Below are 72,089 nucleotides of genomic sequence, written 5' to 3'. Positions count from 1 at the left end.
CTCCTTGGAGTGGTACTTTTCAATGGACTCACGCCTCACCTCCTCCCACAGCAGCTCCATCATCTCCCTGTCCAGGAGCTGAGTTTTCAGTAATGAAGCTGATGCAGCGCGAGACGCTCACCTCTCTCTTCATTGTAGCTTCTCAACACATTGTGATCCAGAGTGGGCCCCAAGATTCCAGGTTCCCTTCTGTGGTCCATAGAGGGGCCTGTCTGGTTTGCCACCTTGATGTTGAGGTCATTGTGGATGTAAAACTCTGACCTGAAAAGTTACCGGGAGGCGTCCTGTATGCTGCTCTTGCCTGGTCCAGTGTGGCTCGGAGGTCAGCTAATGCCTTAATGACAGTCTCCATGGTGTACTTTCATGGCTGCGCTGGCTTCTGGACGGCTATGGAAGGCAGATTTTATGGGGGTGGAAGGGGAATGCCAGAGTCCATGGTCTCCTTGCCCAGGTCCCTGGGCATCACATGCAAATAGGAGCTGGTGTCAGGTGTTCGGCATGGTTGCAGCTGACAGCCCTTAATGGACAGTGCCCCTGAAGGCATTGGCTGAGGTTTAAGCTCAGAAGAACCCATCTGGTTGTCTTTTTTTTTAAAAAAAAAAATATTTTATTGACTTCTCACAGAGAGGAAGGGAGAGAGATAGAGAGTTAGAAACATCGATGAGAGAGAAACATCGACCAGCTGCCTCCTGCACACTCCCTACTGGGTATGTGCCCGCAACCAAGGTACATGCCCTTGACCGGAATCGAACCTGTGACCCTTGAGTCCCCAGGTCGACGCTCCATCCATTGAGCCAAACAGGTTAGGGCCCATCTGGTTGTCTTTAAAGTGCCAGGTCCTGGCTGGGGAACCTTCAGTGGTCCCGCACTGCTGACCAGGCCCTTCATGGGCACTGCCGTCATGGCTCGTACCCAGGCGGAAATGGCCCTGTGGTCCTTGCTGGTGATTTGGACACAGAGGGCCTATATGTGGTGTTGCTGGACCCAGCTCCCTGGCAATTGCAGTGAAATGCATGGGCTTCTCTAATGCCACTCTTCACTGGTCCATAGTGGCTTGGAGGTCAGCTAGCGCTTTGATGACAGTCTCCATGGTGTACTTTGGTGCCAGCTGTGGCTTCCAGACGGCTATGGAAGGCAGATGTGATGGGGGGTGGGGTTAAAATGCCAGATTCCATGCGCTCCTTGCAAAGGTCCCTGGGCACCACATGCAAATAGGAGGTGGTGTCAGGTGTCTGGCATGGGTGCAGCTGACAGCCCTTAATGGACAGCATCCCTGATGGCACTGGCTTGGGTTTAAGCTCAGCTGCACCCATCTGGTCGTCTTTAAAGAGCCAAGCCCTGGCTGGGGAACCTTGAGCAGCACCATGCTGCTGGCCAGGCCCTTGATGGGCACTGCCGTCATGGGTGGTCCCTTGGCGTGAAGTGGTCCTGTGGTTCTTGCTGATGATTGGAAAACACAGGCCTATCCCCGGTGGCGCTGGACCTGGCTCCCTGGGAACTGGCAGTGAAGTGCATGGGCTTCTCTGTGCCAGGTGTTAGCAGGTTCTTGCCCAATGCGCTGAGCACACTGTCCTCTGCCCAGAGTCAGCCCTGCCTCCCACGTTGCCAGCTCCCCACGGCATGCCCTGGTTGGCTCCCGGGTTGCCCGCTCCCTACTGCCGTCGGTATGGGTTGGTGTATGCCCTGCCATGTCCCTACAGGCTGTCCATGGTGCCTCCCCCTCAGACAGGTGGCCATCAGAGGTCTGTGTTGGCTCCATCTGTGTCAGGCACCTGCATCCTGTCCCATTGGATCTCAGGACAGGCTGGCACATAAAGTTTCCTCTGAATCTTTCCCTCTCCACATTCACTCAAACACTCTCCACACAACAATCTACACAAGAACAAATCACACTCCACTCACACCAACGCTCACACTCCATTCACACCAACGCTCGTTCTCCCTCACACCAAAGCTCACTCTCAACTCACGGCAACGCTAGCTCCCTACTCACACCAATGATTGCACACCACTCACACCAGTGCTCATTCTCCACTCACACCAACGTCACCTCAACACTCTGCCACAAAGGCTCACTCTTCACTCTCATACAAATTGCTCTCCACTCACACCAAAGCTTGCTCTCCACTGACACCAACGCTCGCTCTTTACTTACACCAATACTCGCTTCCCAGTCTATCACCTGCACTCACTCTTCATTCTCATACCAATAGCTCTCCACTCACAAAAACCATACTGCTGACCAGGCCCTTGATGGGCACTGGCTGCTGTTATAGGTCAGCTGTACCCATCTGGTTATCTTTAAAGTGCCAGGTCCTGGCTGGGGAACCTTCAGCGCGCCCGCACTGCTGACCAGGCCCTTGATGGGCACTGCCGTCATGGCTCGTACCCTGGCAGAAATGGCCCTGTGGTCCTTGCTTGTGATTTGGACACAGAGGGCCTATATCTGGTGGGGCTGGACCTGGCCCCCTAGGAACGGGCAGTGAAGCGCATGGGCTTGTCTGGGCCCGGTGTTAACAGGCTCTTGCCCAACACGCTGAGCTCACTGTACTCTACCCAGGGACAGGCCTGCCCCCCACTGCTGGCCCTGGTTGGCTCTCAAGGTGCCAGTTCCCCACTGCTGGCCCTGGTTGGCTCTCGAGTTGCCAGTTCCCCACTGCTGGCCCTGGTTGGCTCCCGCGTTGCCAGATCCATACCGCTGTCCTGGTGTCTTCCCTGCCTGGTCCCTGCAGGCTGTCCATGATGCCTCCCCCTCAGCCAGGTCCCCACCAGAAATCGGGGTTGGTTCCCTCAGTGCCAGATTCCAGCTCTATGAACTGGCTGTCTCCCTCAGTGTCAGGGATCTGCCACCTGTCTGGGTTGGATCTCAGGAGAGGCTGGCATGGAAAGTTGCCTCCGCATCTTTTAGCTTTTCAGACTCACTCGCACAATTACTCTCCACACAACAATCTACACAACAAAAAATCACACTCACTTCACTTTAACTCAAGCCCCGCTCACACCAGTGCTCTCTCTCCACGGAAACCAACGCTCATTCTCCACTCACACCAACGTCCACTCAACACTCTGCCACAAAGGCTCACTCTTCACTCTCATACAAATTGCTCTCCACTAACACCAATGCTCGCTCCCCACTCTGCCAGCGACACTCATTCTTCACTCTTGCACAAATCACTCTCCACTCTCACGCAACACTAGCTCCTTACTCAAACAAAAGCGCTCCACTCTTCCACCAATGCTCTATAGTAGCTTTAACCGCAGCGAATGCATGTGCAGGGCCAGTGCACCTCCTTTTATAGGCGCTCCCCATTTGTGACCAGGAGGAGGGGAGGAGCAACCCGACGTCATGAGTGGGCATTGGTCCCAGTGTGTCCCCTGGTGTGTGTGGGAACATTTTCCTTGAAACAAAAAGTTTCTTTAGTTTCTATGGAGGGCTTGGCTGCTCTTAAATTTAGCCGCATAGATGGGCCTTGAGGTCCGAGTTCCTGTGTAAGGTCATGGAGAGCCTAGGTGATGCCGGACTCGGAATCCAACTGGCCATTGGAGATAGGGAGGGGCACCACAGAACCCAAAAAATGCTTGGTTCTCAAACTTGCCTGCACCTTAGAATCACCTGAGAGAGTAACAAACTCCCAGAGCCCAGTCTGTGTGCCAGACCAAATAAGGCATACTCTCCATGAAGCTCTTTTCTTAAATTTATCTCTATCTGTTGTTTTCTTTTTAACTCCTTGAAATGCTGATTTTATTGTATTTTCGATTTGTTGCTAGAATGAACATTGAAGAACAATTTTTTAAAATATCCACCTTGTTTCCTTCATTTTCTTAATTTCAATCATTGCCTATGTTCTCTTGTGCTATACCAAATGGGGGACCATTAAAGCAATTTATTGAGAATTTAGCATGCCTGATCTCAAGGAGACCACTTCATTTGTGATGCTAAGTTGTGACAATAATAGCAGCTTGGGTGATATTTTATTAATTTGAGTAGCTTTCGTTTTTTTAACGATATAAAGCTAGTTTGATTTATATACTTAATAAAAAATAGCTAAAACTAGAAGTTAAAATAACATTGACTGAGAGCCCTTTTATAATGCACTCTAAATAAGTTAATTTCATATACCAATAAAACAATTCAGGAAAATTATTTCCTCAACTTTTTTTATTACTATCAATTTCAAATAAATCCATCAAACAATGGTATACATGCAAAATATAATAGAATAATATAGAATAGGATAAAATGAGATAAAATAAAAGTGTATTATAATTCTATGGGTACGTCTATAGTAATTTACAATTCTATTTGGAAGTCCATATATTAAAAACAACTAGAACTAGGTAAGAAAAAAAAAATAAGAGGAAAGAAAATGCCTAACCTCCAGTGAAACATTGTGGATATTTGTTAGTAGCCAAAGTTTTCTAACCAAGTTTATGCAACACCTTAAAAATGATTGCACTCGTGCTGGAATTACTGTGCATCAGTCTTGGTGTTTGGGTTGGGAGAAGAGGTTCTTAGTGCTTTGGCGGACTGGCTTTTCCTGGAGGTCAGGATTGTATCAGAGGTTGAGGTTGGAACAGACCTTGGTGTTGTATCGGAAGTCTGGGTTGTGTAGGAGGTTGAGGTTGCGCTGTAGGACGAGGCTGTAATGGACTTTGTGCTGGAGGTCGAGGTGGTATCAGAGGCTGACGTTGTGCCGGATGTCTGGGTTGTATTAGAGGTCGAGGTTGTACCAGATGTCGAGGTTGTATCGGAGGTTGAGGTTGCGCTGGAGGTCGAGGTGGTATCAGAAGTTGATGTTGTGCTGTAGCACAAGGTTGTGCTGTAAAACAGGATGTAATGGAGGCCGGGCTGTATCAGTTGTTTCCCTTCATTGCTATCTCCATTGCTGTTGCTGTTTTGTTAGCCTGTGGTGTCGCAAGCGGATCCTGTTGTCCACAAGCTCCCTGATCTACTGGGACGGCGCTGCCAGGGCCTGGTGTAGCCTCGCGCTGTGGGTGGGCAGGTCCCCTGGCAGCTCAGCATTGGGCGCCCCCACCACCACCCCCATGGCCTGGGCCCTGCTTTTCTCCTTCGGCCTCTCTCTCTTTGAAACCCCTCGGGGCTCTTGAGAATGCCTCCTTGTGATCTTTCCTGAGTGCCTCCTGGACCATCTGGGTCTTCTTGGAGTGGTTCTTTTCGATGGACTCTTGCCTCACCTCCTCCAACTGCAGCTCCATCTTCTCCTTGGCCAGGAGCTGCGTTTTCAGTAATGAAGCTGATGCACAGCAAGACGCTAACCTCTGTCTCAGTTGTAGCATCTCACCACATCATGTTCCAGAGTGGGCACCTAGGTTTCCAGGTTCCCTTCTGTGGTCCCTTGTGGAGCCTGTCTGGTTCGCCACCTTGATATTGGGGTCTGACCTGAGCAGCTGTCGGGAGGCGTCCTGTAGTGCCGCTCTTGCCTGTTCCAGAGTGGCTTGGATTTCAGCTACCGCTGTGATGACAATTTCCATGGCGTCCTTTGGTGGTTGCTGTGGCTTCAGGGCAGCTATGGAAAGCAGACGTGATGGGGGTGGGGTTGGGAAATGCCAGAGTCCATGCTTTCCTTCCCCAGATTCCTGGACACCACATGCAAAGAGGAGCTGACTTCAGGGACCCCGCATTGGTGCAGGTGACAGCTCTTAATTAACAGCGTCCCTGATGGCACTCGCTGGGGTTAAAGCTCAGCTGCACCCGTCTAGTTGTCTTTAAAGAGCCAGGTGCTGGTTGGGGAACCTTCAGCAGTATCATGCTGCTGGCCGGGCCCTTGATGGGCACTGCCGTCATGTATGGTTCCCTGCCAGGAAGTGGCCCTGTGGTCCTCGCTGGTGATTTGAATACGCAGGGCCTATCCCCGGTGGCACTGGACCCGGCTCCCTGGGAACTGGCAGTGAAGCACAGGGGCTTCTCTGGTCCGGGTGTTAGAAGGCTGTTGCCCCATACACTGAGCTCACTGTCCTCTGCCCAGGGACAGGCCTGCCTTTCACTGTTGGCCCTCATTGGCTCCCAGGTTTCCATATCCCACTGCTGGCCCTGTTTGGCTCCCGTATTGCTAGCCCCCCACTGCTGGCCCTCATTGGCTCCTGCATTGCCAGCTCCCTACCACAGTTGGGATGGCTTGGTGCCTGCCCTGCCAGGTCCCTGCAGGCTGTTCATGCTGCCTCTCTTTCAGCAAGGTCCCCTCCAGAGGTCTGGGTTGGCTCCCTCAGTGCCAGCTGCCAGCTGTCTGACCTGGCTGTCTCCTTCAGTGCCAGGTACCTGCCACCTGTCTGGGTTGGATCTCAGGACAGGCTGTTACAGAAAGTTTCCTCTGAAATTTTCAGCTCTCCACACTCACTCACACAATCACTCTCCATACAACAATCTACACAACCACAAATCACACTCACCGCACACCTACCCACTCTCCACTCACACCAACGTTCTCCCCCTCACACCAAGGCTCACTCTCCCTCACATCAACGCTCGCTCCCCACTCTGCCACCAGCGCTCACTGTTCACTCTCATTTCCTGTGTTCCCTTGTGCTATACCAGTTGGGGGACCATTAAAGCAATTTATTGAGAATTTAGCCTGCCTGATCTCAAGGAGATCACTTCATTTGAGATGTTAATTTGTGACAATAATAATAGTTTGGGTAATATTTTATTAAACCAAATAGGTTTTGTTTTTTTAATTAAAAGCTTGTTTGATAAACTCCATACTTAATAGAAAATAGAAGTTAAATGAACATTGAGGGAGAGTCCGTTTATAAAGCACTCTAAATAAGTTAATTTCATATAACAAAAAAACAATTCAAGAAAATTATTTCATCATTTTTTTATTACTAACAATGTCATAAATGCAAAATAAAACAATAAAATAGAATAGAATAAAATGAAATAAAATACTACCCTATATGTCTACTCTAATTCTAATTGAAAATACTAATTCTAAGAAAACATATTAAGTCAAAGTTCTATTTTACAGTCCATATATTTAAAACCACTGGAACAAGCTAATTAAACAAAGGAAAAGAAAATACCCAATCTACAGTGAAACATTGTGGATATTTGATAATCGCAAAAGTTGATGTACTAGTCGTGGAATTACTGCTTGGGGTTGGGGTTGGGAGGAGAGGTTTTTGGGGTCTTGGGTGACAGGGTTAGCTTGGAATTTGGAGTTTTCTATGTCGTCGGGGTTGGGTCGCAGGTCTGGGTTGTGCAGGAGGTCGGGGTTGTAGCAGGGGTCGGAGAGGTAATGGAGGTTGAGATGGAGGTCGGAGTTGTGATGGAGGTCGGGGTGGTAGTAGAGGTTGAAGGAGTGCAGGGGTCTCGGGTTTTGATGGCGGTCGAGGTTGGGCGGGAGATTGAGGTTCTGCAGGAGGTTGATGGATGCGAGGGCGACGTTGGAATGGAGGTCGAGGTTCAAAAGGAGGGTGAGGTTGGGCGGGAGGGTGAGGTTGGGCGGGAGGTTGAGGTGGAGGTGGACGAGGCTCTGAAGGAGGTCAGGGCTGTAGGTGTTGTTTCCCTTCACCCATCAGTTCGTGTTGCCACTGCTTTTGTTGTTCTGGTGGCGGAACCGGATCCTGTTGGCCCGAAGCTCCCTGGTGTTCTGGGCCGGCGCTGCCAGGTCCTGGCGGAGCCTCGGGCCGTGGGTGGGCCGGTCCGCCTGCAGCTCAGCATCATGCGCTCCCGCCGCCACCTCAGGGCCCCGACCCTGCTCTTTCCCTCCCACTTCTGTCCTTTTGCCAAGACAGAGGCGCCCAGGGCTCTTGACGCAGCCCCCTCAGGAGCACTCCTGAGCGCCTCTTCGATCATCGGGGTGTCATTCGGACCATTCTTTAGGAGGGCCTCTCTCCTTACCGCCTCCAACTGCGGCTCCAACGTGTCCGTGTCCAGAATGAAGCTGTTTAGCGAGATGCTCACCTCTGTCTCAGTCGTAGCATCTCACCACATCGTGGTCCAGAGTCAGCCCCCAGGACTCCAAGTCCCGTCTGTGGTCCCTAGTGGGGCCGGTCTGGTTCCACATCTTTATTTGGGGGTCAGGGTAGGTGGGAATCTCTGATCTGAGAAGCTGCCGGTAGGCCTTCTGTAGAGCCGCTGTTCCCTGCTGCTGATAGGTGTGAAGGTCAGGTAGCGTCTTCATCTCCGCCTTCGTGGGGTCCTTTGCTGGGTGCTCGGGCTTTAGGACCGCTATGGATGGCAGACGTGGGGAAATGCCCGGGTCCGTGCCCTCCTTGCCCAGGTCACTGGGCATGACACACAAGGAGGAGCTGGCGTGACGGACCCAGCTTGGGTGCAGCTGGCAGCTCTTGATTGAAAGTGTGCCTGATGTCACTGGCTGGGGTCTGAGGTCAGCTGCACCCGTCTGCTGGTCCTTGTCGAGCCAGCTCCTGGCCGGGGAAGCCCTCGGCGGCACTGCGCTGCAGGCCAGGCCCTTGATGGGCCCCGCCGTCATAGGTGGTACTCGGGCGGGAAGTAGCCATTTGTTCCTTGATGTGGTAGGCGACACACAGGGCCTATCCCTGGTGGCGCTGGACCCGGCTTCCTGGACTCTGGCAGGATAGTGGGTGGGTATCTGTGGGCCGGGTGTCATCAGGCCCTTGCCCACCACGCTGAGATCACAGTCCTCTGCCCAGGGGCAGCCCTGCCTCCCCCGTTGCCAGCTCCCTACTGCTAGCCTGGGTGCCAGCTCCCTACCGCAGGAGGGGCGGGTTGGTGTTCGCCCTGCCAGGTCCTTGCGGGCTGTCTGTGTTGGCTCCCCATCAGCCAGGTCCCCACCAGGGGTCTGGGTGGGCTCCCTTGGTGCCAGGTGCCAGCGGTCTGATCTGGCTGTTGCCCTCGGTACGAGGGACCTGCCACCTGTCCGGGTTGGATATCCGGACAGGCTGGCAGGGATAGTTGTCTCCACATATTTTCCACACACACAAGCATACTCCACACAACAATCTCTCTCCACAACTCACACACACACACACTCTCCAGTCAAACAGAAGGTTCTCCAATCGTTCGCTAAAGCATTCCAATCGCTTTCATTGCAGTGAATGCAAGAGCAGGGCCAGGGGGCCTCATTTTATAGGTGCACCCCCATTGTGACCCAGCGGAGCGTGGAGCCAACTAGCACCGTAGTGGGCTTTGGGGCGGAGCCAACTGACATCATAAGTGTGTCCGTTGGTGTGTGTCCGTTGGTGTGTGTCCGTTGGTGTGTGTCCGTTGGTGGCTGTCCGTTGGTGGCTGTCCGTTGGTGGCTGTCTGTTGGTGTAGGAACAGTTCTTTTGAAACATAAAGTTTCTTTAGTTCCTATGGCGGCTTGGCTGCTCTTAGATTTAGCCCCGTTGATGGGCCTTGTGGTCCGAGTTCCTGTGCCGCTCAAGGAGCGCCCAGGTGATGCCAGACTGGGACTCCAACTGGCCATTGGGCCTCACGGTCTTGGTGCCGGATCTTAGCTTTCTCATTCTTTCTCTCCTCCTATAGAGCCAGATTCAGTGACTTTCCACACCACGCAGACTTTCTCTTTCTTGTTTATTTATAAATTGTTTGGGGCATCCCCAAATCTTCTACCCACCTCCTTAGAAAAGTGGAATCTCCTCAAAGGAAAGGAATCAACAGAAAAATGGGTAAACTACAGCATATGCAAAAAATTGAAATCTAAATGAATTAGAATGTTATTAGTGAGAATAACACTTATAAACATGAACAAATAAAGCAAGAAAAATATATGGTGTGATATAATTCAACATGTTCATTAGGAACACATATTTAGATGTAGGCAAAGGTTCAAGAAATACATGGGAATGCAAAACACCTAATCCAAGTTAGTGCTTATCTTTGGAGCAAGGAATTGAGAGATGTGAATACCAGGCAGTTCCAGGGGAATTCAGTTCTAGAGCCTTTTAAAGGACTAGGGAAATGCCCAGAGAAGTAACCACCTGAGAGCTCTCAGCTGCCAATACTTCCAGCATCTGGAGAAAGGGGTGTTCCTATTCCCAGTGGGGATAGGGATGGGCACCAGAAAACCCAAAAAATCCTTGGTTCTCAAACTTGCCTGCACCTTAGAATCACCTGAGTGAATAGCAAACTCCCAGAGCCCAGTCTGCGTGCCAGACCGAATAAGTCATACTCTCCTTGAAGCTCTTTTCTTAAATTTATTTCTGTTATTTTCTTTTGATTCCTTAAAATGCTGTTTTTTAGGAAAAAAATAGCTTTTTTTTTTTTTGTCATAGGTTCGCCATCACTGACCTAGTTCCAGAACTTTGTCATCCCAGCAAAAAGAAACCTGTACCCATTAAGTAGCCACTCCCTAGTTCCTCCCCCTACCAGCCCATGGCAACTGCTGATCTGCTTTCTGTCTTTATGGATTTACCTACTCTGCATATTTGATATAAACGGAATCACGTAATATGTGGCCTTATATGTCTGGCCTCTTAACATATTTTCAAGGTTCATCTATGTTGTAGCATGTATCAGTACTTCATTTTTTGCTAGCTAAATAATGCTCCATTGTATGTATTTACCATATTTTGTGTATTGGGAATAGAGCTGCTATGAACATTTGTTTACAAATTTTTTTTTTGATACACACACACACACACACACACACACAATATAGGAGTAGAATTGCTGGGTCATATTGTAATTCTAAGGTTAGTTTATTAAAGAACCTCCAAACTATTTTCCACAGTGGCTGTGCCATTTTACATTTCACCAGGAATGTATGAGGGTTCTAGTTTCTCCATATGCTGGTCAACACTTGTTATTTTTCTTTCTTTTGAAAATTATGGCTAGGTAGTGGGTGTAACGTGTTATCTTATTATTTAAATTTGCATTTGCCTAATGACTAATGATGTTGAGCATCTTTTCGTGTGCTTGTTGGCCCTTTGTGTATCTTCTTTTCAGAAATGTCTATTCAAGTCCTTTGCCATTTTAAATTGACTTTTTGTTGTTGCGTTGAAAGAGTTCTTTCTATATTCCAGATATTAAGACTCTTATCAGAGAGATGGTTTGAAAATATTTTCTCCCATTCTGTGGGTTGATTTTTTTTAACTTTCTTGATATTTCCTTTGATGGATAAACATTTCCAGTTTCGCTGAAGTCCAATTTATTTTCTTCTCGTGTGGCTTACGCTTTTGGTGTCCTATTGCCAAATCCAACGTCATGAAGATTTTCCTCTGTTTTCTTCTAAGAGTTTTATAGCTTTAGTTCCTATATTTAGGTTCTTAGTTCATTTTGAGTTGATTTTGTAGATAGTGTGAAGTGTGGCTATCCAGCCTCCCAACCCCATTTCCTGAAGAGACAGCCTGCAGTTTTGACATTTCCCTCGCATTTTCCTATTCCTTTCCTTTAAGTGAGACATGTTTTTTCCTGATGATACCATTTTTCTGGCTACCGTCTTAAATAGAGGCCTTTTCCCCCTGCCTCTCCTTCTCGTTGACCCTGGATGGGTAAGGACAGATTAAGCTCCCATTTTCTGCTTTGACCTACAGCTCCTCCACTAACTCTTGGTGCCTTTCTTTGGGCCCCCAATATTACCCACTCATGCCACCTTAGGCTTAGAGAAGTCTTTGTTTACAACTGGACCACCTTGTCATCTTTGTGGGCTTAAAACATTGCCTTGATGACTGTCCTCTGCGTTCCTTGGCCTTCACCGCCATCGCTAGTGAGGCCCTGCTTTAGACTGGACCAACCAGGGGAGCAGCTACCCTTGTGACACGTAACACTCTGCAGCTGCTTCCTCTCAGCTCACTCTGACTTCTGTCGCTTGCTCTTTTACTCCGGTTGAATTTGATACTAATTTCTGGCATTATGAATGACCTCTTTGCCACTCCCAATTCTTCTAAAACAACAGAAGCATAAACATTTTGTAACAGTTTTCATACAATTTCATTCTCGTGGCAAAGTTATAAAAATGGTGCAAAGGACTCTATTCCATATTCAGATTCATCACTTGTTTACATTCATCCCCCTTTTCATTATCACTTTCTCTTTCTGAATCATTTTAAAAATAACTGCAAAGCACCCCTTTAGCCTTTACCATTTCCCTGTGCATTTTCTAGAACAAGGACATTCGCTTACATAAATACAGTGAAATGATCCAAATCAGAACATGTACTATTGCAAACTACCTCTCGCCCAGTTCATGTCCTATAACCAGATGTCCTCAGTTTCTGCTATCTTTTCCTCCTTCAGTTCAGTATCCATTCCAGTGCTGTGCACTCCTTTTAGTTTCCCTGTGCTTTGCATCTCTTTAACCTGGAATAGTTTCTTAGCCTTTTCTTTCTTTGTCTTCTTAGCCTTTGATTATTTTTTTTAAAGAGAAATACATTTTTAGATTGCCCTTCAATTTGGGGTTAGCTTTGGTTTCTCTGATGATATGAACCTATGCATTTTCAGCAGGAATCTTAATAGAAATGATATTATGCCCTCGGCACATTATATACATTATACCCAGAAGCATACAGGGTGGGTCAAAAGTAGGATTACAGTTGTTCGTATGGAAGCTAATGCAATAATTGATAAATAATACAAGAATAAACTTACAACTGTACACCTACTTTCTCTTGACTTTGATTACTATGTTAAGGTGGTGTCCTGTACTGTAAGGCTACTGTATTTCTCTTTCTCATTAATGAAAACCATGGGGAAATACTCAGAGATTAGGTTATCACTCTATTCCTCATCAGACACCTAACCACAAGCTTTTATCATCATTGATGATTCTTGCCAAAATCATTTCTTATAAAAGATGGTTGCAAAATGGCCATCCTCCCCCCACCCCAACTCTGTCATGGCTTTTACATTATTTGCATGGTAAGGTAAAGCTTTACTTTCTCCTGGACCTGTTAATTTGTTAATATTAGTACTGACTCCTGGGTTTTTATTTTATCCAAAGAATTATTATCTATTACTACCAATTATTTTGGTGCTCAATTTTTCCAAGGTGTAGTCAGTGAGCATCTCTTCATGCTAGTTCTTGTGTCCTTTTTCCACTCCCCCATTATTCTTTGAACAACTCCATACTCTTTGGCACAGAAAGATGTTTCAGCCTCACCTACTACTCTCTGCTCTGGGTTTTCCAAGAAACCCTGAATCGTTTTTGTGAGGAGTGGTATTTTTAAATGATTTGTGCACTACGTATATTCATTACTCCTGGGGCATCAATGCTGCTGTGTCTTCCCAGCAGGATGGGCTGTGTGCATAATGTAATGTGTGTGTGTGTGTGTGTGTGTGTCTGTATGCATTTATATTTATTTACTGTGTCAAACATTATGAGCTCATACTAATACTTTCAGTTACAGTGTAGACTTCTCCATTTCTGTATTTGTAACATCTCCCATCAATGAGAAAATTGGTTCCCATATTTTCAGTAAATTAACCTATTTGTTTTATCCTGGGATATACACAAAATAGTTTCAGAATTTGTAATTCATGTCCCTGTGGGAAAAAACCTATTAACTAGAATTAAATATTTGTTGCTGCTTTTATGTCTTTGGACTGAGAGAGGATTTTGAGTTCTACTCAGGGCAATTCAATTTGAGCTAATTCATATCTGAATAGAGATATAGAGCAGGCTTTCTGGATCTCAGAGGTGATATCAGGAGAGAGAAAGGTTCAGGAATCACCAGCTTAAAATGATATTAAAACCATTTAGAGCAAGAGTATTGACTGAGCTCATAAAGGAAGGTGAAAATAGAGAAGAGAGCCAAGGAGGAGCCAGCAAAGGAGACAGAACAGTGAAGAATGAGGTAGGAGGCGTGGCCGAAGAATAGAATATTCTGGAGGTTAACTGGAGAAAATACTTCGACAAGGAGGGAACCATCGGCTGAACCAGATGCTGCCAAAAGGCGTCAGAGCATGAGGTCTGAGAACTGCCCAGCGGATTTGTTCACTGATGCTCTTCATAATTGAGGTTTGCATGGGGTGATAAGGATGCATTCTTATTTAGAAGGAACTGAAACATAGTCAGCGCCTCCCTAGCAGTGGAAAGTGAGGTAGTGGAGACAGCGACTTCAGACCAAATCTTGAGAACTTTTGTTGTAAATGGGAGCAGAGTAAAGGGTTTACTAGTATAGCTGGAGGGAGTTGTGTTGTCTTTTATGAAGCCAGATGTTAGAGCATGTAAGTATGTTGATAAGAATGGCCCCATGGAGTGTAAAAGGATGATGTAGGAGAGAGAGGGGAGCTATTTAGGAGAAGAATCTTCCAAGAGCTGGGGATATAAAGATCCATTGTACAAATGGCGTGGTTTGACTTAGGAACAGAAGTTCCTCCGTGACAACAAATAGAGAACTGAGGATTCTGAACTGGGTCTTTCTGACTGCTGAGTCACCGTACAATATAATAGCACAAAACATTAACAATTCTATTCGGCTGTAAGTTGCCTTTCATAACTATTTTCGTTATTCTACCTCCCAAACACCTTGTCCTTGAATAGCTATTCCATGCATTTGTATTACATTCCTCTCTCCTGAAAATGCTTTAAAAACTAAGAATGTTAAGAACATATTCTCATTGTTTAATCTCTTCCTTCCTTCTTCCAGCCACAGAGACATGTTCTTACTAGCTCTCTCCCACAGGCTGCTCACAACTAGAGATGGGGATTGCTTTAGAATAAAGGCTCAAAGGTTCCTGAGGTCATATTTTGTTTTGTTTGTGAACCACTCCATCACCCACTCCATACAGGGAGAGGTGACAAAGACAGACCAATTTAAACATAAAGGGACTCAGTCTTACTTTTATGTGCAAAACTAAGGGTCCTCCCTATCAGATATAAAGAACAACATATGGAAATGAAACAGGTTAGGTTGTAGTTCTTGAGGACATGACATCCTGCCTCACCTGCTCAGTCTTCTCCCCCACCTCACTGCCATAGGATTTGGGGATCTGAGAGAGAGAGTGGTCTGGAGCCTACTCCCCTTCCCCGTCTGAGATCTTACAGAGTAGCAGCATGCCAGTTCCTCCATACCACCGAGCTCATGGTAGTGGGGGGAGATGAAAATGGAAACATAGTGTATTTGTGCATCCAGGGGACAGAGATTGCTCTCTCTTACCCCTCCCCCGCTTTCCCCTGAGTTTCTCAGTGATCCATAGAATTGATTGGAGGAGTATTGTTGAAGTTCCCTTGGGCCTGAGTGGGATGAAGAATTGACAAGACGAAGTGTTCCTAGGCCTGCCACAGGTGGTCACAGGAGGCAGTATGAAGGTAAATAGCTGTCTAGGTACCACTGGAAACTTGGTTGAAATATCAATAGATTCTAAAAGTCAGGGGGGAGGGAAGAAGTAGTCAGTTACACAGAATGCTAAGGTGACTGTTCATGGAAGGAGCATGCATCCTTCATGCTCCAGGAAAAAATGTATTACTTTTAAAAGTAGAAGTATGTAAATATATAAAGATCAGACCTGATCAGTTTATACTGTTTGAATTTCTAACACATGAAAACTTTCTAGAAAAAAAAACTACATCTAGTAAGTAATAGTGACTCATTTTACATAAAATCTAGTAGAATATTCAACTGATCAATTTATATGTGAACAGAATATTTAAATAACACAATCCCTGCTTATTTAGTTAAGTATTATATTTCTGTGGAAAATTTTTGAGTGTGGATTAATATGGGTTTTGGTGAAGTTTACTTTAAATTTACTAAGTTAGAGATTGGCAAGCTATGCCCTGGGGGCAAAATTGGGCCTGTTATCTGTTTGTGAAAAAAAAAAGTTTTATTGGAATACAACCACTCCCATTTGTTTAAATATTGTTTGTGGTCCTGTTGCAACAGAGATCATTTAGCTTGCAAAGCCTAAAATATTTACTCTCTGACTATTTATACAAAAAGTGTGCCAAGCCCCAGTCTAGGGCTTAATCAAGACAAAATATATTTTCGGTCTTATCTTTTATGATACTACATAGATCTAAATTTATCTCCCTTAGAGCGTATTAAGGTTTTATTTTATTAAGGCATGACACTTTCCAAACATAATGCTGGAACCTTGCAAAGAAATAATCTTTAAAGATCTTGTCCTCTACAAAATGGAACCTCAACTAGAATATTAATTCCAGGACTCAAGCTGACATTGATGGTTGTATAAAAGTAATGTTCTTTAGCTTGTCATAAAAACTTAAGTACTTGTTAGAGTGGTTGGAAAAGAGTTGCTGTTTTGTGAGAAAAGAATTCAATGAAGAATTCTCCAGACTCAAACTTTCACTTTTCCTTCAGTCTAGTGGCTTCCATTCTCAAGTTGATATATGGACCTTCTGCCCTGTAGAATTAGTTTACACCGAGAGGGTTAAGGTAGACAAAGTGGACCTTATATACTCACAGGGAAAACATCACAATGCCTTCCTATGAGGTGACTTATTACCTTGCAAATCAAAACCCAAGTCTTGATATCCTATTGATTTCCCTTTTATCTATCTAATCTTATGTATTCTTAAAGTTTATTTTTCAGTTACAGTTGACATAATACTAGTTGCAGTGTACAACATAGTGTTAGATATTCATATAACTTAATAAGTTATCACCCCAATAAGCCTAGTACCCATCTGGCACTGTACATCATTATTCCAATATCACTGACTATATTTCTTATGTTGTACTTTATAAATGGTGACCCTTTCTACAACTGACAATTTGTGCTTCTTAATCTCAATCATCTTTTCCAGCCATCTCCCCAACTCCTCAAAACCCCTTCAATATGACTATCAATTTATTCTCTGTATGAGTTTGTTTCTATTTTGTTTATTTTTTTAGGATCCATATGTAAGTGAAATTATATGATATGATATATTCCTGGAAAGCATCTCCCATTCCAGCTGGGTCAATTTCTTCCTGCTTTATATGCTCTTTCCATTTCCCGCTTCAACTTTCAGCCATACCATATAGGACTCAAAATGCTGTTGTAAAAAATTGTGTAGGCTGAGATGAGAGGTTTTTCTCTGTATATAGGCTCTGGAAGTCATATTGTCTCAGACTGGACAGAATTGAAATAATTATCAATATTTCTAAGATAAAAATCTATATTCATTTTATAAAAAATATTTTTGAAATAATAGTAAAGGGAAAAAATAAAACTCATAAGGCTTCCACACTTCCTATAGAGTTTCTGATTTTATAATTTTTGTGCATATGTCTTGAAATTTTTCTATGGACACATTTAATGAAACATAAAAATTAGACCCTGCTATTTGTATTATAAGGTAACCATATGAATATCTTCCCATATTGATAAACAAACACTAGCAATCTTTAATGTTGTATACCTGCCACAAAATGTACTTAAAGCATTTCTCTATCATTTGACCCTTGGGTTGTTTCCAGGTTCTTATTATTATGATGCCATGAGAAAAATATGTACCTAGGTACTTGATCAAGTATTTCGTTAGGCAAAATTTTGAGTGGCAGAATGACAAGATTTAACCGTTTTGATGCTTTTGGCTACCAAATCCTGAGATTTGGCTCATTTTGATGCATGCACTGCATGATGCCACCCTCCGGGTAACATTGCACCGTTGCAAGAGGCTGTAGGGACACCTCTGTATTTGGCAGGAACAGCAGACCTCCAGGCTGAGTGCCTCTTCAGATTTGTGCTCTACACTAACGGCTGTTCACCTTTTGTTATATTTTGCTTGCATCATGGTATGCAACCAAAAAAATAAAAAGAAAGACATCCAAAAAACTCATTCTTCAAATAAGTTAGGATCTTGATACAAGCCAAGCCAACCCTCTTCATGCTACCGCTATCACCATTAATTATCAATAGATGACCCAGGGAATGAAGTTAACAGAAAGTATTTAATGCTAGGCGGGCTGTCCCACCTAGCCCCACCCAACTAGCTGTAGCTATGGTTAAAACTCGCCACGTACTAATGAGCAAGATATTACAGTTTTGAATTGTTTTCTCTCTGCTGAACATATTGGTTCCACACAGAGAGACTGAGGTATATGAAAGGGGATACAAAGATTAGACAGGATAGTTTATAGCTTTTGTTTTAGTTGGGATTATTAAGGTTGAAAAGAACAGAAACCAACTAAAAGAATTTCAGCCAGAAATTTCATTATAAGGACACTTGGTGTATCATGGAACCCAAGGACAGAAATGCTCTGAGCCTCAGGAAAAGCAGGATTCGGGAATCTGAACCCCTGGCAAGACCCTGGCCTAGTATTATCATAGTAGACAGGAAATTTATCAGATTTAAATGTCAAGATTTGGAAAGGGAACCTTTTCCACTTGGCATCTCTTGACCTTTCAAATTCCCTTAATTTTAAAATTCAGCTCTATTTATTCACTTTTGTAATATTGTGAAGGTTGATTTCTTATTTCTGCTCAGTAATCTGTGAAGGTTTATTTCTTAGCATTAACAATTCAAACTCTACTCAGTTGGCAAGGTTAACATTGGTTTCTGAGAAATAAGTGTTTGACAATTTTATTATTATAAGCAAGTTAAATTCCAAAGGAAATACTTTCAGAAATAAGAGGGGTTGGGATTTTTAAGTCAAACCTCAGATTTTTTTAATAGTAATCCTGCATTTTAAAAAATTGCCAGGTATACTCAGACTTCTATCTTTATTATTGCTATATGTCCTACTTTTATTCCATACTTTTTAGTTGCAGCCTCCTGTGCACTATATAATATTATTAGTGTAGTGTCTCCTTTTCTTGAAACAAAATACCCAGTGGTTTCCTGCACACCCCCCCCAAAAAAAAAACCATATGGTAAAAAAAGATAATTAAAAAAAAACTGGATTGTATTGCCCAACAAAATCTATCATAATATAATCCTTGGGACATAATATGCATCCAAAAATATTTGTTGAAAGTCAAACTCATAGAAGCAGAGAGCAGAATGATGGTTATCAGGGACTGGAGGGGCATGGGGGATGGGAAGATACTGGTTTAAAAGGTAGACTTTTTAATAAAATGAATAAATTCTAGGGATCTAATGTACATCATGGTGACTATATATCCTATATAATAAAAGGCTAATATGTAAATAGAACAAATGGCAGAACAACCAAAAAACCCGTGGCTATGATGTGCTCTGACAACTAGGGGTTGCACGCAGAACATGGAGGTGTCAACAGCAGAGCACCGAACGTGGCAGGTGGTGGCCGCTGCGGGATGGTGGAGCAGGTGAGCAGGGGCTCCAGACGAAGGCAGGGCACGAGGAGCTATCATCAGGGCAAGCTCTGATAGTTACTGAAAATTCTTTGCTCCCACCCGCCGCAGTCCCACCTGGTCCTTACACCTGTTGGTTCCAATCACCCCTAAGGACTTCTCCACCTCCCCCTGCTCCTGAGGGGCGATCGGGGCAGCAGCCATCACTCACATCCACTGCTGGCTCCAACCCCAATCACTCCGTGCCATCAGTGGGTGCGAGCGGGGCCAGCACCATCAGCACATAGGAGCAGCAGAAGTGGGAGCAGGGATGTCAGCAGACAGGGGACCTAGGGCCGCAGTGGGAGGGACCGGGTGGGGGCGCAGAGGATGGGCCGAGACCCGCCCTGTGCCCACTACAGCCTCGCAGCCCACAGTTCCTTTCAAGGTGCATGAATTCATGCACTGGACCCCTAGTACAAGTATAAAAGCCTAAGGAATCCACTGACCACTAGAGGGCAGACGCTCACTATAGGAGCTGCCAAGCTACAGTCACTAGGCAGCGGCAGTCCTTGGGTGATGCACCCAGAACCAAAGAGGAGGGAGCCCGATTCCAGGGTGGATCACCTGAGAACCGCCCTCTTGCAATCTGGGACCCCTCGGGGGATATTGGAGAGCCGGTTTTGGCCCGATCCCTGGAGGCCAGGCAGAGGGGCCCCACCAGTGCATGAATCTGTGTGCCAGGCCTCTAGTAGTTAATTATACTATACTAGGGGCCCGGTGCACAAAATTCGTGCACTGGGTGTGGGGGAGGGGGAGTGTCCCTCAGCCCAGTCTGCCCCCTCTCACATACTGGGAGCCCTCAGGCGTTGACCCCCATCACCCTCCAATCGCAGGATCGGCCCTGTCAGAGGCGTCAGGCCTGGGCAGGGGACCCTCATTTCCCCCCATCACTGGTTCTGCCCCCAGCCCAGGCCTGATGCCTCTGGCCCAGGCGTCAGGCCTGGGCAGGGGACCCCCAGACCCCTCCGATTGCTGGCTCTGCCCCTTGCCCAGGCCTGATGCCTCGGCCAGAGGCGTAGACCCCCATCACCCTCCGATCGCCTGATCGGCCCCTTGCCCAGGCCTGACGCCTCCACCAGAGGTGTCAGGCTTGGACAGGGGACCCTCATCTCTCCCCGATCACTGGCTCTGACCCCCGCCCAGGCCTGAGGCCTCTGGCCCAGGAATCATGCCTGGGCAGGGGACCCCCATCTCCCTCTGATCGCTTGCTCCAACCCCCGCCCAAGCCTGACGCCTCTGACCCAGGCTTCAGGCCTGGGCAAGGGGACCATCATATCCCCCCAATCCCCAGCTGCGCCCCCTACCCAGGCCTGATGCCTCGGCCAGAGGAGTTGACCCTCATCACCCTCCAATCACCAATCACCAGATCGGACCCTTGACCAGGCCTGAGGCCTCCGGCAGCGGTGTCAGGCCTGGGCAGGGGACCCCCAGCTCCACACAGTTGCAGGCTCGGTGCCTGCCCAGGCCTAACGCCTCTGGCCAAGGCATTAGGCCTGGGCAGCAGGGACCACCAGCTCCCCGCGATCTCCCGCTCTGCCCCTGCCCAGGCCTAACGCCTCTGGCAGAGGTGTCCGCCCAGGCAGCAGGGACCCACAGCAGCAGCAGCGCCGCGATCTCCCGCTCTGCCCCTGCCCAGGCCTGACGCCTCTGGCCTAGGCATCTGGCCCGGGCAGCGGGGACCCACAGTGGCAGCGGGGGGCGCCGCCATCGCGCGGGCTCCGCCCCTGCTCCTGCAGGACGCCTCTGGCTGAGGCGTCCGGCCCGGGCAGCGGGGACCCACAGCTGCAGCGGCCCCGCGATCGTGGGCTCCGCTTTAGGCCCAGGCAAGGGACCCCTAGCTCCCGGGACTGCCAGCTTCGACCGTGCCCAGCTCCCATCTCTGGCTTCACCCCTACTTCCTGCTATCACTGGCCAGGGCGGCAAAGGCGCCTGATTCTCCGATCAAGGCTGCCCCCCAGCTCTTAGCTCCCCCCTGGGTTTCTGATCACTGTCAGTGGCAGGGGGCTTCTTCCTGCTTTCCCTTTCGCCTCCCTGCATTGTGCCTACATATGCAGATTAACCGCCATCTTTGTTGGCAGTTAACTGCCATCTTAGTTGGCAGTTAATTTGCATATAGCCCTGATTAGCCAATGAAAAGGGTAGCGTCGTATGCCAATTACCATTTCTCTTTTATTAGTGTAGATTGAATACTTGAGATTCCCTAAGAGAGTACATCTGAGTGTTTCCAGCCCAAAACAAAGTAACTCTGTGAGGTAATGGAAGTGTTAATTAGCTTGTTGGTGGTAATCATTTCATAACATATACATATAGCAAGTCATCACATTGTACACCTTAAATACATACAGTTATAAATGTCTAATTATACCTCCAGAAAGTTGAGGGTGGGGGGAGGGGAATTGTTGATGAATTCAATAATAGGAGACCTATCTGGCAGGTGTTGCTGAGTGGTTGAGCGTTGACCTATGAACCAGGAGGTCACAGTTTGATTTCTGGTCAGGGCACAGGCCCAGTTTGTGGGCACAATCCCCAGAAGGCATCCAATCGATGATTCTCTATCATCACTGATGTTTCTATCTTTCTCTCCCTCTTTCTCTCTAAAATCAATAAAAAATATATATATATGAAAGAATAAGAGATCTGAATCAGGAAGAAAAACCTGCCTTTAGAACTTTGCTCAGTCTAAGTCCCTGCCTGCCATCGTGAGGACACAGTGAGAATTGCACCAGAGTCTATCACCCATGCCTACTGATGGGAAGAGCAAGGCCATTTACTGAATCCCAGAGGAAACCCTGCTGTTTTCTTAAAAGGGACAAGAATGGAGACAATTATTTAGATGATTAAGGTGGAAAGAAGTTTTCACCTGAAATGCGCTAATCATTGAAGCAATTCTAAACCAAATTACCAGAGAACTCTGTCTGTCCTGAATTTGATCTGGTTAGAAGGGAGGTACATTAAAGAGTCTGTGCTGTTTGCTTAACTTGTTCTGTATGCAGGGCTCAAGTTCTACTTTATTCAAGTACTTTGTGTTCTACATCTCTGGTGCTTAGTTTGGAAACAGAAAAGAGACTATTGATGATTAGGAACAGCCAGGGGAGATCAGGCAAGGAAACAAAGGGCTGCTTTGCATATGGTCACCCGGTGGCATTTTTACCTAGTGTAATCATAGAATACGAGCAGAACAAGGTGGGCTGTGTTTGTGGCCAAATAAAAGTGAGCATGATCCTTTCTTCTCTCCCTTCTTTGTGTTTCTGCCTCACCATAAATCTGAACCACCCTCTTAATTTCATTCCCACAGAATCTTTTTTATATGCACAGGGCACAGCCCCTGTCTGTCCATGCACCGCTGACTCTCTCTGGTGCTGCTGTGAATCTCCCACAGTCTGGCACACACAGGCGCGCTCTGTGTGAGGGTGAATGAGGCAGCACCACGCCCCAGTCCTCTGTGGGATGATCGCCTCCTTAGCATTGTTATCCTCTTGCAACCTGCTTTCTCTTTATTGTCTTTTGGAAACGTCATGGGCATATTTCTCTGTAATCATTTCATTTCAACTCTGTTCTGCTGTTTTTTTTCTTACTGTTTTTCTGGTCCCTGTTTCATTTATTTCTCTTCTACTCTTCTTTATTTCCTTTCTTGTGATAACTTTTTTTTCTTTTTCTAGTTCCATGAGGTGTAAAGTTAGGTTATTTATTTTAGCACTTCTAATTTTGTAATACATGCATTTATTAATATAAACTGCCCTCTTAGCACTACTTTGGCAGAATCCTAAAAATTTGATGTTTTGTGTATCCATTTTGATTTGTTTCAAAATAATTTTTTATTCCCTTTGATTACTTCATGGGCCCATTGTTTTTTCAGAAGTGTGTTGTTCTGTTTCTACACATTTGTAGGCTTCACAGCCTTCTTCTAGTTGATTTTTACTTCATAGCATTATAATCAGAGGAGAGAGGTGGTATAATCAATTTTCTTAAATTTGCTAAGACTTGTTTTGTGGCCTATTCACATGATCTCTTGTGGAGAATGTTCTGTATGCACTTGAAGAATATGTGTTCTGCTAATGTTGGTTGGAACATTCATAATGTCTATTAAGTCCATTTGTTCTACTGTATGGTTCCTTGTGATTTTTTTTGTGTGGATGGTAGGCATTGCTGACAGTGGAATATTGAAGTTCCTTACTGTTGTTGTATTGTTGTTTATTTTTTCTTCAGTTTATTTGCTTAATTAATTTAGGTGCTCTGATATTGGGTATAGATATGGGTGTCCCTGCAAAATGTATACACACTTTAGCAGCTGATAGCTCAATTTTGAAAATGCAGTGTATTTTAATAAACACTGCTTCTACAATTATTCAAATGTGTGTACACATTTTTGAGGACACTGTATATGTTTATGATTGTTATATCTCCTTCATGTGTTGACCCCTTTATCATTACATAATGACCTTCTTTGTCCTTTGTTACTGTTCTGACTTAGTCTATTTTGTCTGATACAAGTATGGCTACCCTTATTTTGTTTTGATTTTCATTGGAATATCTTCTTCCATCCCTTCACTTTAGTTTATATGTGTCTTTTGAGCTGAAATGAATCTCCTGTAGGCAGCATATAGTTGAATCTTGTTTTTTTGATTTTTATTTATCCAGCCACTGTGATTGGTGAATTCATTCTATTTACATTTAGAGTGATTATTGATGTGTAAGAACTTATCAATGCCATCTTTTTAAAAAATATATATTTTATTGATTTTTTACAGAGAGGAAGAGAGAGGGATAGAGAGTTAGAAACATTGATGAGAGAGAAACATCGATCAGCTACCTCCTGTGCACCCCCTACTGGGGATGTGCCTGCAACCAAGGTACATGCCCTTGACTGGAATCAAACCTGGGACCCTTCAGTCCTCAGGCTGATGCTCTATCCACTGAGCCAAACCAGTTAGGGCATATTAATGCCATCTTACTGTTTGCCTTCAGGTTGGTTTATATCTCCATTGTTTCCTTTTCCCTCTGTTTCTGGCCACCTTTGTAAATGGATGGTTTTCCATGGCAGTATGCTCTGTCTTCCCATTTTTTACATTTTGTAAATCTACTCTAGATTTGTTCTTTTTGTTATCATGAGGCTTACAGTAAACATCACAGTTCATTTTATGCTTATAGCAACTATCTTTATCCACCTATAAAAGCTCTAATCTTTTAATCCTTTGATGTTTTTGATGTTACCATTTATCTCTTTTTATGTTGTATATTCATTAACAAATTATAGTAGCGATAGTTATCTTAAATGCCATTTTCCTTTGACCTTTATACTATAGTTAAGTGGTTAACACAGATTATAACATAGGAGTACAGTTTTCTAATTGGATTCTTCACCTTTACAGAGTATTGTGTACTTCCAGAGGTTTTCATGTAACTGGTCAGTGTCTTTTCATTTCAGCCTGAAGAATTCTTTTCAGCATTTTTCACAAAGGCAGGCCTAGCGGTGGTGAACATCCTCAGCTTTGCTTATTTATTTGGCAAATCGTTTATGTAACTTCATATCTAAAGGATGACTTTGCCAGATAAATTATTTTTGGCTGGCATCTTCACTCTTCAGTACTGAATATATTATTCCACTCTTTCCTGACCTGGAGGTTTCTCCTGAGAAATTTGTGATAGCCTAGTGGGGGTTTCTGTGTAGGTTATAATCTTTTGTCCCCTCTGGCTGTTTTTCTAATTCTCCTTCTTACTTTGACTTTTGATAGTTTAATGTGTCTTGGATAAGATCATTTTGAATTGAGATAATGAGGTAAACTATTAGCTTCATGGATGTATGTCCAAGTCAGGGGTCCTCAAACTTTTTAAACAGGGGGCCAGTTCACTGTCCCTCAGACCGTTGGAGGGCCGGACTATAGTTTAAAAAAAAACTATGAACAAATTCCTATGCACACTGCACATATCTTACTTTGAAGTAAAAAAACAAAATGGGAACAAATACAATATTTGTATTTGCATGTGGCCCGTGGGCTGTAGTTTGAGGACCCCTGGTCTAAGTCCTCTCCCAGGTTTTGGAAGTCCTCAGTTTTATTTCTTTTTTTCAAAAATATATTTTTATTGATTTCAGAAATGAAGGGAGAGGGAGAGAGAGATAGAAACATCAATCAATGATGAGAGAGAATCATTGACCGGCTGCCTCCTGCACGCCACACACTGGGGATCAAGCCCGCAACCTGGGCAGATGTCGGACCAGGATTCTAACCATGACCTACTGGTTCATAGGTCGACACTCAACCTCTGAGCCACACCAGCCAGGCTCGGTTTTATTTCTTTAAATAAACTCTTGCTGCCTTTCTCCTCTCTTCTCCTTCTGCTATACTAATTCTTATATTTGCCTTTCTGATGAAATCTAATAGCTTTTGTAGGGTTCCTTCACTCTTTTAAAATATCTTAGGGCTTTTTTTCTTGTAATTATTTCTGTATTCCTATCTCCCAAGTCACTTATTCATTCTTCCATCTGGTCTGCCCTTTAACCGATATTCTCTATTGCATTCATTATCTCATTGAATTCTTCAGCTCCCTAATTTGTTTGATTATCTATATAAATAAAACCCTAATATGCAAATAGACCAAACGAGAGAACAACCGAACAACCAGTCGCTATGATGTGTGCTGACCACCAGGGGGTGCACATGGAATATGGCGGGCATTGGCCACGGTGGGATGGTGGAGCAGGTGAGTGGGGATGCCAGACCAAGGCAGGGTGCCGGTCACTGTCATTGGGGCAAGCCTCTGGTAGTTACTGAAAATTCTTTGCTACCGTGTACCATGGTCCTGCCAGGCACTTGCACCTGCTGCGGGCACCCACACCTGCTGCCAGCGCCTGGTGCTGGCCCCAATCGCTCAGCGCCATCAGCAGGTGCGAGCCATGGCTGCTGGCCCCGATCACCCTTTAGGGCTTCTCCACCTCCCCCTGCTCCTGAGGGGTGATCAGGGCCAATAGCTGCCTCTCGTACCTGCTGTTGGCACAGACCCCAATCGCTCTGCACTGTCAGGTGTGAGAAGGGCCAGAGCCATTATCACGTGGGAGTGGCAGCGGTGGGATCAGAGCTGTCAGCAGACAGGGCAGCAGCAGGAGGGGCTGGACGGGGGCGCGGTGGATGGGCTGAGACCCGTCCCTGTGATCATCGCAGCCTCACAGCCCACAGTTCCTTTCAAGGTGCACGAATTTATGCACTGGGCCCCTAGTTTTTTATAATTTCAATCTCTTTGGTAAAGAATGTCCGTAAATTATTTGTTCCTGAGGTCAATAGTTCTTTCTGAGTTTTTTGGCAGTTAATTGAATTTCTTTAGAACAGCTATTTTGAATTCTTTATCAATTAAAAGGCGAAAGATTTATACGATCTGAAGAGAAACCAGAGTATGAATTCTTTATCAATTAGATTGCAACTCTATGTCTTTGAGTTCGGTTGCTAGAGAATTATACTTTTCTATCTGTGGTACCATATTTCCTCGATTTTTCATAGTGTTTGAAGGTATACACTTCTGCTGTTGCATTTGAAGTAGCAGTCCCATCCTTAAAGTTTTATGTTTCCTCTGTTCTTATTCCACCGAGGCTGGCTATTAGAAACCTTTCTCTTGTATTCCAGAAGGTGGCGCTACAGCTCAAGTTTGTGGTTTCTCCTAAGGGAGCTGGAAAAGTGTGCACAAGAAACCAGCAGCAGAGGGTGGGCGCTAGGTGTGGGTTTATCATCTGGGTGCCCATAGGCCAGGCGAGGGGACCCTCAAGTAGGCCACTCCCGGAGGCCTGTAAGTGGCCCTCTTGCTTAAACCCCAACCCATCCTTCAGTGCCCTTTGATATCCTTACCGGGGTGTTTTGTGATTGTGCCAGTGATCACAAGGCCCTCCTGGCATTTAGTGAGTGGGCTCTTAGGCGGCTGGATATCTAACAGTGTTCAGGACACCTAACAATGCTGACTTTTACAAGTCCCACCAGACACTCATATATGTCAAGACCTATTGATAATTATCCGAAAGAAGCACCAAATTATCTTTTTACATATAAGCGCATGGGATCTTTATGTTGTTTTCATAGCAACTGAATTTGCTAGAATGGAACCGTTGTCTGTGTGTAGAAAGCTTTTACTTTGTTTCATCTGGAACTTTACAAGAGTCGTCTTCATTAGTCTAGGTCTCATCAATGATGATAATGCTTCTTGTGGTATTTGAGTCAAAATGTCTGCACTTTTGGCTATCTAGATCATTATCCTAGTGTATTTATTACTGAATTATGTATTATTCCACTATACATTCTGCTGATTTTCCTTTATATGACAGCTATGGATTTCTATGGTTTTTATTTTTGTTTTAATTACATCTGTAGGAAAATTGTATTTCCATAAATTTTATTTTAGGATGGTGAATTAGGAGTGACATAACATTTATTTCAAAAGGTGGGCATTTAGCTTAATAGGACTGAAAACCATTGATCTATGCAGAAGAGCATAATGATTTAAAGAGCAAGGACAATGGAGTTGGTCCTGGGAGTGAACTCCATGCCCACTACTTGCTTGCTGTGAGAACTTTTGGAAGTTTTTACCATTCAGTTTTTAGTTCCCTCATCTACCAATAGTTAAATTGTAGGGTTGTTGTGGTGGTTACATAAGGTTACACAGCAGAAAGCACTTACTCCTAGACCTGGTACATGCAGTGTTCGGTAAATACTAGGTATAATTATTATAAGCCTTGAGTATTTAAATACTCAGTTCATTTCTGTTTTTATAGTCATATTTGAAAGCATCTGTTTCATTTTTTTGCTCTCTCCTGTTATTTATTATTAGACTGTTAGACTTTCCAAAGTATTTTGATCCTTGAAAAATGAAATATAACTTGTCAAGCTCTGTTAATATTCTATACTTTGAAGTACAAAAACCAATCACTAAAAAATATTCCTGAAACATGTATGGATGGAGAGAGTTTATAATCATTAGAGGAAATTATTTTAATAGTAATAAATAGTTACAGATTGGAGTTGATAATTTACTTGGATGATAAATGAATTTAAGATTTGTGTCTGAGTCTCTTTTTGGAATAGTGACAGGTGTGAAGATAGATGAGAGTACAAGGTAGGATGGTGAGATGGCCTTTATTAATCAATCAGTTCCTCTTCCTTCCTCTTTTGATGTTAGAAGACAGCCTATAGATGTCCCCCAACACTCCGTGCTAATGTTTAAACCTGTTTTTCTGAAAGCAGTTACCACTTTTATAAAATACCAGCAGCTCCAGGTAAATGGTACAGAAAGGCGAGCCAGATGTGGCTTATCAGGGGAGGGGTGGAGGAGGCTCAGACAGGGAGAGGAGTGTCCCAGAAGATGATTATGGCTGACAAGCAAATGGAAAAGGAAGAAAGGAAGGCTGTATTTCCAAGGGGGATCATCAATTATGCATAAGATGGCCAAGAAAGAGATTTGTTTGGCTTAAGTGATGCTAAAATTGTTTTTAATTGCTAAGTTTGAGATTTAGCTTTAAAAAAATTCCAGATAGAAATTTTAAATTACACAATCTGGTTAACACAGTAACACATATGTAACTAATCACTATATTCTTTAACTTGGGAAAAAACTTGTAAAATTATTTAAATATATTTATTGTCAAGTACTTTTGAGATCGACATGTCCTTGGAAACTCTTACTTCCACACAAAATTAGTGTAATTTCCATGACTTTTAGCATCTATAAATCTTACCTGGACAAAGCACATTAACTACTTATAAATAGGAAGTGTGTCATAGCCTAGGAAATAGGAATTCAATAATTATAATTTATTAATTTGGGAAAGGCCACTGGGCATATAATTATGCATTTTACTAATAGGGAAATTAAATAGCATTTTTTTTAACCTCATTAAAAGGTTCAAGTGATTTCAGTTTGTTTTTTAATATTTTTTGTTGATTTCAGAGAGGAAGGGAGAGGGTGAGAGAGATGGAAACATCAATGATGAGAGAGAATCATGGATTGGCTGCCTCAATCCACTGGGGATTGAGCCCACAACTTGGGCATGTACCCTGACTGGTAATCGAACTATGACTTCCTGGTTCATAGATTAATGCTCAACCACTGAACCACCCCAGCTGGGCTGATAGAGTTTTCCAGAATTTGCTCCTATAGGACAGACATATCTTGGACTTTCAACAAAAGTCCAGCTGCAAGGACCTAAGTGGAAGGAAAAGCTACTCTAACATGCTCACTGAGAATGGTAAATATTCACCAGCTATCTTTCTGGTGAGAGCATTCCTGTATATGAACACTCTCAGTGTAGAAGAATAAATTGTCAGAAGAATTAATAGAATTTTAGAGCTCAAAGAGACAACGTACGATTCTAAGTGGTCCATATTATTTATCAACCAAATCAGGATATGTGTCGGGGTGAGAGGAGATGCTATAAGAACTCTGAGGACACAGGTGTCAACGGGGACTGTCCTGGGAAGTATGGTCACTTACCAAGAGGCCAACTAGGCAAACCTCATGGCATGTGTTAGGAAACGAAACCACAAAGATCTGCCATTGAGTGAAGTCGCACATTCCATAGGGCACTGAGGTGGGACTAAAACCCAACCTTTGGTAACTGGTGTGCCTGTTTCTCCTACACACATACGCTCTTTTCCTACCGCCTCGTACAGGTAGCTATGATTGCCTTGCAAGAGAGGTTAAATCTTGATCTTTGCAAATATAGAGGGAAATAAGAAGGAAAGGTAAATTTTTTACCCTTCAGCTTATTGTTAGAAGTTGGCCTTTTTGTCCCTCTCCCTGTACACATGCAGAATTAACAGGAACAGGGCAAAAGAAAGGGCCATCACAAGTACACTAGTCAGTAAGCTATTTTTTTTAGCTAAACCTCACCATTTCTTTTTTTTTTATGTATTTTTTTTTATTGCTTAAAGTATTACAAAGGGTATTACATATGTATCCATTTTATCCCCCCGCCCTAGACAGTCCCCTAGCCTCCCCTATCACCCAGTGTCTTATGTCCATTGGTTATGCTTATATGCATGCATATAAGTCCTTTAGTTGATCTCTTACCCCCCTACCTCCTGCCCCCCAACCCTCCCTGGCCTTCCCGCTGCAGTTTGACAATCTGTTTGAGGCAGCTCTGCCTCTGTATCTATTATTGTTCAAAAGTTTAGAATGGTCTCTATTGTCCATGAATGAGTGAGATCATGTGGTATTTTTCCTTTATTGACTGGCTTATTTCACTTAGCATAATGCTCTCCAGTTCCATCCATGACGTTGCAAATGGTAAGAGTTCCTTCCTTTTTACAGCAGCATAGTATTCCATCGTGTAGATGTACCACAGTTTTCTAATCCATTCATCTACTGATGGGCACTTAGGCTGTTTCCAGATCTTAGCTATGGTGAATTGTGCTGCTATGAACATAGGGGTGCATATATCCTTTCTGATTGGTGTTTCTGTTTTCTTGGGATATATTCCTAGAAGTGGGATCACAGGGTCAAATGGGAGTTCCATTTTCAGTTTTTTAAGGAAACTCCATACTGTCTTCCATAGTGGCTGCACCAGTCTGCATTCCCACCAGCAGTGCACAAGTGTTCCTTTTTCTCCACAGCCTCTCCAGCACTTGTCGTTTGTTGATTTGTTGATGATAGCCAGTCTGACAGGTGTGAGATGGTACCTCATTGCTGTTTTGATTTGCATCTCTCGGATGATTAGTGACTTTGAGCATGTTTTCATATGTCTCTTGGCTTTCTGAATGTCCTCTTTTGAAAGGTGTCTATTTAGGTCCTTTGCCCATTTTTTGATTGGATTGTTTATCTTCCTTTTGTTAATAAACCTCACCATTTCAAAGATTGTGTTACTTAATCTACTTCAGTCTTGCTCTCTGCAGACTGGTTTCAGGGCCTGAGTTCCCTTTATTGTTCTTTCTGCTCTTTCTTTGCTAATATTGGCAAGCTGATCACTGCATAGACTCTGATGTTGTGCTTCTCAACGGTACATGGCTTTTATATTTACCCTTTTTTGTTTTACATAACTACTATGCAAGCACTAATGTCAGGCACTACTTATTTCTGTACCTCGTTCTTTGTAACCTGTTCTACCACATGAACCCTGAAACATATCTGATCTCCTGGGGGATGTGCGGAACATATTATTTGCATTTATACATATAGTGCTGAATTGTGGGGGTTCCTGAAGGGCCCATCAATGGACTAAGCCAGGCTGGAGGGCTCTGTGTTTGGGGACCTATTTGAAGCACCGAGCACAGTGAGTTCTGCTTCTATGCATTAGGATTTGTAAGCCATCAGCCTGTGGGCATGATTGTGGGTGTCGCTGCACCACGTGCCAGGACATCTGCAGTTCCTAGCAGATGGGAAAACATGTGGCAAACGCTGGATTTTTGTCAGCACTTTATGAGAAACAAAAGCGATCTGACCCTAATGGGCTTTGTGTTTTGTAAAATCACAGAACTGGTTCGTTAAAATGAACTTTATAAAAATTCCTCACTTTATAATGATTACTTTGTACGTTTAAACTAAGGATGATGTTATTTTGAATTTAAGTGACCTCAGGAACATAAGTTTTATCCAAAAACTACAACTCAGCGGGGAGAACCGAAAAATGAGGTCATCGGAGCTCCCCTTAATTGAGCCCTCACACATGGCGAGCACCGTATTATGGGATTTGCGGGTCTTAAAAAAATCAATCCTTATAACAACATTGTAAAATACACATTATTATGATCACACTCTCAACGAGGAAGCTGAGGCTCACCACGTTTGAGCTTATTGCCCAAGACCACACACCTTGTTGTAGACGGTGGCACCTTGGGGTGAATTTGGGTTCTGTTCAAACCAAGGCACATGCCGTGTGCCCTCGCCGAAATAGTAGGCAAAAGTAATGCTCAAGCAATGTCGGATAGCTTAAGCAGGGATTCATATCAGCTATAGATTGAACTTTGCTTATACTGTCAAAAACTGGTGGGTATTTACACTTTTACTAAGGAGACTCACAACCATCGTTAAAAATCAATTCCTGCCCTGTGTCCTCCAAGGACCCCCCACACTGAGTGCACAGGGACGAGCGGCTTGTGTCCATCATGGCAACTGGAAGCATCTTCCCTGGGGCTTTCTAGTGGAGATCAGATTTCAAACTAGTGTTTTCTCTGTCAATGGTGTCTTAACGTATTTGGCAAATCTCTTCCCGTTGGCAGCCATACTGCGCTTTCCCTGTTCCTCGCTCACAGCTGTTCACACATTTGCTGCAGAGCCCATCCTAAAAGGCAAACCTCCCAAGTGCCGCATACAGATGTGCTGAGAAGGTACACGTCCTTATTCGTGGGTGATAACAGTAGACACATGTATGTGTAGAATGCAACTTTATTTTAATAATTTTTCTTTAACTCTTGTCTCTTTATCTTTTCCATTAAAGAAGAATGAACTTGGCGGCTTGGTATAAAAGATACGTATAATCTGCATAATAATTGGTCTCCCTCTCTGGTGGATTTTGCTGGTGCTCCTCTTCCTTCCTGGGCCCCTGGACTGTGAGAGGTCTGTGACTGGTTCTTACCAATGAAATACTAGCAGAGGAACGTATAAGCTCTTTCTCACCAGTTGACCTTGAGTCAAGGGACAATCACATCCTCGAAGCAGCCCATTCTGACCGTCAGAGAATGGTTTAGGCTTCCTTCCTATGTGCTCTATGCACTGCTAATGTAGTACTGACCACATTTCATCAGAAGGGTCTTCTTATCTATGTTTCCCCACTCAACTGTATGCTTCTCAAGGGCAGACACTAATGTGTCTTCATTCATTCACGTATTTCATGATTATTTCCAATTCTGAGTACTGATCCTACCCTCTGAAAAAGTGACTCCTGTTCTTACCCATGACTCGCCATTTCCACCTGGGTTTAGAGAAACGACAGCAAGACATCTTTGAATCTTTTTTTGTTCTCCTTCCCTCCTGTATCTCATCCAACAGCAAGTCTTACGGTTTGTACCTCTCAAACTATGCGTCCATCCATTTCACTCTTTCTCCACTACTACCACCTTAGTCCAGTTTCTTGTTTAGATTTGAAAATACTTCTTCTCTTATTCCTTAAGTGTGAAGTCATATGTGTGTGTGTATGTGTAAATTATATTACTTCTATACTTAACACCTGCCAATAACTTCCTATTTTATTTGGAATTTAATGCACACTCCTTATCCTGGCCTGTGTCCTGTGTAAGCTGGCCTCCACCTACTACTCCGACCTCATCTCACATGTGCTTGGTACTTCCCGAGCTCTCTGGCCTTCCTGCTGTTTCCCTGAACAAAACAAGCTAGTGTGATACAGATGTGTTCATGTGTATCTAGAGTGCTGTATGAATATCTCAGTGTGACCCTAGAAAGTGTTTGGGGGCAGGGATAAAGGAGTGAATACAGTGACACACCATCTTTACTATCTGTTTCCTTCTGCCAAATCAGTAAACTGCTGCTCACAATTATTTTTGTAGCTATAGATTTTTGTCAGCTAAAGAGAAGGGGACAACATCACTACATAATGGCTTGTGGGATAAGGGGTGTCATTGTAGCTTGGAAAAACGCCTATTCTTCTGGAGTGGAAACTTGCTCTTTTGGCAGAGCTGATGGGAAAGTAAGTGTAGAGAGACAACTAGCCGAAACCAAAGCTGCTTACTATTTTATTCTCTCTAAGGTGCTTCCCTATTCTATCTTCCAACAGCATAGCTGGCTTCATGTATGAGAGAGAATATCTAGGACCTCCTCAATGTGAGGAGTCCAATAGGAGATTCTGCTATAGCCGGAACCTCAAAGACTCACACTTCAATGCTATGGAAAATGAAAACAGCCCTGAGACAGAGGAGGACACACAGAGGCTGGAAGGGGAAAATACCGCCCTTGAGTATTGAACCACAAGTTATTCCTCACGCAGATTTGCTATCTGGATTCATGTGATCTGTCTGTTTCAAAAATAGGTCAAGCATAACTACTTTACATTTAGTGAGAAATCTATAAGACAAGAGCATAATTGAGTTGGCGGGGCACATACACAAAAAGATAGAAAATGTGTCACAGAGGATGACAAAAAAATGATAGTGAGATACAGTCTAACATGTTTAACTAGAATTCCAGAGGAAGAAATCAGAGAACTTAGGAAAGAACCAGTATTTGAGGGGATAAATGCTAAGAAATTTCCAGAACTTTGGGGAAGATACTGACCCTTCAATTGAAAAAAAATACAAAGGTAAGAAACAAAATTAAGCAGGATAAATAAGAAGAAATTACAATAATTTAGATGAGTCAGAGTGAACTGTAGAATGCCAAAGGCAAGAATAAGTCTTTGATTGAGCTTTTTCCCCCCTGTTCTTCAACTGCATTCCCCTTATAATCATCATCTTATCTATTGAATTACTATTTTTTAATATTTGGTTTCCATGTAGTAGCAACTCTTGCCTTTTTCTCAAAAAATTTTTTTTATCTTAGTCAATTCTTTTCAAAATGGCAACATTCAAAGGAATCATACACATGTTAGCATTAGGTTTCTAAAATCTTCTGGGCTTGTAATTTGTCCTGCCCTTCAGATGCAGTAGCCCCACTGTTTTTGTATAACTGGCCAATAGTGTCATGTGGACAGACCCGCAGAGCATGGCATATTCTGCCAACACAGGGCAGAGAGCTGATCCCCTGGGAAAGGCAAGTTTGGGATATCATCCGTTTTGTAGAAGAAATTATTTGGGAAGTTTTTAACCTGGACTGCCAGTAAGAAATACCTGTGAGCTTTTAACACTACTGTCATTGGGTGTCACCCCAGAGTTGGACCAATTGTTATGGGGTTAGATGCACCAGGTGATCCTAGTATGTGATATAAACTAAATTATAAAATATATATACTCTAATATATAATATTATGAAATAATTTATAATATATGAAGTGGGGGCTGACAACTGTTGTTTCAAAAGAACCGATACTTAGGCACTTTCCCAGAATAATCAAATCACAATTTCTGGGTAGAACCCAAACATGGCTATTTTGTAAAAGCTCTGAGTTGGTTTTAATGTGGAACATGCTTGAAAATCACTGCCCCAACTCATTTTCCTAGTGAGCTGATTATCTTAGACCAGTGGTTCTCAACCTTCCTAATGCCACAACCCTTTAATACAGTTCCTCATGTTGTGGTGACCCCCAACCATAAAATTATTTTTGTTGCTACTTCATAACTGTAATTTTGCTAGTTATGAATCATAATGTAAATATCTGATACGCAGGATGTATTTTCATTGTTACAAATTGAACATAATTAAAGCATAGTGATTAGTCACAAAAACAATATGTCATTATATATGTGTTTTCCGATGGTCTTAGGCGACCCCTGTGAAAGGGTCGTTCGACCCCCAAAGGGGTCTCGACCCACAGGTTGAGAACCGCTGTCTTAGAGGCTTATGACTTATATTAGTGTTACGGTGAAAAAAGGAGCTATTTTCTTTCTCCCAAGAAGATTAATGAGAATTATCACAAGAATATTGGAGTTAACTTTGGTTAAAATGATAACAGTCTGAAAATTAAAGCAAGAAGGAAAGGACATCAGGAAAATGAGGTCAGTTTGTGTGTGTTTTAAATTAGTGGTTTCTAAACAAAAGTGGTGGCAATTATTTGTCAAATAGCTGTCAGATAATTCAATTTGTACTAATCTTAATGTATGTTTGTGTTACGTATCTTTCCTATTAGAAGTAATAAAATAAGAATAATTCTAGGACAGAAAGGTGAAGAAATCTTGAGATCTTGTATTAGATAAATCATTAAAAATTAATATCTGATGAATTCTACCTTCAACATTTTCTCTTTGTGGTGATTTTTTTTCTGTATGTCAGGTCATGCTGCTTGGTCATGTGAGTTATCTTAGCCTCATAGATCTTGGTTTCTTATCTGGTATAATGTCATGTCCCTTTATGTAAAAAAACAAACAAAACAGCAATTATAATGAACTCATGATGTGGTTTTCCTGGATAAAAACGAATTATGACTAAAATTCATTGCTCAACTATTTCTAGGCTGAATTAGAGAAAAACCAGGTGGCTATTTTATTATGTGCCAATTCAATATTTTCACATTTCCGTATGGAAAATAGCCTCAAACCAAGGAGCCTGTCTACGTCTTCCTTCTAGAGAAGTGCTGAGCCTTAGGTTTGTCTCTTCACGAGTTATTTAGGGAGAAACTCTGTGACTACCAAGTTGAAGGCAAAACCAAAATATTGAGGTGAGACCAGGTAGCCTTGAGAGTTTAAATCAGTATTTTGCAGGATGTCAAATCTAACAGCATATTTCTTGTCATTATGCAGCCTACTCTCATGAGGTTGGCTAGTTGATTATTGATGAGCAGGCAATAACTATCTGCCTTATTCAGTCTCTTGCTTCTGCTAAGACCCTCTATTGGAAAGGAATGGTAACTTGTGTGTGTTTTCAGAGTTGAGGCTAGGAGAGGGCAAAGGAGTTCTTTCAAATGATTTATTGTTATTATATTACCTCTCAATGCAGATCTCACAATGGCATTGCCTCATGACCAATGGGAGCTGACAAAATAGAAAAAATTAACCAACTATTGAAACATGTGATGGGCCTTTGTGATGAGCCATGAAAGGGCAAAGTCCCTGCTAAGTTTGTGTCAGATCAACAGATGTTTTTCTTCAGTTCTTGCCAGTCTCTCCCACTTTGTCTCTCATAGTACTGCTCTCCTTCTGCTCTGTGGTTAAACTAGACTGAATTTCTTCCAGTTCTTGCAATGACATTATATTCTTTTTTTAAAATATATATTTTAATGATTTTTTACAGTGAGGAAGGGAGAGAGATAGAGAGTTAGAAACATCAATGAGAGAGAAACATCGATCAGCTGCCTCCTGCACATCTTCTACTGGGGATGTGCCCGTAACCCAGGTACATGCCCTTGACCGGAATCGAACCTGGGACCTTTCAGTCCGCAGGCCGACGCTCTATCCACTGAGCCAAACCGCTTTCGGCACATTATATTCTTTTGGCCTTTGAACTTTTGCCCATTTTGATCAGTGGTTCTCAGGATCCCTTAACACACTTAAAGATTATGGAGGACACCAAAGAGCTTTTGTTGACATAGTTATGTTATTATATCTATAACATTAGAAATTGAAGCTGAGAACATTTTAACATATTAATTTTCTAATGTAATGACATAAACCTATCACGTTATTATAAATAACATTTTTATGAAAAGTAAACTATACCCTTCAAGAAAAAAATTAGATTAGTGAAAGGGTTAGCATTGTTTCATTTTTTTTCAAATTTCTTTAATGTTCACCTTAATTGAAGACAGATGGATTCTTATTTTTAAATTACAGTTTACATTCAATAATATTTTGTATTGGTTTCAGGTGTACAGCATAGTGGTTAGACAATCATATTCTTAATGAAGTGTTTCCCCCGATATTTTCAGTACTCATCTGGCATCAACTGTTAATACAATATTACTGAATATATTTCCTATGCTTTATTTTACATCCCTTTGACTAGCATTTTGTACTTCTTCATTCCTTCACCTTTTTCATCCAGTTCCCCAATGATTCGCTCTAGCAGTCATCAGTTTGTTGTCTGTATCTGTAAGTCTTTATGTTTCTGTTTTGTTTGTTCATTTACATTGTTATTTAAATTCCACATATAAATGAAGTCATATGGTATTTGTCTCTATCTGACTGATTTAATTGATTAGCATAATACCATCTAAGTCCATTCATGCTGTTAAAATGGTAAGATATCATTCTTTTTTATTGTTGAGCAACATTCTATTATATATACACGTATCACCACTTTTTTACCCACTTGTCTGTTAATGGGCACTCGGGTTGCTTCCATATTTTGGCTATTATAGTAAATAATGCTGCAATGGATATAGGAGTGCACATATTCTTTCTTTTGAATTAGTGTTTTGGGTTTCTTTAGAAATATAACCAGAAGTGGAATTGCATTTACCCATCTACATAGGGGAGAAATATATTGTCTTATACAAGTGGAGGTTAGTTATTGAATATGGGTGACTATGATATAATTATGGATTTGAGTTATTGGCCAAAGATTTGAATGGCAGGACCTAGGATCTGCTCTGGTTTGTACCTTCCACAATGGTTTTTTTCTTTTTCTTTTATTTTTTTTAAAAAATATATTTTATTGAGTTTTTACAGAGAGGAAGGGAGAGGGATAGAGAGTTAGAAACTTCTATGAGAGAGAAACATCGATCAGCTGCCTCCTGCTCACTCCCCACTGGGGATGTGCCCGCAACCAAGGTATTGCCCTTGACCGGAATCAAACCTGGGACCTTGGAGTCCGCAGGCCGACACTCTATCCACTGAGCAAAACCGATTAGGGCAATGGTTTTTTTCTAAAATGTAATATCAATAAGCTGGTATTGTTGTTAGGGTAGGGCTCTGTTGGCTTTGTCAGTAGAGAGCCGAATGCCAATAATTACAGCTAAGATTTAATTTACTAACCCAGTAAATTTAGAACTAACCCAGTTTTCAATCACTTTTTAAATTTTTTCTTTAAAGTTTAATTGCCTAAATGTCAAAGATTGGATTTTTTTTTATTACTGTTTGCGAGTTAAAGCTTCCATGATTTTAGTTAACATAGAATCAGCATCAGTTTGGTTTCCAGGGCTGGATGTAATGGACATCACTTCTTCTCTTGTGGTACTGTATACCATGGTGAGGGCATCCATGTCAGTAGGAAGTAAGCCGCGTCTTTTCAGAGGAGGCCTTGAGACAGCGTCTTCAACTTATTTATCAGTAAGTGTTGATAAGGATTCCTTAGTTGATCGATAATCGCGGAATGTCCCATCGATCCGTCGTTTCCTGGTGTTTGCGACCTTCCATAGGTTTGGAAACCGAACCGGTGCTAGTAATTCATGCCCACAGAGTTTGAAGGCCTTGAGATAAGGGAATAGCTGCTCTCCGTGTTCTTCTTTAAGTTCCCTTTCTGCTTGGAGGAAAGCCCTGATCTCTGTCGCAACTCCAGGTAGCATGGCTCCGTAAGAGAGTCCTTCATTGATAAAAGACTTCATTGTCATGTAAGGTGTCATCTCTGCATCCGTTGCCACTAACTTAACTTGCCCGATTAAAGCCTTTCCTGTGGGTCCAGGTGAGCTATGGCTCTGGAGCTCAAGTAAGCTTTTAATGATGAGCGTGTCAAAGCCTGCTGAGGTTAACCCATCGCAGCATCCTTAACGTCAAACAACGGGTTAACTTCCACGACTGGGGGTTGGAGCCCTTGCTTGAGGGTAGTATATATCCCGTTAAATCTCTTGGTCACCTGAGCCATGGGATTCTGTTGCGGTTTCCGCACAAGATGATAAAGGAGTGCAATGGTTGACTTTAATATAACATTGATATCATTGGGTGTCACAGCAACGTGGTCCATTGTCCAGCCAAGCTTTCCCTTCATTGTTTGGAATGCCCCTCGATCCAGCTCTATATTGACTCAATGGAGTAGCATAAAGGGCGGGAAAGGCTGCAAGCAAAAAGTTAACAATTACAGCAACACTCTCTCCAAGAGTGTACTTGACAACCTTCTCAGTATGCTGGGCAGCTAAGACTGCTGCCTTAAGCACATTCTCCTGTGGAGGGAGGACAATTGTTTTCGCAACTGTGTCCCCTATCTCCAAAGAGGACGCCATTGTGTCCGGATTTTTTGTTTCCTACATAGACTTTACTATTTGGATTAAATTAATCTCTCTATTGCCTGGTAGAATTCTTTATTGTTGTGTTTGTTTGTTTTGTGTGTGTGTGTGTGTCTTTTCTTTTTTTCTACTGTGTAAAATTCCTCCTTTCCTCTTTTTATTGATGGTTTCTTCAATTCCTCAGCTCCCCCTTTTTATCCTAGCCCAAAAACAAAGGAAACAGATTACAAATTACACTATTACAAATTACAAATTACACTATTACAATGTTTGACCTAACTCTGGCAATCTTGGATTATTGGTCCCTTTTAGCAAAGCTTTATAACTCTTCCTGCTGGCCCCCTTCAACCGGAATACCTTGGGCCATGCACTTTTCTCTCTGGCAACATCTTATCTAAATCTGAAAGAAGTAGCTAATAGTAATGAAATAATTAATATTAACACCCCCTTCATTTTATAGATGAGAAAACTGATCCAGAGAGGTTAACTGATTTGATTATAGTGAATATAATAAATCAAAGGAAGAGTGGTACAGCTTAGCTTTGGCAAAGTGGAGGGACAGCTGGACTTTGGGGATCTTCTCTTTAGTGTTCTGACAGATTCATGGCGGAGCTTGAAAAAATTTCATTAATTACTTAACCTCAACTATTCTTGCAAAATACCCTTTACAACTTGAATAAGCTTCATGAAAACTCAGTGATTCTCCCTGGTCTGAAAACCCCCTTCATTTTACAGATGAGAAAACTGATCCAGAGAGGATGATTTGATTAGAGTAAATACAATGAAGTCCTTTTGGCACTTATGTAAATAAATCTCTTTGAATGGTCCTGAAGCAAATTAACTTCTAAAGCATTCCTAAGAGTAAATGTGATTAAGGTGGCATTTTACTAGGCTGGATTGTGTTAGTTCCTTTGTTGTATCACTGAGTATGGCACCACGATCTTTATATTTATGTCATTCTTTGTAGTTTTCTCAGCCCTTCCCCTGTATCTCCAACAATACCAAGATTATGTATGGGTTAGTTGCTTAAAGTCAGTCAGTGACACTGAGGACAGATTTGAGAAAGTCTGTCCGGATGTGAAAACACAGAAAAATATGATTTTCCCAGAGGTATCCCGATTCTTTTTGTCTAGTGGCTTGTTAAAATTAGATTACTCTGAAAAGATTAGCTTTTTGCAATTTCATTCATTTATCCAACAAAGATTTATTGACCATGTACTATTTGTAAGGCACATAAATTGGAAGGCATTAGTGAACATAACATAAAAACAAAGGTAAAATATCTCTTCATGACATTTATATCCTAGTTGGAGAATACATGATAATCATATAATACAAATAAATCATATAATATATTAGCTGGCAGTAAGCACTATAGAAAATAGAGCAGTAGAGGGAGTCAGGAATTGGAAAAAAGGGTGGAATTTTAAATAGAGTGGTTAGAAAAGTCCCCATTGAGAAGAATGACATTTGAACAAAGACTCAAAAGGGATGAGGGACTTTCATGTGTGTATTTGGAGGAGGAACATTAGAATATATTTGGGTTTACTTTGGAATTTGAAATTTAATTTTAGAGGTATAATTTATAGAATAAAATGAACCCATTATAACTGAAGCTTTTGATGAATTTTGACAAATTTTGTTACCACCATCAAAACCAAAATAGAGACTATTTCCATCATCTCCAAAAGTTTCTTTATTCTCCATCCCAGTCAATCCTCACATTTTACCACTAGTCCTAGGTAGTCACTGATGTTCTATCGCTTCCGATATCTCAGATTAGTCTTCCTAGAGGTTAGTACAAATGAAATTACTATTAAATTTGTGTTTCTTTGTATTGGTCTTCATTTGCTCAGCATAAATTTTTTGTGTAGTTCATTTTGTTGTATATCTCAGCATCTCACTCCTTTTCATCACAATGTCATATTTCATGAGAGAGAGAGAGGTGAGAAACATCGATCAGCTGCCTCCTGCAATGTTCTAGCCAGGGATTGAACCCACAGCCTGAGTAGCTTCCCTGACTGGGAATTTGACCCAAAACCTCTTGGTGCACACGGTGATGCTCCAACCATCTGAGCCAACCAGAAAGCTGTATATTTGTTTACTTGTTGATGGACATTGTGTCTTTTTCAGGTTTTCATAGCCTGATGAACATCAGGCTGCTATGGATGTTCAAGACAAGACTGTGAGGACATATATGTTTATTTCTTTTAGATATAGGGGAGGAGATATCTTCTTACATCATTAGAAATTGCTAAGCTGTTTCAAAAGTGTAAGGCCTTGAGGAACTGCTACTGCAGCCCTTCCAAGGACATGCTCTGGAGTTTTTCTACATACATCCACAGGTTGTCCCATCCATGGATTCTGTACACACTGAAATCCTGTTTTTGCTTTTACCAAAAAAAAGCGCACCATAAAACCCTATGATATATGGCAAATCACACTTTGAAAGAATTTCCAATTCAGACATAATTTGCTTCTGAAGTTCCAGTGTGATATCTAGTACTATGACCTTCACAACCAGTGTTTTCTCACTTGGGACATGATATGCATTGAAGACTGTACTTCCATTGCCATGACCAAGAGTGCCCCAGTATCGTATGTCTTGTGTATTCATCTGGCCATTGGCTAATATTTACTTCAGTTCAGCAGAAGCCTTCTTTTTTTAAAAAAATATATTTTATTGATTTTTTTACAGAGAGGAAGGGAGAGGGACAGAGAGTCAGAAACATCGATGAGAGAGAAACATCGACCAGCCGCCTCCTGCACACCGCCCACTGGGGATGTGCCCGCAACCAAGGTACATGCCCTTGACCGGAATCGAAACCGGGATCCTTCAGTCCGTAGGCTGATGCTCTATCCACTGAGCCAAACCGGTCTGGCAGAAGCCTTCTTTAAGCTGTTGCTTGGAAGCACATCTGAGACTGCTGGGCTACTGTGATGAGAAGGTCCAGCCCGCATATCCCCCTCCGGGCCATGTATGGCCTGTTCCCCAGGAGGCTTTCAGACTCTTGGAAGTACCTGCAGAGGCTCTATTAAGTGTCCATTTATTTGCTGTTGCATTGCTATGGAATAATAATATGTTAGCACTGCCTTCATCACTTCTCACTGTAATTTGAGAAGTTCCTTCTTACTATAAGGAGGGTCAACCTTTTTGCTCTATTCAGGCCTTTAACTGCTTGAATGAGTGGGTACATCTAGGAGGACGATTTGCCTCACTCAGTTTATCAATTCAAATGTTACTCTTACCCTAGAACGACCCACAGTCACATCTGCAATAATGTTCGACCAAATATCTAAGTACCCTGTGGGCCCAGTCAAGTTGACACAAAACTAACCATCACACCATGGTAGAAGGGAAACTAACTACAAGGAAACACTTCTTAATTTATATTAGGGCATGACATACTTAAACGGGCAAATTTCAATTGATGGGATAATGTAGCTATATAAACATTTATACTGGGGATTATACATACATACATACATACATATTGCTGTGTACCATTAAAAAAAAAAACTTATTCAGGTGAAACTCCATTGAGTGGTGACATGTTCACCAGACTGACTTGGTTAAAGAAAACACTTTGAAATTGTAATGACTAGGGCAAATGTCTTAAATTCTTTGAGCAACTGGTTTAGAGAAGAATATTCCAAATTTTGAACCTAGTGTCCCCTGCTGCCCCCAAAGCTAACAAAAAGCCCTGATCAATCTCTAAGCCTCTCAGATGCCTCTTCTAGAATTGGTAAATTCCTTCTGCCTGCACCTGAACTCCTACAAGGTTGGGGGGAGGGGCGCAGACTTGAGGTTACCTCTTTGCTATATAGATATATTTTTTGGTTGTTTTTTTTAAAATATATTTTATTGATTTTTTTTACAGAGAGGAAGGAAGAGGGATAGAGAGTTAGAAACATTGATGAGAGAGAAACATTGATCAGCTGCCTCCTGCACACTCCCCACTGAGGATGTGCCCGCAACCAAGGTACATGCCCTTGACCGGAATTGAACCTGGGACCCTTGAGTCCGCAGGCCAATGCTCTATCCACTGAGCCAAACCGGTTAGGGCTATATAGATACATTTTTATTTCCTAAATACTTGATGTGAATAAGTACCCACTTATAAGCAATTGTTCACTGATGCAGTTACTACTTTTAGAAAATGGTTTAGAACGAACTCGTTTAACGTGTTTTCCAGATAGCTTGAAATAATCAGATGCCAGTTAATAAACACCTGAAACGGGGAAGCTATAGTCCTCAGTCACAGGGTTCCTACCTTTCTGTAAGTGTTACAGAACATAAAAAACAAAACAAAACACGAAAAACAGATACTTACAGAAAAAAAGGAAGTCCATTTCCAGTTTCAAGAGGTGCCATGCTATGGCCAGACCAAAGCTTTAGTTGGGGACATAGAAAAGTCCTATCTTCTTTTATGTATGTAACTATGCATTTATTATTTATGTTTAAATCTTTATTGTTGAAAGTATTACTTATATCCTCCTTTTCCCCACATTGACTTCTTCTAGCCTGCCCCTGTCTTCTTGAACAATGAGAGATGAGGCATGAATCTGAGGTTGTATTAGAAGCACTGCTTGCTTTGGCTTTTCAGGAGCTCAAAACGATGGGCCGGGCCAGCTTAGTGTTGAGAAAGATACCCCAGTAAGACATCCCTTGCTAAACCCACCATACTCATCAGAAATATTGGCCCATGTTAACAGAATGGGAAGCAGGATAGCATAAGGGGATAGAAACATATGGAAGGAACAAAAGCCCGTAAATTTACAGGTGTCTTATGCACATAACATTGCGTACACTCCTGTTGATAGAATTGCATGTCTATTATCATGGATTCAGATGGCCAAACAAGGAATGGTTAGGTGTAAATGAGGACTGGAAGTCTAGGCAGTGTATGGTTTCATTCTATGGAATTTCCAGGTATTTGGCCCTAGCTGTACTGCTGTGAGTGGTGTTCACATAGCTCATCACGTCACAGATTTCTTTTAATTTGACAGAGCTTCTATTGTACCAGGCAGATAAAATCCAAGAGGGATTCATTTGGGTTTAAACTTTGGGTGGGAACTGGGTTAAGTTGTGTTCCCAGCTCATGTTCTAATATCACATTATTAAGCCAAATGAAAAACACCCATCCCTTTCCTTCAAGGTTGGCATACAACTGGGTTTGACTGGGTTTTTGAACAAGAAGTATGTCCCTAGGGGTCAGTTATGGCTGAACTTTCACTCACTTCAAGTTGTAGAAGAAATCTCAGCAGCATAAAAATTTTAGTAGGGCCAGCAGTACTTTTATCAGAATGCAGGTCCTGTTTGAGGTTTTTTGTAGGATGGGTACTTATTCCTTAGGATGATTCTCCTTGGAGATTATAAAATTAAATGGTTTTCTTTCTCACTGGCATCAGGTATTCACACTAATTCAGTATATTTACAGCTTTAGCTCGTTTCTAAAGAAAAAAAGGGGGGGGGCGGCAACGAATTTCTCCTGAAGATGTTTTCACATGATAGAGAATATTCCTACTTGGCATATAAATTTTAACGTAATTCTAAATTTGAGTGATTTTTATTTTCTTATTCATACTTTTATATATTTATGGATTTGTAGATTTGAAATTTGTTGTGACATCTTGTTTTTGAAGAGTTGCGTATCACTAGAAATTCCATGTAATGTAGAAATTAATTAGTTTTTGTGGGCTCGTTCAATATAATACTGAAAATCATGCCATGTTCAACTTCCACTTGATAATAGAACATTTTCACCATAACTTCAGCATCCATTATGCTGCCCTTTTCATATTCATACATTCTTCCTGTCATGAAGGATAGACATAGACAGTATAGTAAGCATTTTTTGTTCACTTAAAGTGTGCTTCTAGGACTGGTATGTTTTCTTTTTGGGAATTATCAAGTGAGTTTTGGGGTCTGGACAAGTTACCAAGAATTCTAAAAATCTAAATTTTAAAAGAGTTGTATCAGTGCAGAGGTCAGGTGGTTTGGTCTGTGAAAGGACAATGTTGGGGCAAGTGACTGATCCTTATGCTGTCTTAGAACTGTTTCTTGGAGTTTTACAGGGTGGAAAATGGCTTCTTTCCAGCCATCTTGACCTGCTCTGACTCATTCAATACCTGCTATAGGGGACTATAACCCCTGTTTAGGCCAAGTTTTATTGAAAATTGGTCAGGCTGGTTGCTACTCATCTCTCTTGGCTGCTGGCAAGTCAAGCTATGTTTGGAAGCTGATTTCAACTTTTTTTTTTTTTTCCTAAGGGATGAAGGTGCCTCATCAAAAGCCAGTCTGGTCCTCGGCCATTCTTGAGTTGTGTTTATAGTAAACATATCATTCAAACTGGGACATTTTTTTGAGTGAAAGAGGTGCTATTATTAATTATCCTGGTGGACAAGTGTAAAGTAAGACTCTTCCAGGAAAACTAGGATCAAAGTTCACTTTAGCTGTAAGGAAATAGAGGTGGTTTCCTCCAGCGCATCTATAGTGCAAGTGATTGACAAGAAGAGAGTGAGCTCTGTCATAATGAGGTAGGATAGTAAGAAGCTCAGAAAAGTCATGGGCAAGTGGCATGGGAAAACTGACACAAGAAAACTAAACAATGGCCAAGCAATTTAAACAACTTCCAGCCAGCTAATGAATTGTGAGACTTTGTCTCCCTAACCAAGGACACTTGAGAGCAAATGGTTTCTACTTCTCCTCCCTAACCATAGAATACATAACTTAAAATATCCTGGTGGGAAAATAGAGAACAGAGACCCACTTAATGCCATTTGTGCCAGCCAAACCCAAGGATAGATGAAGTCGGGGGAACAAATAAAAAAAATCCCATTAAAGCCCGACAGAACCAAGATAAAAATTAAAACAGTAAAGCAGACTAAAGAATAATCCAAAATTCCCCTGTAAGCTCATTTTGATGCTTCAACATATTAAAAATGCACCTGGAAAGCTGGTGAATATTGTACTGAAACCTTCGCCCAACATCCTTGTCTACAGAAGAAAAGATAAAAACCCTCAGGACAAAGACCCTGTGTGGGCTCACTCTAGACCGGTGATGGCGAACCTCTTGAGCTCAGCGTATCAGCATTTTGACAAACCCGAACTTAACTCTGGTGCCGTGTCACATATAGAAATTTTTTGATATTTGCAACCATAGTAAAACAAAGATTTATATTTTTGATATTTATTTTATATATTTAAATGCCATTTAACAAAGAAAAATCAACCAAAAAAATGAGTTCACATGTCATAGATTCGCCATCACTGCTCTAGACAGAGCACACCCATGCCTCTTCCTAGACATAAACTTTTTAATTCCTCCTAAACTCTAAGGATTCCCCAAGAGACTTGCAACAAGTGGAGCAGCAGGCAGTGGCAGCTCACCCCCTAAGCCTGTCTTCAAGGCCCCCCTTTTCTCTGTCTTCCCAAGTGAGCTAAAAGCAGCCCCACCTTAGCTCACTTCTGTCATTGTGACCACTCCCCAGTGAGCCAACAGCAGCCCCACCCTGGCTCACTGATTTCCTGTGTTTCCAGGGAGCCAAAGCAGAGCACTGCCTAGCCTCTCCCCTGTTGCTTCTTCTACCCTAAGTTCTTCCTTTGTTTCACTGGCCCCCGCTTTATTAAACATACCCTCAAAATCACCTGGACCGGTGTTGTGAAATCTCTTCTACACTAAGTCAAGAACATATATACTATAGGCTGGCCTGAGGCAGACCCACTCAGGGCTGGTACCTGTCTGGTAACAATAGAATGAACTAGATGATGAATCAATGCCACACACATGCAAAGACCTTATAAATCACAGGCCATCAACACTAACACAGGAGGAAACATTAGATCACTGTTTCCTTTAGGATTTGTTCCTTTTTGTCTCACATATATTTGAAACACAATGAAAGCTAACAAAAACACTCTCCAGGACGGTACATATACATGTTAAATCATGCATGCAATGCCACAGAAGTCTCAGTTTCCTCGAGGCCACCTATAAAAATATGAACCCTAGATTTATCAGTCCTATAAACTAAACAGTTTATTTTTATTATTATTATCAAAGGTGTTTGTAGGATCTATTGAAATACCAGTAGACATGATCCCAAACCACCTCATAGTGATACACAGAACAGTGAGCGGAGGTTTGCTCCCCAGGGTCATGTCTCTCGACACCAAAGAATGAGCTCCTCAGACCAGAAGATTTATGCAAAAGTGTGGAAAATGTATTGCAAGCAGATTCAGACTTCCCCATGGGGAGGGGGCCCACATAATGAGTCATCAGTAAAGCTAGTTGGTCTAGGGATAAATAATACCATTCTATGTGCTACAAGTCTGCTCTCTTTCTGTTGCCACCTGATTGATTCCCTCATTGCTCTTGACCAGCAATGGACCTGAACTTTCTCTGTTCCTTTGTGTCAGTACACCTTGTTGTTGCAGGCCCTCCCTTGGCTTCACATGCCTTCCACTCTGTGTCCAAAAACATTCTCTGTCAGCATGGTTGGTTCCTGTGGTTAGGCTTGCTCAAAGGGCTGTGTCTGTCCCTGCCTGTGTCCCACCTGCCTTTGTTTTCCAGTGGAGCCCTGCCCTGTCTGCCTGTGTGTCAAGCTAAGTCCTCTCAGAAGACAGTTTGAAAGACCATGAGCTAGGTACTGAAGGGTGGAAAGCTCCGGTGCCTAACAATGGAGAATTGTAGGGTAGAACCTCATCTCCAGGGTGACTGTTCCTTCCCTAGCATAATGCGGGTCATGTGGTTTAGACCCCTGAGCTTTGCTACCCTAGAGATAACATCTAGGCCTCAGTTGTATTTCAGTCTCAGGGCCAGAAAAGAGCAAAACCAGTCAAGCAGTGGCTCAGTTGACCTCAGGTCCAGCTGCATTAACTAATGATCCCCTGCTCTGGGGCCAACCAATCAGTGGAGACCCGGAAACTTAAAGGACATATTTGGAAAGCTGATGAATTGGGGTCCTCCTCTGGCATCGCCCCTAAAATAGCCATCCCTAAAACCCTAGGACTGAGGACCTAGCCCTCTCCCCCTCCCGCTCACACCGTTCATGTCCACTCCCCTGACGAGTCCCCTTTACCTTCCTCACTTCTAAGCTCCAAGGGCCCTTCCTTTACTTCTGTAACTTGTTTCCTAAGCCCATTACTTCTATGAATTACTTCCTCTACTTCAGTGATTTTCCAAATACATCGTTTGAGTCTTGGTTCTGAATTCTTTCCTGGCCAGAACTCAAGTACTGAGGCTGCGGAAACCAGGTCTGGTCTGACCCCACTGTCTGACAACTGGTGCCTTTCCTGCCACTGCAAACAAATATGATTCATGAGTGGTCTCCTCAGGTTCGCTTCTGTGAATACACATCACTGACAGACTGGTACCGATTGGGGGACCATTAAGGCAATTTATTCAGAACTTAGCATGCCTGATCTCAAGAAGAGCACTTCGTTAGAGAGGTTAATTTATGACAATAACAACATGGGTGATAATTTTATTAACCCAAGCAGGTTTTAATTTTTTTAATAATAAAACTTACTTAATAAACTACATACTTAACAAAAAAATAATTAAAACTAGAAGTTAAGGGAGAGTCTGTTTATAAAGCACTCTAAATAAGTTAATTTCATATACCAATAAAACAATTCAAGAAAATTATTTCATCATTTTTTCTGTGGTCCCTAACAATGTCATAAATGCAAAATGAAACAATAAAATAGAAAAAAATGAAATAAAATACTACCCTAAAAGTCTACTCTAATTCTAATTGTAAATACTAATTCTAAGAAAACATATTAAGTCAAAGTTCTATTTAGAAGTCCATATATTTAAAACCACTGGAACAAGCTAATTAAACAAAGGAAAAGAAAATACCCAATCTACAGTGAAACATTGTGGATATTTGATAATCGCAAATTTTTATGTACTAGTCGTGGAATTACTGCTTGGGGTTGGGGTTGGGAGGAGAGATTCTTGGGGTCTTGGGTGACTGGGTTATCTTGGAATTCGTAGTTTTCGATGTCATTGGGGTTGGGTCGCAGGTCTGGGTTGTGCAGGAGGTCGGGGTTGTAGCAGGGGTCGGAGAGGTAATGGAGGTTGAGGCTGTGCTAAAGGTTGAGGTTGAGATGGAGGTCGGGGTGGTAGTAGAGGTTGAAGGAGTGCAGGGGTCTCGGGTTTTGATGGCGGTCGAGGTTGGGCGGGAGATTGAGGTTCTGCAGGAGGTTGATGGATGCGAGGGCGACGTTGGAATGGAGGTCGAGGTTCAAAATGAGGTCGAGGTTCAAAAGGAGGTTGAGGTTGGGCGGGAGGGTGAGGTTGGGCGGGAGGTTGAGGTGGAGGTGGACGAGGCTCTGAAGGAGGTCGGGGCTGTAGATGTTGTTTCCCTTCACCCATCAGTTCGTGTTGCCACTGCTTTTGTTGTTCTAGTGGTCTCTGGTGGTGGAACCGGATCCTGTTGGCTCGAAGCTCCCTGGTGTTCTGGGCCGGCGCTGCCAGGTCCTGGCGGAGCATCGGGCCGTCGGTGGGCCGGTCCGCCTGCAGCTCAGCATCATGCTCCCCCGGACGGTTGTTTTGGAGGGCCTCTCCCCTTACCGCCTCCAACTGCGGCTCCATCGTGTCCCTGTCCAGGAATGAAGCTGTTTAGCAAGACGCTACCCTCTGCCTCAGTCCTAGCATCTCACTACATCGTGGTCCAGAGTGGGCCCTCGGGTTTCCAGGTTCCCACCTGTGGTCCCTAGTGGGGCCGGTCTGGTTCCACACCTTTATTTTGGGGTCAGTGTGGGTGGGAATCTCTGACCTGAGCAGCTGCAGGGAGGCGTCCTGAAGAGCTGCTCTTGCCTGGTCTTGATTGGCGTGGAGGTCGGCTACTGTTGTCATCTCCGCCTCCACGGTGTGCTGCTCGGGCTTCAGGACCGCTATGGAAGGCAGATGTGATGGGGGGTCAATGCCAGAGTCCATGCTTTCCTTGCCCAGGTCGCTGGGCACCACAGGCAAAGAGGAGCTGGCCTCAGGGACCAGGCATGGTTCCCGCTGGAAGCTCTTTATGTGAAGCGTCCCTGATGACACTAGCTTGGGTTTGAGTTTACCTGTGCCCCTCTGGTGCTCCTTGTCGAGCCAGCTCCTGGCCAGGGAAGCCCTCGGTGGCACCTCGCTGCAGGCCAGGCCCTTGATGGGCTCCGCAGTCATCGGTCTTACTCGGGCGGGAAGTGGCCCTGTGGTCCTTGAGGTGGTAGGCGACTCACAGGGCCTATCCCTGGTGGGGCTCGACCCGGCTTCCTGGCCTTTGGCAGTGCAGCGGGTGGGCATCTGTGGGCTGGGTGTCATCAGGGTGTCATCACATCCTCTGCCCAGGGGCAGCCCTGCCTCCCCCGTTGCCAGCTCCCCACTGCTAGCCATCTGATACCTTAAATGGGCTTTAGCCCCAAGTGTCACCTGTTGTGTGACTGTTGCTGTAGGAACATTTTTCTTGAAACAAAAACTTTCTTTAGTCTCTGTAGCAGGTTTGGCTGGTCTTAGATTTAGCCCCTCAGGTGGGCCTTGAGGTCTGAGTTCCTCTGCAGCTTAAGGAGTGCCTAGGTGATGCTGGACTCAGACTCCAACTGGCCATTGGGCCTCACGGTCTTGGTGCCAGACCTTAGCTTTCTCATTCTTTCTCTCCTCCTATAGTGCCAGATTCGGTGACTTTCCACACCACGCAGACTTTCTCTTTCTTGTTTATTTATAAAGTGTTTGGGGCATCCCCAAATCTTCTACCCACCTCCTTAGAAAAGTGGAATCTCCTCAAAGGAAAGGAATCAACAGAAAAATGGGTATACTATAGCATATACAAAAAATTGAAATCTAAATGAATTAGAATGTTATTAGTGAGAATAACACTTAAAAACATGAACAAATAAAGCAAAAAAAAATATGGTGTGATATAATCCAGAATGGTCATTAGGAACACATATTCACATGTAGTCAAAGGTTCAAGAATTATATGGGAATGCAAAACCCCTAATCCAAGTTAGTGTTTATCTTTGGAGCACGGAATTGAGAGATGTGACAACCAGGCAGAGGAGAATTCAATTCTGGAGTCTTTTAAAGGACTAGGGAAATGCCCAGAGAAGTAATCACCTGAGAGCTCTCAGCTGCCAATACTTCCAGCATCTGGAGAAAGGGGTGTTCCTATTCCCAGTGGGGATAGGGATGGGCACCAGAGAACCCAATAAATCCTTGGTTCTCAAACTTGCCTGCACCTTAGAATCACCTGAGAGAGTAGCAAACTCACAGAGCTCTATCTGAGTGCCAGACCAAATAAGGCATACTCTCCATGAAGCTCTTTTCTTAAATTTATATCTATCTATGGTTTTTCTTTTGACTCCTTGAAATGCTGATTTTATTTTATTGTCTGTTTGTTGCTAGGATGAACATTGAAGAACAATTTTTAAAAATACCATCCTTGTATCCTCATTTTCTTAATGATCACAAATTGCCTATTTTCTCTTGTGCTATACCAGTAGGGGGACCATTAAAGCAATTTATTGAGAATTTAGCATGCCTGATATCAAGGAGACCACTTTATTTGAGATGTTAATTTGTGACAATAATAATAGCTTGGGTAATATTTTATTAATACAAGTAGCTTTTGTTTTTTCTTTTAATAATTAAAAGCTTGTTTGATAAACTCCTACTTAACAAAAAATAATTAAAACTAGAAGGTAAAAGAACATTGAGAGTCCTTTTATAATGCACTCTAAATAAGTTAATTTCTTTTTTAAAAAAATATATTTTATTGATTTTTTTACAGAGAGGAAGGGAGAGAGATAGAGAGTTAGAAACATCGATGAGAGAGAAACATCGATCAGCTGCCTCCTGCACATCTCCTACTGGGGATGTGCCCGCAACCCAGGTACATGCCCTTGACTGGAATCGAACCTGGGACCTTTCAGTCCTCAGGCCAACGCTCTATCCACTGAGCCAAACCAGTTTCAGCAATAAGTTAATTTCTTATTCCAATAAAACAATTCAAGAAAATTATTTCCTCAGTGATTTTTTATTAATAACAATTTCAAATAAATCAGTCAAACAATGGCTTATATGCAAAATAAAATAGAATGAAATAGACTTGGATAAAATGCAATAAAATAAACGTGTTTAGTAATTCTATGGGAATGTAAATTCTAATTTAAAATTCTATTTGGTAGTCCATATATATAAAAACAACTAGAACAAGGTAATAAAAAAAACAAAAAGAAAACAAAGGAAAAGAAAATACCTAACCTCCAGTGAAACGTTGTGGATATTTGATTGTAGCAGAACTTTTCCTACCGAAGTTTATGCAACACCTAAAAATGATTGCGCTAGTCCTGGAATTACTGTGCATCAGTTTTGAGGTTGGGGTTGGGAGAAGAGGTTCTTGGGGACTTCGGAGGACTGGGTTGTCCTGGAGGTCAGGGTATTATCAGAGGTTGAGGTTGAACCAGACATCGGGGTTGTAGCGAAGGTCTGGGTTGTATCAGATGTTGAGGTTGTGCTGGAGGTCGAGGTTGTACCAGAGGCCAACGTTGTGCCGTTAATCGGGGTTGTATCAGAGGTCAAGGTTGTATCAGATGTCGGGGTTGTATCGGAGGTCTGGGTTGTATCAGAGGTTGATGTTGTGCTGGAGATCAAGGTTGTGCTGGAGATCGAGGTGTTATGAGAGGTTGAAGTTGTGCTGTAGCATGAGGTTGTGCTGTTGAACGAGGCTGTAATGGATACCGGGGTCGTATATGTTGTTTCTCTTAACCATGAAGTGGTTTTTCCACAGCTGCTGCTGCTGTTGTGGCCTCTGGTGTCACAAGGGCATTCAGTTGGCCGGAAGCTCCCGCATCTGCTGGGATGGCGCTGCCTGGTCCTAGCAGAGGCTTGCCCTGTGGGTGGGCAGGCCCGCCAGCAGCTGAGCATTGGGTGTCCCCACCGCCAGCTCCGGGGCCTGGACTCTGCTCTTCTCTTTAGTCCTGTCTATCTTTGCAAAAACAGTGTATCCCAGGGCTATTGAGGCTGTCTCCTCGTGAGCTTTCCTAAGTGCCTCCTGGATCATCTGGGTCTCCTTGGAGTGATACTTTTCGATGGACTCTCACCTCACCTCTTCCCATTGCGGCTCCATCTTCTCCCTGTCCAGGAGCTGCGTTTTCAGTAATGAAGCTGATGCAGTGCAAGAGGCTCGCCTCTGCCTCAGTCGTAGCTTCTTACCACATCATGTTCCAGAGTGGGCCCCCTAGTTCCCAGCTTCCCTCCTGTGGTCCCTAGTGAGGCCTGTCTGGTTCGCCACCTTGATGTTGAGGTCAGCGTGGCTGTTAAACTCTGACCTGAGCAGCTGATTTAGGCATCCTTTAGTGCCGCACTTGCTTGGTCTTGAGTGGCTTCGAGGTCAGCTACCTCTGTGATGACAGTCACCATGGCGGCCTTTGGTGGCTGCTCTGCCTTCAGGAAGGCTATGGAAGGCAGATGTGATGGAGGGGAAATGACAGAGTCCATGCTTTCCTTGCCCAGGTCCCTGGGCACCACATGCAAAGAGGAACTGTCGTCAGGGACCTGGCATTGGTGCAGTTGACAGCTCTTAATGGACAGCGTCCCTGATGAGACTGGCTGAGGTTTAAGCTCAGCTGCACCCATCTGGTGGTCTTTACAGAGCCAGGTCCTGCCCTGGGAACCTTCAGTGGCACTGCGCTACTGGCCAGGCCCTCAACGGGCACTGCCATTATGGGTGGTACCCTAGCGGGAGTGGCCCTGTGGTCCTTGATGTGGATTGGAACACACAGCACCTATCCCCAGTGGCGCTGGACACATCTCCCTGGGAACTGGCAGTGAAGCACATGGGCTTCTCTGGGCCAGTGTTGGCAGGTTCTTGCCCAACTCACTGAGCTCACTGGCATCGGCCAAGTCACAGGCCTGTTTCTCACAGTTGGACCCCGTTGGCTCCTGTATTGCCAGCTCCCCACTGCTAGTCCTGGTTGGCTCCTGTGTTGCCTGCTCCCCACTTTTGGCGCTCGTTGGCTCCCGTGTTGCCAGCTCTGCACTGTTGGTCCTAGTTGGCTCCCAAGTTGCCCACTCTCTACTGCTGGTCCTCGTTCTGCGGAGTTGCCAGCTCCCCATTGCTAGTCCTGGTTGGCGCCTGAGTTGCCAGCTCCCTACTGCAGCGGGGAAGGCTTGGTATCTTCCTTGCCAGGTCCCTGCCGGCTGTCCCTGCTATGTACCCCTCAGCCACGTCCCCATCAGAGGTTTGGGTTGGTTCCCTCAGTGCCAGATGCCAGCTGTCTGACCTGGTTGTCTCCCTCAGTACCAGAGACTTGCCACCTGTCTGGGTTGGATCTCAGGACAGGCTGGCATGGAAAGTAGCCTCCGCATCTTTTAGTTTTTCACAATCACTCACACAATTACTCTCCACGCAACAATGTACACAACAACAGATCACACTCACCTCACACCAACTCACTCTCCACTCATATCAGTGCTCGCTCCCCTTCACACCAACGCTTGCTCTACACTCACACCAGTGCTCGCTCTCCACTCACACAAAGGCTCTCTCCCCGCTCACACCAGCGCACGCTCCCCACTCTACCAGTGCTCACTCTCCTATCACACCAACGCTCTCTCCCCAAAGGCCACCAACGATCATTCCTTACTCTTATACAAATTGCTCCCCGCTCACATCAATGCTTGCTCCCCGCTCTGAAACCAACACTCACTCTTCACTCTCATACAAATGGCTCTGCACTCGCACCAATGCTCGCTCCCCACACACACTAGTGCACGCTCTCCACTCATATTAATGCTCATTCCCCACTTTACCACCAACACTCACTCTGAACTCTCACACAGTTCGCTTCCCACTCATACACAACACTTGCTCCTCACTCAAACAGAAGCTCTCCCCTCTTCCACGGATGCTCTTTAGTAACTTTCACCATAGTGAATGCATGTGCAGGGCCACTGCAAATACTTTTATAGGTGCACCTCCATTTGTGACCAGGAGGAGGTTCGAAGCAACAAGACCTCGTGAGTGGGCATTGGCCCCAGTGTGTCCCCTGGTGTGTGTACGAACATTTTTCTTGAATCAAAAAGTTAGTTCCTATGGCAGGCTCGGCTGCTCTTAAATATAGACCTCTAGTTGGGCGTTGAGGTCCGTGTTCCTGTACAGATGAAGGAGTGCCCAGGTGAGGCCGGACTCGGACTCCTACTGGCCATTGGGCCTCATGGTCTTGGTGCTGGATCTTAGCTTTCTCATTCTTTCTTCTCCCCTCCTATAGTGCCAGATCCAGTGACATTCCACACCACCCAGACTTTCTCTTTCTTGTTTATTTATAAATTGTTTGGGGCCTCCCTAAATCTTCTAACCACCTCCTTAGAAAAGTGGAATCCTCTAAAAAGCAAGGACTCAACAGAAAAATGGTACACTATAGCATATGCATAAAATTGGAATTTAAATGAATTAGAATATTACTAATTTGGAGAACACTCATAAACATGAACAAAGACAGCAAATAGAATACATGGTGTGATATAATTGAACGTGGTCATTAGGAGCACATATACCCGTGTAGTCAAAGGTTAAAGAAATACATGGGAATATAAAACACTTAATTCAAGTTAGTGCTTATTTTTGGAGCAAGGATTTGAGAGATGTGACTACCAGGCAGTTCCAGGGGAATTCAATTCTAGGTTCTTTTAAAGGACTAGGGAAATGCCCAGAGAAGTAATCACCTGAGAGCTCTCAGCTTCTAATACTTCCAGCATCTGTGGGAATGGGTGTTCCTATCCCCAGGGGGAAACGAAGGGGCAACCCTGAACCCAAGCATTCCTTGGTTCTCCAACTTGCCTGCACCTTAGAATCACCTGAGAGAGTAGCAACCTCCCAGATCCCAGTCTGTGTGCCATACCAAATAAGTCATACTCTCCATGAAGTTCTTTTCTTAAATTTATCTCTATCTGTTGTTTTCTGTATGACACCTTGAAATGCTGATTTTATTTTAATTTCTATTTGTTGCTAGAATGAACATTGAAGAACAATTTTTAAAAATATCCTCGCTGTATCCTTCATTTCCTTAATTTCACACATTGCCTCTGTTCTCTTGTGCTATACCAAATGGGGGACCATTAAAGCAATTTATTGAGAAGTTAGCATGCCTGATCTCAAGAAGATCACTTCATTTGAGATGTTAATTCTTGACAACAATAGTAGCTTGGCTAATATTTTATTAGTCCAAGTAGGTTTTTATTTTAAATTTTTTATTAGTTAAGGTATTACAAATGTGTCCTCACCTGCCCACCCCCCCATATTAAACCCTCATCCTCCCCGTCCCACTAGGTTTTGTTTTTTTAATAATTAGTAGCTTGTTTATAAACTCCAAACTTAACAAAAATTAATTAAAACCTGAATTTAGAAGAACATTGAGCGTGAGTCCTTGTATAATGCACTCTAAATAAGTTAATTTCATATTCCAATAACAAAAGTCAAGAAAATTATTTCCTAAACTTTTTTTATTAATAACAATTTAAAGTAAATCAGTCAAAAAATGTCATAAATGCAAAATAAAATAGAATAGTATAAAATGAAAAAAGTGTTTTGTAATTCTATGGAAACGTGTATACTAATTTAAAATTCTTTTTGGAAGTCCAAATATTTAAAAACTACTGGAACAAGCTACATAAATAATCAAAGGAAAAGAAAATACCTAATCTCCAGTGAAACATTGTGGATACTTCATAGTAACAAAAGTTTTCCTAACCAAGTTTATACAACACCTACAAATGGTTGCACTAGTCCTGGAATTACTGCACATCAGTCTTGGGGTTTGGGTTGGGAGAAGAGTTTCTTGGGGTCTTTGGAAGACTGGGTTGTCCTGGAGGTCAGGGTTGGATAAGAGTTTGAGGTTGTACCAGATGTCAGGGTAGTATGGGAGGTCTGGGTTGTATCTGAAGTCTGCGTGGAATCAGAGGTTCAGGTTGTGCTAGAGGTTGAGATTGTGCTGGAGGTCATGGTGGTATCAGAGGCTGACTTTGTGTGGGACATCGGTGTTGTATTAGAGGTCGAAGTTTTACAAGAGGTCGGGAGTGTATCAGTGGTCTGGGTTGTATCAGAGGTTGAGGTTGTACTGGAGGTCGAGGCTGTACTGGATTTGAAGATGGTATCAGAGGTTGAAGTTGTGCTGTAGCACGAGGTTGTCCTGCAGGATGAGGCTGCAATTCAGGCCAGGGCTGTATCAATTTTTCCCTTCATTGCTGACTCCATTGCTGCTGTTATTGTGGTGGCCTCTGGTGTCGAAAGGGCATCCTGTTGGCCCGAAGCCCCATGATGTTCTGGGACAGCGCTGCCAGCTCCTAGCGGAACCTTGTGCCATGTGTGGGCAGGTCCACAGGCAGCTCAGCATCGGGCGCCCGTGGAGACACCTCCTGGCCTGGGCGCTGCTCTTCTCCTGTGGCCTATCTCTCTTTGCCAGCATGGTGGCTCCCAAGGCTCTTGAGGCTGTCTCCTTGTGAACTTTCCTGAGTGCCTCCTGGATCATCTGGGTCTCCTTGGAGTGGTACTTTTCAATGGACTCTCACCTCACCTCCTCCCACAGCAGCTCCATCTTCTCCCTGTCCAGGAGCTGAGTTTTCAGTAATGAAGCTGATGCAGCGCGAGACGCTCACCTCTCTCTTCATTGTAGCTTCTCAACACATTGTGATCCAGAGTGGGCCCCAAGATTCCAGGTTCCCTTCTGTGGTCCATAGAGGGGCCTGTCTGGTTTGCCACCTTGATGTTGAGGTCAGTGTGGATGTAAAACTCTGACCTGAAAAGTTACCGGGAGGTGTCCTGTATGCTGCTCTTGCCTGGTCCAGTGTGGCTTGGAGGTCAGCTAATGCCTTGATGACAGTCTCCATGGTGTACTTTCATGGCTGCGCTGGCTTCTGGTTGGCTATGGAAGGCAGATGTTATGGGGGTGGGGGTGGGGAATGCCAGAGTCCATGCTCTCCTTGCCCAAGTCCCTGGGCATCACATGCAAATAGGAGCTGGTGTCAGGTGTCCGGCATGGTTGCAGCTGACAGCCCTTAATGGACAGTGTCCCTGAAGGCACTAGCTGAGTTTTGAGCTCAGAAGAACCCATCTGGTGGTCTTTAAAGTGCCAGGTCCTGGCTGGGGAACCTTCAGCGGCCCTGCACTGCTGACCAGACCCTTCATGGGCACTGCCGTCATGGCTCGTACTCTGGAGGAAATGGCCCTGTGGTCCTTGCTGGTGATTTGGACACAGAGGGCCTATATCTGGTGTTGCTGGACCCAGCTCCCTGGCTTCTTGCAGTGAAATGCATTGGCTTCTCTAGTGCCGCTCTTGACTGGTCCATAGTGGCTTGGAGGTCAACTAACGCTTTGATGACAGTCTCCATGGTGTACTTTGGTGGCAGCTGTGGCTTCCAGACGGCTATGGAAGGCAGATGTGATGGGGGGTGGGGTGAAAATGCCAGATTCCATGCGCTCCTTGCATAGGTCCCTGGGCACCACATGCAAATAGGAGGTGGTGTCAGGTGTCTGGCATGGGTGCAGCTGACAGCCCTTAATGGACAGCATCCCTGATGGCACTGGATTGGGTTTAAGCTCAGCTGGACCCGTCTGGTCGTCTTTAAAGAGCCAAGCCCTGGCTGTGGAACCATCAGCAGCACCATGCTGCTGGCCAGGCCCTTGATGGGCACTGCCGTCATGGGTGGTCCCTTGGCGTGAAGTGGTCCTGTGGTTCTTGCTGATGATAGGAAAACACAGGCCTATCCCCGGTGGCGCTGGACCTGGCTCCCTGTGAACTGGCAGTGAAGTGCATGGGCTTCTCCGTGCCAGGTGTTAGCAGGTTCTTGCCCAATGCGCTGAACTCACTGTCCTCTGCCCAGAGTCAGCCCTGCCTCCCACGTTGCCAGCTCCCCACGGCATGCCCTGGTTGGCTTCCGGGTTGCCCGCTCCCTACTGCCGTCGGTATGGGTTGGTGTATGCCCTGCCATGTCCCTACAGGCTGTCCATGGTGCCTCCCCCTCAGACAGGTGGCCATCAGAGGTCTGTGTTGGCTCCATCTGTGTCAGGCACCCGCATCCTGTCCCGCTGGATCTCAGGACAGGCTGGCACAGAAAGTTTCCTCTGAATCTTTCCCTCTCCACATTCACTCAAACACTCTCCACACAACAATCTATACAACAACAAATCACACTCCACTCACACCACCACTCACTCTCCACTCACACCAATGCTCGCTCTCCCTCACACCAAAGCTCGCTGTCCACTCACACCAACTCTAGCTCCCTACTCACCCCAATGATTGCACACCACTCACACCTATGCTCATTCTCCACTCACACCAACGTCACCTCAACACTCTGCCACAAAGGCTCACTCTTCACTCTCATACAAATTGCTCTCCACTCACACCAAAGCTTGCTCTCCACTGACACCAACGCTCACTCTTTACTTACACCAATACTCGCTTCCCAGTCTATCACCTGCACTCACTCTTCATTCTCATACCAATAGCTCTCCACTCAAAAAAACCATACTGCTCACCAGGCCCTTGATGGGCACTGGCTGCTGTTATAGGTCAGCTGTACCCGTCTGGTTGTCTTTAAAGTGCCAGGTCCTGGCTGGGGAACCTTCAGCGCGCCCGCACTGCTGACCAGGCCCTTGATGGGCACTGCCGTCATAGCTCGTACCCTGGCGGAAATGGCCCTGTGGTCCTTGCTGGTGATTTGGACACAGAGGGCCTATATCTGGTGGGGCTGGACCTGGCCCCCTAGGAACGGGCAGTGAAGCGCATGGGCTTCTCCGGGCCGGGTGTTAACAGGCTCTTGCCCAACACGCTGAGATCACTGTACTCTACCCAGGGACAGGCCTGCCCCCCACTGCTGGCCCGGGTTGGCTCTCGAGTTGCCAGTTCCTCACTGCTGGCCCTGGTTGGCTCCCGTGTTGCCAGATCCATACCGCTGTCCTGGTGTCTTCCCTGCCTGGTCCCTGCAGGCTGTCCATGATGCCTCCCCCTCAGCCAGGTCCCCACCAGAAATCGGGGTTGGTTCCCTCAGTGCCAGATTCCAGCTCTATGACCTGGCTGTCTCCCTCAGTGCCAGGGACCTGCCACCTGTCTGGGTTGGATCTCAGGAGAGGCTGGCATGGAAAGTTGCCTCCGCATCTTTTAGTTTTTCAGACTCACTCACACAATTACTCTCCACACAACAATCTACACAACAAAAAATCACACTCACTTCACATTAACTCACTCTCCACTCACACCAACTCTCACTCCCCCTCACAAGAACGCTCATGCCCTGCTCACACCAGTGCTCTCTCTCCACTGACACCAACGCTCATTCTCCACTCACACCAACGTCCCCTCAACACTCTGCCACAAAGGCTCACTCTTCACTCTCATAGAAATTGCTCTCCACTCACACCAATGCTCGCTCCCCATTCTGCCAGGGACACTCATTCTTCACTCTTGCACAAATCACTCTCCACTCTCACGCAACACTAGCTCCTTACTCAAACAAAAGGGCTCCACTCTTCCACCAATGCTCTATAGTAGCTTTAACCGCAGCGAATGCATGTGCAGGGCCAGTGTACCTCCTTTTATAGGCGCTCCCCATTTGTGACCAGGAGGAGGGGAGGAGCAACCCGACGTCATGAGTGGGCATTGGTCCCAGTGTGTCCCCTGGTGTGTGTGGGAACATTTTCCTTGAAACAAAAAGTTTCTTTAGTTTCTATGGAGGGCTTGGCTGCTCTTAAATTTAGCCGCATAGATGGGCCTTGAGGTCCGAGTTCCTGTGTAAGGTCATGGAGCGCCTAGGTGATGCCGGACTCGGAATCCAACTGGCCATTGGAGATAGGGAGGGGCACCACAGAACCCAAAAAATGCTTGGTTCTCAAACTTGCCTGCACCTTAGAATCACCCGAGAGAGTAACAAACTCCCAGAGCCCAGTCTGTGTGCCAGACCAAATAAGGCATACTCTCCATGAAGCTCTTTTCTTAAATTTATCTCTATCTGTTGTTTTCTTTTTAACTCCTTGAAATGCTGATTTTATTGTATTTTCGATTTGTTGCTAGAATGAACATTGAAGAACAATTTTTTAAAATATCCACCTTGTTTCCTTCATTTTCTTAATTTCAAACATTGCCTATGTTCTCTTGTGCTATACCAAATGGGGGACCATTAAAGCAATTTATTGAGAATTTAGCATGCCTGATCTCAAGGAGACCACTTCATTTGTGATGCTAAGTTGTGACAATAATAGCAGCTTCGGTGATATTTTATTAATTCAAGTACCTTTTGTTTTTTTTAACGATATAAAGCTAGTTTGATAAACTATATACTTAATAAAAAATAGCTAAAACTAGAAGTTAAGATAACATTGACTGAGAGCCCTTTTATAATGCACTCTAAATAAGTTAATTTCATATACCAATAAAACAATTCAGGAAAATTATTTCCTCAACTTTTTTTATTACTATCAATTTCAAATAAATCCATCTAACAATGGTATACATGCAAAATAAAATAGAATAATATAGAATAGGATAAAATGAGATAAAATAAAAGTGTATTATAATTCTATGGGTACATCTATAGTAATTTACAATTCTATTTGGAAGTCCATATATTAAAAACAACTAGAACTAGGTAAGAAAAAAAAAAATAAGAGGAAAGAAAATGCCTAACCTCCAGTGAAACATTGTGGATATTTGTTAGTAGCCAAAGTTTTCTAACCAAGTTTATGCAACACCTTAAAAATGATTGCACTCGTGCTGGAATTACTGTGCATCAGTCTTGGTGTTTGGGTTGGGAGAAGAGGTTCTTAGTGCTTTGGCGGACTGGCTTTTCCTGGAGGTCAGGATTGTATCAGAGGTTGAGGTTGGAACAGACCTTGGTGTTGTATCGGAGGTCTGGGTTGTGTCGGAGGTTGAGGTTGCGCTGTAGGACGAGGCTGTAATGGACTTTGTGCTGGAGGTCGAGGTGGTATCAGAGGCTGACGTTGTGCCGGATGTCTGGGTTGTATTAGAGGTCGAGGTTGTACCAGATGTCGAGGTTGTATCAGAGGTTGAGGTTGCGCTGCAGGTCAAGGTGGTATCAGAAGTTGACGTTGTGCTGTAAAACAGGATGTAATGGAGGCCGGGCTGTATCAATTGTTTCTCTTCATTGCTGTCTCCATTGCTGTTGCTGTTTTGTTAGCCTCTGGTGTCGCAAGCGGATCCTGTTGGCCCCAAGCTCCCTGATCTGCTGGGACGGCGCTGCCAGGGCCTGGTGTAGCCTCGCGCTGTGGGTGGGCAGGTCCCCTGGCAGCTCAGCATTGGGCGCCCCCCCCCCCCCCCACCACCCCCAGTGCCTGGGCCCTGCTTTTCTCCTTCGGCCTCTTTCTTTGAAACCCCTCGGGGCTCTTGAGAATGCCTCCTCGTGATCTTTCCTGAGTGCCTCCTGGACCATCTGGGTCTTCTTGGAGTGGTTCTTTTCGATGGACTCTCGCCTCACCTCCAACAACTGCAGCTCCATCTTCTCCCTTTCCAGGAGCTGCATTTTCAGTAATGAAGCTGATACACAGCACGACGCTAACCTCTGTCTCAGTTGTAACATCTCACCACATCATGTTCCAGAGTGGGAACCCGGGTTTCCAGTTTCCCTTCTGTGGTCCCTTGTGGGGCCTGTCTGGTTCGCCACCTTGATATTGGGGTCAGAGTCGATGTGAAGCTCTCACCTGAGCAGCTGCCGGGAGGCATCCTGTAGTGCCGCTCTTGCCTGTTCCAAAGTGGCTTGGATTTCAGCTACTGCTGTGATGACAGTTTCCATGGCGTCCTTTGGTGGTTGCTGTGGCTTCAGGGCAGCTATGGAAAGCAGACGTGATGGGGGGGGGGTGGGAAATGCCAGAGTCCATGCTTTCCTTGCCCAGATCCCTGGACACCACATGCAAAGAGGAGCTGACTTCAGGGACCCCGCATTGGTGCAGGTGACAGCTCTTAATTAACAGCGTCCCTGATGGCACTCACTGGGGTTAAAGCTCAGCTGCACCCGTCTGGTTGTCTTTAAAGAGCCAGGTCCTGGCTGGGGAACCTTCAGCAGCACCATGCTGCTGGCCGCGCCCTTGATGGGCACTGCCGTCATGGATGGTTCCCTGGCAGGAAGTGGCCCTGTGGTTCTTGCTGGTGATTTGAATGCACAGGGCCTATCCCCGGTGGCACTGGACCCGGCTCCGTGGGAACTGGCAGTGAAGCGCAGGGGCTTCTCTGGTCCGGGTGTTAGAAGGCTGTTGCCCCATACACTGAGCTCACTGTCCTCTGCCCAGGGACAGGCCTGCCTTTCACTGTTGGCCCTCATTGGCTCCCAGGTTTCCATATCCCACTGCTGGCCCTGTTTGGCTCCCGTATTGCTAGCCCCCCACTGCTGGCCCTCATTGGCTCCTGCATTGCCAGCTCCCTACCACAGTTGGGATGGCTTGGTGCCTGCCCTGTCAGGTCCCTGCAGGCTGTCCATGCTGCCTTTCTTTCAGCAAGGTCCCCTCCAGAGGTCTGGGTTGGCTCTCTCAGTGCCAGCTGCCAGCTGTCTGACCTGGCTGTCTCCCTCAGTGCCAGGGACCTGCCACCTGTCTGGGATGGATCTCAGGACAGGCTGCTACAGAAAGTTTCCTCTGAAATTTTGAGCTCTCCACCCTCACTCACACAATCACTCTCCACACAACCATCTACACAACCACAAATCACACTCACCGCACACCTACCCACTCTCCACTCACACCAACGTTCTCCCCCTCACACCAACGTTCTCTTCCTCACACCAACGTTTGCTCTCCACTCACACCAATGTTCGCTCCCCACTCACACGAAGGCTCACTCTCCCTCACATCAATGTTCACTCCCCACTCTGCCACCATCGCTCACTGTTCACTCTCATTTCCTGTGTTCCCTTGTGCTATACCAGTTGGGGGACCATTAAAGCAATTTATTGAGAATTTAGCCTGCCTGATCTCAAGGAGATCACTTCATTTGAGATGTTAATTTGTGACAATAATAATAGTTTGGGTAATATTTTATTAAACCAAATAGGTTTTGTTTTTTTTAATTAAAAGCTTGTTTGATAAACTCCATACTTAATAGAAAATAGAAGTTAAATGAACATTGAGGAAGAGTCCTCTCATAATGCACTCTAAATAAGTTAATTTCATATACCAATAAAACAATTCAAGAAAATTATTTCATCATTTTTTTATTACTAACAATGTCATAAATGCAAAATAAAACAATAAAATAGAATAGAATAAAATGAAATAAAATACTACCGTATATGTCTACTCTAATTCTAATTGAAAATACTAATTCTAAGAAAACATATTAAGTCAAAGTTCTATTTAAAAGTCCATTTATTTAAAACCATTGGAACAAGCCAATTAAACAAAGGAAAAGAAAATACCCAATCTACAGTGAAACATTGTGGATATTTGATAATCGCGAAAGTTTATGTACTAGTCGTGGAATTACTGCTTGGGGTTGGGGTTGGGAGGAGAGGTTCTTGGGGTCTTGGGTGACAGGGTTATCTTGGAATTTGGAGTTTTCTATGTCGTCGGGGTTGGGTCGCAGGTCTGGGTTGTGCAGGAGGTCGGGGTTGTAGCAGGGGTCGGAGAGATAATGGAGGTTGAGGCTGTGCTAAAGGTTGAGGTTGAGATGGAGGTTGGAGTTGTGATGGAGGTCGGGGTGGTAGTAGAGGTTGAAGGAGTGCAGGGATCTCGGGTTTTGATGGCGGTCGAGGTTGGGCGGGAGATTGAGGTTCTGCAGGAGGTTAACGGATGGGAGGGCGACCTTGGAATGGAGGTCGAGGTTCAAGAGGAGGTCGAGGTTCAAAAGGAGGTCGAGGTTGGACGGAAGGTTGAGTTTGGGCGGGAGGTTGAGGTGGTGGTGGACGAGGCTCTGAAGGAGGTCAGGGCCGTAGATGTTGTTTCCCTTCACCCATTAATTGGTGTTGCCACTGCTTCTGTTGTTCTGGTGGTCTCTGTTGGCTGAACCGTATCCTGTTGGCCCGAAGCTCCCTCGTGTTCTGGGCCGGCACTGCCAGGTCCTGGCGGAGCCTCGGGCCGTGGGTGGGCCGGTCCGCCTGCAGCTCAGCATTGTGCGCTCCTGCCGCCACCTCCGGTCCCCGGCCCTGCTCTTCTCCTCCCGCATCTGTCCTTTTGCCAAGAGAGAGGTGCCAGGGCTCTTGAGGCAGCCCCCTCGTGAGCACTCCTGAGCGCCTCGTGGATCCTCGGGGTGTCATTCGGACCGTTCTTTAGGAGGGCCTCTCCCCTTACCGCCTCCAACTGCGGCTCCATCGTGCCCCTGTCCAGGAATGAAGCTGTTTAGCGAGACGCTAACCTCTGTCTCAGTCGTAGCATCTCACCACATCGTGGTCCAGAGTGGGCCCCCGGGTTTCCAGGTTCCCACCTGTGGTCCCTAGTGAGGCCAGTCTGGTTCCACACCTTTATTTTGGGGTCAGTGTGGGTGGGAATCTCTCACCTGAACAGCTGCAGGGAGGAGTTGTAGAGCCGCTCTTGCCTGGTCTTGATTGGCATGGAGGTCAGCTACTGTTGTCATCTTCTCCTCCATGGTGTCCTTCGCTGGCTGCTCGGGCTTCACGACCACTATGGAAGGCAGATGTGATGGGGGGTCAATGCCAGAGTCCATGCTTTCCTTGCCCAGGTCGCTGGGCACCACAGGCAAAGAGAAGCTGGCCTCAGGGACCAGGCATGGGTGCAGCTGGCAGCTCTTTATGTGAAGCGTCCCTGATGACACTAGCTTGGGTTTGAGCTTACCTGTGCCCCTCTGGTGCTCCTTGTTGAGCCAGCTCCTGGCCGGGGAAGCCCTCGGCAGCATCGCGCTGCAGGCCAGGCCCTTGATGGGCCCCGCCGTCATAGGTGGTAATCTGGCGTTAAGTGGCCCTGTGGTCCTTGAGGTGGTTTGCGACACACAGGCCTATCCCCGGTGGTGCTGGACCCGGCTTCCTGGCCTCTGGCCGTGCTGCGGGTGGGCATCTGTGGGCCGGGTGTCATCAGGGTGTCATCACAGTCCTTTGCCCAGGGGCAGCCCTGCCTCACCCATTGCCAGCCCCCACTGCTAGCCCGGGTATCAGCCCTGCCTCACCCATTGCCAGCCCCCACTGCTAGCCCGGGTGCCAGTGGGTTGGTGTTAGCCCTCCCAGGTCCCTGCAGGCTGTCCCTGCTGGCTTCCCGTCAGCCAGGTCCCCACCAGGGGTTCATGTGGCCTCCCTTGGTTCCAGGTGCCAGCGGCCTGACCTGGCTGTCGCCCTCGGTGTGAGGGACCTGCCACCTGTCCGGGTTGGATATCCGGACAGGCTGGCACGGATAGTTGTCTCCGCATCTTTTCCACACAGAACAAGGTAATAAAAAAACAAAACAAAAAAAGGAAAATACCTAACCTCCAGCGAAATGTTGTGGATATTTGCTTGTAGCAGAACTTTTCCTAACGAAGTTTATGCAACACCTAAAAATGATTGCGCTAGTCCTGGAATTACTGCGCATCAGTCTTGAGGTTGGGGTTGCGAGAAGAGGTTCTTGGGGACTTTGGAGGACTGAGTTGTCCTAGAGGTCAGGGTATTATCAGAGGTTGAGGTTGAACCAGACATCGGGGTTGTAGCGAAGGTCTGGGTTGTATCAGATGTTGAGGTTGTGCTGGAGGTCGAGGTTGTATCAGAGGCTGACGTTGTGCTGTTAATCGGGTTTGTATCAGAGGTCAAGGTTGTATCAGATGTCGGGGTTGTATCGGAGGTCTGAGTTGTATCAGAGGTTGATGTTGTGCTGGAGATCAAGGTTGTGCTGGAGATCGAGGTGGTATGAGAGTTTGAAGTTGTGCCTTAGCACGAGGTTGTGTTGTAGGACGAGGCTGTAATGGAGGCCGGGCTGTATCAATTGTTTGCCTTCATTGCTGACTCCATTGTTGCTTCTGCTTGGTAGTCTCTGGTGTCGAAAGCACTGGCAGCTCAGCATCAAGCGGCCCCGCCACCACCTCCGGGTCCTGGGCCCTGCTGTTCTCCTCTGGACTCTCTCTCTTTGCAAACAGAGGCTCCCAGGGTGCTTGAGCCATCTCCTCATGAGCTTTCCTGACTGCATCCTGGATGATCTGGGTCTCCTGGACCAGTTCTTCTTTTCAGTGGACTCTCACCTCACCTTCTCCAACAGTGGCGCTATCTTCTCCCTGTCCAGGAGCTGCGTTTTCAGTAATGAAGCTGATGCAGTGCAAGACGCTCACCTCTGTCACAGTCGTAGTTTGTCACCACATCGTGTTCCAGAGTGGGCCCCCGAGTTTCCAGGGTCCCTCCTGTGGTCCCGTGTGGAACCTGTCTGGGTCACCACCTTGATGTCGAGGTCAGTGTGAATTTGAAACTGTGATGTGAGCAGCTGATGGGCGGCATCCTATAGTGCCGCTCTTGCCTGGTCCTGAGTTGCTTGGAGGTCAGCTACCGAGGTGGTGACAGTCTCCATGGCGGCCTTTGGTGGCTGCTCTGCCTTCAGGAAGGGTATGGAAGGCAGATGTGATGAGGGGAGGGAGGGGATGCCGGAGTCCATGCTCTCCTTGCCCAGGTCCCTGGGCACCACATGCAAATAGGAGCTGATGTCAGGTGTCCAGCATGGGTGCAGCTGACAGCCCTTAATGGACAGAGTCCCTGATGGCACTCACTGGGGTTTAAACTCAGCTGCACCCGTCTGGTTGTCTTTAAAGAGCCAGGTCCTGGCTGGGGAACCTTCAGCGGCACTATGCTGCTGGCCAGGCCCTTGATGGGCACTGCCATCAAGGGTGGTACCTTGGTGTGTAGTGGTCCTGTGGTTCTTGCTGATGATTTGAAAACACAGGCCTATCCCCGGTGGCATTGGACCTGGATCCCTGGGAACTGGTAGTGAAGTGCATGGGCTTCTCGTGCCGGGTGTTAGCAGGTTCTTGCCCAATGTGCTGAGAACACTGTCCTCTGCCCAGGGGCATCCATGCTTCCCACATTGCCAGCCGCCCCTGCTGGCCCTGGTTGGCTCTTGGGATGCCAGCTCCCTACCACCGTCGGTACGGGTTTGTGTCTTCTGCCGCCCATGCTGTCTAGACCTTAGCCAGGTCACCATCAGAGGTCTGGATTGGCTCCATCAGTGCCAGGCATCTGCCACCTGTCCGGGTTGGATCTCAGGACAGGCTGGCAAAGAAAGTTTCCTCTGAATCTTTCACTCTCCACACTCACTCAAACAATCACTCTCCACACAACAATCTACACAACAAATCACACTACACTAACACCAACGTTCACTCTCCACTCACACCAACACTTGCTCTCCACTCACACCAACGTTCACTCTCCACTCACACCAACGCTTGTTCTCCCCTCACACCAACGTTCGCTCTCCACTCACACCAATGCTCACTCTCCCTAACACCAACACTTGCTCTCCACTCACACCAATGCTTATTCCCTACTCAAACCAACGATCGCACACCACTGACACCAACGCTCGCTCTCCACTCACAACAAAGCTGGTTCCCCACTCTGACACCAACGCACACTCTCCACTCTCATACAAATTGCTCTCCACTCACACCAAAGCTCACTCTCCACTCACACCAACACTCCCTCCACAGTTTGCCACCTACACTCACTCTTCACTCCCATACAAATCACTCCCCACTCACAAGAATACTGGCTCCCCAGTCACACCAATGCTTGCTCCCCAGTCTGCCACCAACACTCACTCTTCACTCTGATACAAATAGCTTTCCACTCACAAAAACGCTCGCTCCTCACACTGTCACCCACACTCTTCACTCTCATACAAATAGCTCTTCACTCACACCAACACTCCATCTTCACTCCCAGTAGTGCTCGCTCTCCACTCACACTAATGCTCGCTCCCCACTCTGCCACCAACACTCACTCTTTACTCTTGCACAAATCCCTCTCCACTCGAACACAACACTCACTCCTTACTCAAACAAAAGCTCTCCTCTCTTCCACCAATGCTCTCTAGTCGCTGTAACTGCATTGAATGCATGTGCAGGGCCAGTGCACCTCCGTTTATAGGCGCACCCCCATTTGTGACCAGGAGGAGGGCTGAGCATACCAACCTCATAAGTAGGCTTTGGTCCCAGTGTGTCCCCTGGTGTGATGTGACTACCAGGCACTTGCTGGGATGGTGCTGCCAGGTCCTGGCAGAGCCTCAGGCTGTGGGTGGGCAGGTCCATCAGCTGCTCAGCATCGGGCGCCCCCGCTGCCACCTCCGAGGCCAGGGCCCTGCTCTTCTCCTCTGGCCTCTCTTTGCAAACACAGTGTCGCCCCGGGCACCACATGCAAAGAGGAGCTGGCGTCAGGGACCCCACATTGGTGCAGCTGACAGCCCTTAATGGACAGTGTCCCTGACGGTGCACTAGTCCTGGAATTAAAGCGCATCATTCTTGGGTTTGGGGTTGGAAGAAGAGCTTCTTGGGGTCTTGGGAAGACTGGGTTGTCCTGGGCATCAGGGTTGTATTAGAGGTCGAGGTTGTACCAGATGTCGGGGGTGTATCGGAGGTCTGGGTTGTATGAGAGGTTGAGGTTTTGCGGGATTTCGAGGTTTTGATATAGGTGAAGGTGGTATAAGAGGTTAAAGTTGTGCCGTAGCACAAGGTTGTCCTGCAGGATGAGGCTGTAATGGCGGCCGGGGCTGTATCAATTGTTTCCCTTCCTTGCTGACTCCATTGCTGCTGCTGCTTTGGTGACCTCTGGTGTCGAAAGGGCATTCGGTTGGCATGACTCCATGATCTGCTGGGACGGTGCTACCAGGTCCTAGCAGAGCCTTGCGCTGTGTGTGGGCAAGTCCGTAGGCAGCTCAGCATCGGGTGCCCGTGGTGTCACCTCCGGGCCTGGACCCTGCTCTTCTCCTCTGGCCTCTCTCTCTCTCTGCAAGCACAGTGGTGCCCAGGGCTTTTGAGCCTGTCTCCTCGTGAGCTTTCCTCAGCGAATCCTGGATCATCTGGGTCTCCTTGGAGGGGAACTTTTCAATGGATTCTCACCTCACCTCCTCCCACAGCAGCTCCATCTTCTCCCTGTCCAGGAGCCGAGTTTTCAGTAATGAAGCAGATGCAGCGCGAGACGTTCATCTCTCTCTCTGTCGTAGCTTCTCACCACATCGTGTTCTAGAGTGGGCCCCCGAGTTTCCAGGTTTCCCACTGTGGTCCCCAGAGGGGCCTGTCTGGTTCGCCTCCTTGATGTTGAGGTCAGTGTGGATGTGAAACTCTGACCTGAGCAGCTGCCGGGAGGCGTCCTGTAGTGCCGCTCTTGCCTGGTCCAGAGTGGCTTGGAGGTCAGATACCGCTTTGATGACAGTCTCCATGGTGTACTTTGGTGGCTGCTCTGGCTTCCGTACGGCTATGGGAGCTAGATGTGATGGGGGTGGGGGGAACATGCCAGAGTCCATGCTCTCCTTGCCCAGGTCACTGGACGCCACATGCAAATAGGAGCTGGTGTCCAGGGTCCGGCATGGTTGCAGCTGACAGCCCTTAATGTGCAGCGTCCCTGATGGCACTCGCTGGGGTTTAAGCTCAGCTGCACCCTTCTGGTGGTCTTTAAAGAGCCAAGTCCTGGCTGGGGAACCTTCAGCGGCACCACGCTGCTGGCCAGGCCCTTGATGGGCACTGCCATCAAGGGTGGTACCTTGGTGTGAAGTGGTCCTGTGGTTCTTGCTGATGATTTGAAAACACAGGCCTACACCAGGTGGCGCTGGACCTGGCTCCCAGGGAAATGGCAGTGAAGTGCATGGGCTTCTCTGTGCCGGGTGTTAGCAGGTTCTTGCCCAGTGCGCTGAGCACACTGTCCTCTGTCCAGGGGCAGCTGTGCCTGCCTCGTTGAAAACACAGTGTCGCCTGGGGCACCACATGCAAAGAGGAGCTGGTGTCAGGGACCCCGCATTGGTGCAGCTGACAGCCCTTAATGGACATCGTCCCTGAGGTTGCACTAGTCCTGGAATTAAAGTGCATCATTCTTGTGTTTGGGGTTGGAAGAAGAGCTTTTTGGGGTCTTTGGAGGACTAGGTTGTCCGGGAGGTTGGGGTTGTATAAGAGGTTGAGGTTGTACCAGACGTCGGGTTTGTATTGGAGGTCTGGGTTGTATCTGAAGTCTGCGTGGAATCGGAGGTTCAGGTTGTGCTGGAGGTCGTGGTGGTATCAGAGGCTGACGTTGTGCAGGACGTCAGGGTTGTATTAGAGGTCGAGGTTGTACCAGATGTCGGGGTGTATCAGAGGTCTGGGTTGTATGAGAGGTTGAGGTTTTGCGG

This window comes from Myotis daubentonii, chromosome 17, assembly GCF_963259705.1.
Source record: "Myotis daubentonii chromosome 17, mMyoDau2.1, whole genome shotgun sequence".
Classification (NCBI taxonomy): domain Eukaryota; kingdom Metazoa; phylum Chordata; class Mammalia; order Chiroptera; family Vespertilionidae; genus Myotis; species Myotis daubentonii.
This window is presented reverse-complemented; position numbering follows the sequence as displayed.